Source organism: Dipodomys merriami, unplaced genomic scaffold, assembly GCF_024711535.1.
Source record: "Dipodomys merriami isolate MVZ:Mamm:240054 unplaced genomic scaffold, mDipMer1.0.p SCAF_281, whole genome shotgun sequence".
Lineage (NCBI taxonomy): Eukaryota > Metazoa > Chordata > Mammalia > Rodentia > Heteromyidae > Dipodomys > Dipodomys merriami.
The window spans coordinates 999,097-1,071,185 of record NW_027204282.1 but is presented as its reverse complement, the minus strand read 5'-3'; the positions used below and the strand labels follow the sequence as shown (position 1 = coordinate 1,071,185).

Sequence of the window (72,089 nt, the reverse complement as noted above, 5' to 3'; positions counted from 1 at the left end):
CTTCTGGATGGTGGGAGATCCTAAGAGGCTCTTTCCTATCCACAGGAATAACGATGGAATGTTATCAATGTCACAGTTGAATGAGATGCTCATGAATGATACTTGTATAAAATTAGACATCATGATTTCAGTCGGTTGATTGATTTTATTTAATATCTTATGAAGCATTAAAAGAATATTATTTCTCACACGGACACAATAATTTCAGGACACTGATTTACTTAATAGTTTATTAAAGATGAAAATAATAACATAAATTACTTGGAGGCATAATAAATACCCAAGAATTTGTAGGAATGCAGTCTATATAAATGAACAATGGATAGACATATCTTGCACTCCATAAAGATGTATATTTATTAGCATGCTACAATCTGCGTGTCAATCTGTACTTGTTTTGTCAACCCCTTGTTCTCTATCTCAGATTTGGGCAATGCCTATCAGCTCAATTTGCTCCAGGATGGCATGCTGACACACACCCTTTCATGAATTTGTCCCTGTAGGCCGTGAGTTCAGATGCCAGCACGCCCAAACAATGAATCATGGAGTAAGAAACTGATGGTGACACGTTTTCCTTTTCTGTGAAAATCTGTGATGTCAGGTATAAGTGGAATACATATGCAAACCTATATCCTACTTAATCAATGTAATCAATGTTCTATGTGCCATATTAGTGAATTAAATAGTCAATACATGTGGGATCTTCGTCTGCCCTAAGAAAGATGGATGGGGTCCAAGGAAATATAAGTACACTTGCTCGCCGGTTCCCCCCCCCTTAGGCGGGAGACATTCAGACAAAACGGGGAGTCAAGTCAAGCAAGAACTCGTTTATTACCACACAGAAAGCATCTTTTAAAGGGAAAAACTGCATGGCATGGAAGGGGAGGGAAAGGAACCAACTAATCACTGGAAAGGTCACACCCTATCATGTGCCTAAGCTTTATCCAATCAGATTTTAAGGTAAACAACTCGGGTTCTGACCACTTAACTTCCTCTCACCGCCATCTTTTCTGCCTATGTGCCCCACAAATACATGAATCAAACAAAAAATAAAATGAATAACTACACTGAATGCAATATGGAGTCAACCTATGAATATAACTATAAATTATATATTTAAAATAAACACAAATAGAATGTATTCTAGTGCTGGGGATCGATTTCAGACCTAAGGAACAGACATGATTTTCTTGACTTTAAGAAGGCTAGCTTCCCCTTTCCACACAGTGTAACAGAGTTACCCAGACCATGAGTTCCGATCCCAGTCTTGGCAGAAAAAATGGCACCTTTATACTATGTGACACCCAATTCTTAGGTATTTCATTATGCCTCCAATTAATGAATGTGATTGTTTAAATGCTTCATAAAGTATTGATTAAAATCGATCAGTGTTCTCTAATATAATTGTATATAAATTTATCCTAGAATTATTTAAGAACTGTCAATTCAATCATAACATACATCACATTCCACTGGTATTCATATAGATAGGAAATAGTTTCTAAGGATGTCCTTCCATTTGCAGGTGGCAGGACCAGGATCCCAAGTGTGGGCTCCAGCTCCCACCACTTAATCCCAAGGATAGGGAACTCACTGGTCTGTCCAAGAACAGAAAGACCAATGATTATGCAGGCACCAGTGGTTCTCAGCAGTCCTCATTGATACTTACAAGGCTGTGATAGGAGGATCATAGTCAAAGTCACTTTAGGCAGGAAAGTCCTTGAGACCCCTGTCCAACTTCAGGGCCAACAAAGCCAGAAGTAGAGCCATGTGGCTCCAGTGGTCGAGGGCTGGCCTTGATCAAAAGCAGTTCACAGACTGCACAGATTCTGTATTCAAGATCTGGGACTGGCAACAAACAGACATACACAGCAATCTGTGCAGCCACCTTCTTGTCCCCAGGTCATCCTCTTGTCCTCAACTGAATTGGACAGAGTTCCCTGGGAAAAGGGCTAGGGGAGCTGCTGTCATATTGACTCCACCCATTTTGCCTGCATCACAGGATTCTGACCACACCCCCATGCTTTCATGGTTCTTTCTGAGCAAGGGGAAACAACAATTGTGGCCATGCCCACATTCCATGCTGTGTAGCACCAGGATTTCCTCTGTTGGTTGACACCACCACCAGCAGTTGAGGAAGGTAGAGGTGACTGAGTGGTGAGCAAGAGCTCTAGTCCACTTTGGAGTAGAGTTGAAATTGACGTCCTAGTCAGTGAGTGGGAGAATAGAGGATTTCCCAGAGCCTGGGAACGTGGCCAGCCCATCTTTCCCATCCCAGAGCTCAGATGTCTGAAACGACAAGACTCCGTGAGAGCTGTGGGCAAGAAACTACTGCTAGAATACCTGCAGAAGAATTCTCCCATCAGACCTGCAACATTCAAGAAAACAAAGAACACAAAAAAGGGGGGGTCTTCAAGAAACACCAGTGGGGAAGGTGATTCACCAGAGGGTCCAGCCAAAGGTGATGCTGACCGTGGGCCTCCCTTGCCTTTGGACACAGTCACAGTCACCAGGGTCCAGAGTGTCAAGCGTCCCTATACCACCAAGGATCTTTAGAAGTGCTACCTAAACATGGTGCCTGCCCTGGACCACAGCAAAAGAAGAAACCAGGTACACTGTGCCAAGATCCAACCACTGAAGCTGGAAAAGACTGACCTGCAGTATCGACTGGAGAAAGAGAGGGAGAAGGTAGCCCAGGTGCACAAGCACCAAAAACAGAGCTAGACATCCACAAGCCACCCATACAGAGGTTGGTTTCAGCAGAAAGCAATTTACAATTTGCACTGGGCTAGTGAAGCAGGAGGCCAATGACAGAGAAATGGAGCAAGAAGATCTCACCAGCTACCTGCAGGCCACAGGGTATAATATGTTGGAGCTGGAGATGGCAGTCGCTGCTGCACAGAAGGAGACTGAAATGTTCTTCGAACAGCTGAATGATGTGACATTTCAGCTCGAGGAAAAGACCAGAAGCTTCAATGACCTGGAGCAATTGAACACAGAGTTGCAGGAGAAGTTGGAAGGGATCTGGACAAAGAAGAGCAACAGGAAAAACAGAATCTGCAAGTTTCAACAAGTGCTGGTGGGGAGTGAGGTAAAGAGACTACTGGAAAACCTGAGCTGGATGGTGACCACAGCAATTCTGGAAAGAGACACATTGATGGAGAGCCTGAGCATTGAGAGGTCCACGTGGAAGGAGGAGGCTCAGTGGCTGACCAAGCAGGTGAACCATCTGACAGAGAAGAAGGAGCAAAGGGCAAGGCAGATGCTGTCCCTAGAGAATGAGCTGGAGGAACTGAAAAGGACGCTGGCAGAGCCTTGACCCTCCACAGGACCATCTTAGGCCGAGTGGCAGTTGCAGGCCCAGGCCTACTGCATGCAGATGGAATTGAAAAACCTGGAGGAACAACTTCACATCCAGGTCCAGGAAAACCAGAGGCTCGGTCTCCAGAATGTGGAGCAGTGGGAGCAACTATGGAGACTGGATGAGAAGGCCAAGTATTGGCAGTAGATCCCTGAGACCCCACGATGTGTATGTGTATGTGACCCATAGATAGAGCTGGCCATGCTGTGGGATGCTCTCCACAAGGTGAGATATGAGAAGGAGGAGCTCACCAGCATTCTGGAGCTCAGAGCCACCTGTGAGCAACACATTGCCTCTAATGAGCAGCTGAAGTCCAAGAAGGAGGCCCTGCAGCAGCACTTGCAGAGGCAAACCCAGCTGCTAGAGCATCTGCAGCAAGTGCAGGGCTGACCAACTGGGGGGAGCAGGTGGTGCCCCCAAAGTGGCAGGATACTCCCAAATGCCTAGAAGTGACCAGACCACAGGAGTAGCGCCTGCAGGCCCAGCTGAGCCTGGCTTTCACTGGGGAGGGGAAGTTGTGAGCACTGGAAAAGCAAAAGTTGAGGAGGTGACTCCTCCACAAAGTGAGCATCACAGAGGATGGAGACATGCCCCAGACCCACAAGGATGTGTCTCTGCAAGCATTCTCAGAGTCTGAGATCCACAGGGGGAAACTCCTGCTGCAGTAGCAGTGACCCCAGTGCAGTTGTATGGCAAAACTGGCAGCTCAGTGTCAGACAGAGCTGGAGGAACAGGCACCCACGCCCTGTGAGCTGCCACCACAGCAGGCTTGGTGATGGGAATTGGGACACGTGGGTGTCTGAGAAGAAAATCTGCTTCGTCCACGACTTGTATGATGAAGTGGACATCCATAGTCCAGCAGATGAGCTCCACAATCGATGCAGCCAGCTGTTGGCACACATCCACAAATGTCAAGGAGTCCATTGTGGCATGTAAGGAGCAAATGTTCGTCCTGGATAAGCTGTGTCAAGAGAAAGCCAAGCGTGTTTGCCCGCTCACCCAGGAGAAGATGTAGAAGAAGAGAGAGCTACAGGAGCTGCTGTTACTCCTCACAGGGGAAGGAGTGGACAGGGGGCTCCAGATGCCAGGACAGGCTGAGCCCCCCACCACTGCTCCAGATGCCTCATACTCCAGGGTGGGCGAAATGAGTGAGGAGCACAAAGGTTTTGAAGAATTGCAACTTTAAGACAACTTGGACACTGCCAGAGTAGTGGTCGGGGTTCACGACTTCGTAGATGACTCCCCCACGGAGCAGGTTCTACAGCAGGTGACCCACACCCAGAGCAGCCTAGAGCTCGTGGACTCGGGCAAGGAGCACTTCCTCCTGTTCTTCTGTAGACTGATGTGGATGATGACGCTCTATGTGAAATACTGACTCTCAAAAGCCAGGGCAGCCACCAGAAGTGGGTGGCCAGGTGGCCTTCTCTCAGGCCTCCATCTGCTGTGTTATGGGAAGGGTAAACTTCGGGTCAGGTAGGGCAGAGGCTTCCGGGAAGCAGCCCAAATTCAAGGGACATCTAATGGCACATTGGTGGCCAGGGAAGAGACCCATGTTATGCTTATCCCAAACAATAAATTGTTTTCAAGGGGAAGAAAAGCCTACAACAAAGATTTGTTCTTCCAGTCCTGGGGCTTGAAATCAGGGCCTGGCTAATCTCCTTGAGCTCTTTTTGATCAAAGCTGGCACTCTATCCATTGAGCCCCACCTCCCCTTCCAGCTTTTTCTGTATGAAATTGAACCCAGGGTGTCAGGCATGCTAGGCGACCCCTCTACCACTGAGCCATATTCTCAGCTAGGATGATTCTCCTCCCTCCCAAACCCATATGGCCATTCCTCAGATAAATAGGAAGTAGAGGCTAGGATGTATATGATGCACAAGTATGGTTCACAGAGAAATACTCCCCTGCCCCCTCTTTGACCCCCTTAGTTGAAAATTCTCCTCTACCATTTAGGGATGAGAGAGGGAGAGGGAGTCCCAAGAGAGGAGTACCAAGAAGAATAGTCCCCTGAGCCCCACAGCCTACCCCACACAAGTGGTCCTCTAGTGCTCAGGATGAAATAAAGGTCAGCTTTGTCCTTAGCCTACACACAGGGTAGAAGCTCCTAGTCCAAGACCGACTTCCACCACTGACTGCCCTGAGTTAGGCTGGACCCACCACTCACCACAATGGTGGCAGTGATGACCTCATGCATAGATTCTAGGAAGAAGGTCTATGGCAAAGGGCAAAAGCAGCAGGGTGAGCAGGGGGAAGGAGCTGGGGCAATTGCTCTGGGATCTTCCTCCTTGGAGTGCTCCCATCAAGCCAAAGCCATGCTGACCCAAAGCAGGGCCAAGGCCAGAGTGTGAGACAAGATGGAGGAGCATGGTACTAAATGAGGTACTGCTTTGTATTGGAACACTTGAAAATTCCAATTATATTTGGCCCTTGCCAATCCCAAAGCCAACATGCAATGCCTCTCCTTGTTGTTGTTGTCCCTGAATGCTGTCCCTGAGCTCTTTTTCTCAAGGCTGGCACTCTATCACTTGAGCCACAGGGACTCTTCTTGTTTTCTGATGATTCATCGAGGATAAGAGTCTCACATATTGACCGCACTAAAGCTACCAGCACAACTATGTCTATTGCAGCATTGTTTACCATAGCTAAGATATGAAACCAACCCAGATGCCCTTCAGTAGATGAATGGATCAAGAAAATGTGGTATATATACACAATGGAATTCTATGCCTCCATCAGAAAGAATGACATTGCCCCATTTGTTGGGAAATGGAAAAACTTGGAAAAAATTATATTAAGTGACGTAAGCCAGGCCCAAAGAAACACAGGTCCCATGGTTTCCCTTATTTGTAATATCTAGTATTTGTATGTCAAGTGGCAAAGATCAGATAATGTGATGTTAGGAAAATGAACCCTTAGATATGTATTTCAATGTGTCTTTTATTTCATGCATGTGTTTCTAACGCATTTACAAGATTATATTTTTGTTGCTTTGTATGTCCCTCCCCCACAGTATAACCCCCGCTTTCACTATATTTAATGTCAGTATAACTTGTGGAGGAGATGGGGAAAACAAGACGTTTAAGGATACAGGTGGACCTGTTGCAACAATGAGAAGTACAAATTGTCATGTCAAAAACGAGCTTTTACAATGTGGGTTGAGGGGGGAGGATTGGGTAGGGGGGAGGGTGGAGGCTGGGAAGGGAGGTGAAGGGTAAACAAAGGAGGAGGCTGAAATGCTTGGTAAGAAATGTATGCATTATCCTGCCCATGTAATTGTAACCCCTCTACAGTATGTTCACAAATAAAATAAATTAAAAAAAAAGAGTCTCAAATATTTTCCTGTCCAGGCTGTCTTGGCACCATGATCCTCCAGATCTCAGCTTCCTGAGTATCTCAGATGACAGGTATGAGCCACCAATGCCCAGCATGTGATGCCTTTTGAAGGCATCTTGGCAAGTCTGTAAAAGGAGCCAAAAATGGCCTGGATAGATCATGACCCAATCAAGGAGCTGGGATGGGGGAAGACTGACCTTCTAGCCATCCTGTTCCCCAAAATTAAAGATGCCAGATGGTGTTGGATGCCTCAAACACCTAGGCCAACAGCCATCAGGCTTAGTGGGGAAAAGGTAGAGAATATCCAAAGATAGCAGTGTCAAAATCTCTGGTTTTGCATGCATGTGGTGCATGCGTGTGGTGCATGCCTGTGTGTGTGTGTATGTGTGTGTGTGTTTGTGTATGTGTGTTTGTGTGTGTGTGTGTGTGTGTGTGTGTGTGTGTGTGTGTGTGTGTGTGTGTGAACTCAGGGCCTAGGCTCTATCCCTGAGTTTTCTTGCTCAAGCTAGTGCTCTGCCACTTGAGCCAGAGCCCCACTTGCTTTTTGATGGTTAATTTAAATAAGAGTCTCAAGGGCTTTCCTGTCCAGGGTGGCTTTGAAGCATGATGGTGGCCCCAGGGAAGCAAGAGTAAACAAAACTCACAGGGACATTCCTATGGAGCGAGACTCCTGCTCCCTGGTGGCCAGATGGGGGACATGCGGCCCCTTGCCACAATGCTCTAGAGTTCAATTGGGGGAAGTGACCATGGCTAAGCTGACTCTTACTCACACTGAGTGCTGATGCCAGAGGAGATCTTTTCCACCCTAGGCCAAGAGTGGGCATTACCTGGTGTGACATGTTGCAGCTCTTGCCCCTCCTGGCCCAGAACCATGGTCTGAGATGTCGATTTACTACTGCTCAGATCCACATTGCACCCATGACATGCCATTCTGATGTTCTCCATGCCCCAAGACTCGACCTTTCTCTGGTACTGTGGCCCACTCTGTTGGCAATGGCTTCCAAACAGACTGCTCTCAAGACATATACAACACCTAGACATTGGGATACCCTCAGGGGCCCACGGGAAAGTACTCTGCCTAGAGCCACAGAGTGAGCTCCAAACAGGCCAGGTGTTGGTCATGGGGCTTGAACTCTGGGCCTGGACGCTGTCCCCCAGCTCTTCAGCTTACCACTTGAGCTACAGAGCCCTTCTGGTTTTCTGGATGTTCCTTGCAGGTCAGAGTCTCCAAGACTTTCCTGCCGGGGCTGGCTTGGAACCACAATCGTCACATCTCAGCCTCCTGAGAAGACAAGCATAAGTCACCAGTTCCCGGCTGATCTGGCCTTTCACCACAGTGTACTAGGAGCTCCTGAAAGCTTTTCTTTATTTTTTCGTGCTACTACTGGGGCTTGAACTCAGAGTCTGGGCTCTGGTCTCTTAACTTTTTCCCTCAAAGTTAGCACTCTACAACTTGACCCACAGCTCCACTTTTGGCTTTTGGTAATCAGCAAGAAGAGTTTCACTAACTTTCCTCCCCTGAGCTGGCTTGACCCATGATGTCTGATTTCAGTTTCCTGAGTAGCTAGGATTTACAGGGGTTGATCCACTGCTGGCATTGGGCTAGAACCTTTTCTTAAGCAAGGGTTCTTCTTTGCCCTGACTCCTCCATGCGAAGGAGGTCTAAGGGTCAGGAGCTGTAAAAAATAGGCTTCCAGCCACAGGAAATGGCTGGGGTCCATGGTGAAAAGTCAAGTTGATCTTCCCGCTGGGCCTAATTCTGGGACCCCACCCTCTGCCCTGTGACTCAAGCACAAATGTTGACCCAGCATTGAACGTCCTGCCAGACTTTCCTGTAGCCACAAAACCTTCATTCCACCCATAACACCTGCTCTACAGCATACCTCAGGACCTTTGCCCATGCTTTAACCTCTGCCTGAGGCTCTCTGTCCTGTATCCACATCTTAGAATTCGTGTGGAATTTTGGCCCTGGTTATATCACCTCCTGGAGCAAGTCTTTCCTTCCCTTCTCCCTCTTTTTAAATATTGAGTTGCTAGAAATGGAACTTGTGCAGGCTGACTGGCAAATGCTCTATCATGGTGTGTGTGTGTGTGTGTGTGTGTGTGTGTGTGTGTGTGTGTGTGTGTGTGTGTGTGTGTGTGTGTGTGTGTGTGTGTGAGTGAGTGCCAGTCCTGGGGTTTGAATTCATGGCCTGGATGCTATCCTATCCCTGAGCTTTTGTGCTCAAGTCTAGGCTTCTACTACTTGAACCACAGCTCTACTTGTGGCTTCTTTGGTTTTTAATTGGAGAATAGTGTCTCATATAGACTTTCCTGCTTGTAATGGGGATCCTAAGATCTCAGCCTCCTGAGTAGCTTACAGGGGTGAGCCACCAGCACCTGCCCTCTACCCTACTGCTTCCCTATATCCTCAGCCCTCCTCTGAGTCCCAGAAAAATATGTCTCACCAGGCTCATTTTTTTGACAGTCTTGGGGCTTGAACTCAGGTTCTGTGCATGTTCCTGAGCTTATTTTCTCAAGGCTAGCACTCTATCAATTAAGCCACAGTGCCACTTTTGGCTTTTTCTCTTTTTGTGGTACTGAGGAATCGAACCCAGGACTTAGTGCATACTAGGTAAGGATTCTACCACTAAGCCACATTCGCAGCCCAAATCCCACTTCTATGAGAGTGGGATTTATTGGCATACCTCTTTTTGCATAGAAATAGCTTACTATTTCATATCTTTGCCAAGATTTGGGACCAACCTATGACTTAGCAATGAGGAATGATTAATTAGTGATAGCCACCAGGCCCCAGAGGTCTAGGCTCACATCCTACAGAGGGATAGAGAATATAGAGCCAGAACCTTCGAAAACTCCTACAATCTAGGAACTGTGGTCTCCTTGGAGGCAGTGACTGTCTGCTATGTGTCCCAATGGGATACCTCAGCCAGACATAAGACTTCAGTTATTAAATGGCAGAGAAGTATGCTTTGTTCAAGCTGCTGGCTCAGACTTAGTACTCTCTGAGGGCTTTTCCCTGCTTGCCCAGGTTGGGGGGCTGGGCATAGCCAACCTGCTGAATATCCATCATCCATCCTTCATCCTTCCATACACAGAAACATGGAGTTATTGCCACCTTTTTGGGGGGAGGGGGCAGTTCTGGGTTTGTACTATGAGCTTAGGCCCTGTCCCTGAGCTCCTTTTGCTCAAATATAGTGCTCTGCCCTTGAGCCACAGTCCCATTCAAGTTTTCCTTTCCTGTGATCTCTTAGAAATAAGAGTGTGGCGGACTTTTCCTGCCCTGACTGAATTCAAATTGGAATTCTCTACATCTCAGCCCCCTGAGGAGCTAGGATTACAGGCAAGAGCCCCTGGCTCCTGGGTTTCATTTCCTCTTGTTGTTCTTTTTTGTAATTGTAACAATCTGAAATCTTCACGGTGTCATTCCAATGGTTTGCATCCGAAGTAAACCACCCAGGCCTGGAGTTCGAATGCTAGGACTGCCACCCACAAATGGAAGGAGATTCTGACAAACTCATTCCTATTCATGTGAATGCTAAGGGAATGTTATACAAGTAATAAATAAATTTTCAGTTAATTCATGATACTATTTTAGAATGCTACATAAAAATTATTGGATTTATATCTTCCATTCTAGCTCCATGGTATGATTCCCCTAATGGAAGGATATTGACTAATTTTTAATTAATGCTTTTCTAAGTATTACATGGAGGCATAATTTAATAACTAATAATTGGTATTATATATATATATATATATATATATATATATATATATATACAATTTAATATCCTCACATTCCTTGTTTCTCTATGCATGTATATACTATTGGGAACACCTGTGGATTGATCAAAGGTACTCAGAACTTCCTGGCAGCTCAGTTTGCCGGAGGCTGGTGTGCTAAGATTGTGACCCGATTTTTGGATTGGCAATTGTAGGCCATGAGTTGAAATCCCAGCATGGCCAAAAATTTATTCCTGGAGTCAGAAGCCAATCTTGACATATTTTTTTTCCTTCTCTGTTAAGGTCCTGGGTCTCAATATGATGTATAATCCATATGCGAATATATCCTATGTGATATGATGTAATAAAAGAAACATATATATGTAATAATACTAAATATATAAGAGTAATAAACAACATATGCAGTATACCTGTGTATGTAAATAGATCTTATATATAAATATTACTTTTTCCAGAGCTGGGGCTTCAATCAAGCCCTGGGAACCGATCCGAATTTCTTGTATTCAAGGACGGTGATCCTTTCCCCTTCACCCACAGTGCCACAGAGTTAACCAGACCCTGAATTCAAATACAAGGCTTCCTGAAAAATGGTGCAAATTCCAAACCAGGGCCTAATTATTATTATTATTATTATTATTATTATTATTATTATTATTATTATTATTATTATTATTATTATTATTAGCTGAGCACAGGGCTTGCACTCAGGTCTTGGCATTTTTGCCACAGCCGACCCTTATATCCCAGGACCCGAGTTCAAATCTTGGGCATGGGAAAAAATAAAAAGTAGAAGCATAAAACTGAGAAGTTCAAGAAGGTGGTTTTACTTTTATTTTCCTTTGTATTGTGACCTTCCTGAGTGCAAATGTCAAGGCCCAGAAAGTGAATATAATCTAACATTGCTGATGTTTTGTGGGCTATTAAGGAAGCCATAGCCAAAACTGGCAACTTAGGTCTGGAGGTCGAATCCCGGGATTGCCTCTAATGAATGGCGAGATTCTAAGAAACCCATTCCTATATAAATCCATACAAATGAATGTTATAAATGTAACAATTAAATTAGTAGTGCATGATTTTATTATACAAATTATACACAACAATTATACTACATTGACTAATTTTCAATTAGTACTTTATTATGTATTCAATCATGATACTTTGAAAAGGAAGGAATAATTTAATTGCCAATAATGGTGAGTAATATGGTATCTGCAATTTCATAGTATACAGACATCTCTCTCTTGTTTTATGCATCTACATCTATCTATCTATCTATCTATCTATCTATCTATCTATCTGTCTGTCTGTCTGTCTGTCTTTCTGTCTACGAATCTACACATTTATCTATTTATACACTTGTCACTCCTGAGGCTCAGTTATAGAGTGCTCGCCTAGTATGTACAAAGCCCTGGATTCCTCACTACCATGTGTACACAGAAATCCAGAAGTTGTGCTGTCGCTCAAACAGCCGAGCAATAGCTTTGAGCATGAAAGCTTAGGAACTGTGTCTAGTCTCTTGCTCAAGACCCAGGAATGGTACCAAAAAAAGATGGAATGTTCTGACTGCAGCTATATAAGGATAGCACTGCAAATATCTCATCAAAGAGCAAGCCTTGAGTCTGGTGCTGACAGCTGCCATCTAACCTGACTTAGCCAGAGGTAAACTGCTGCAACCCAGCTCCACAGAACCAGATGCTGCTGGCTTGCTCACCCCTGTCATCCAATATACTTGGAGGCTAAGATCTGACACTGGTGGGTTTAAAACCCTCCCTGGCAGGAAGTCTGCGAAACTCTGAGCTGTGGCTCAAAGTGATAGAGCTCTAACCTTGAGCAAACTATCTTAGGACAGTACCCCCAACCTTTCAGGGCAATCCCCGTGTCTGACTCCACCTCCCCCCAAAAAAGCCACCCCTTTAAATCATTAGATGTGAACTTTGTGTGGCTTGGGATGTGTTTCTGAAAGAATGATAATACTGATGAAAATACCCTAATTCTAATGACAGTGTGTGGGATACAGCTATGTGATGAGTCCTTTAGGAGGTGTTGTGTGCTGAGTCCTTCACAGGGTGCATTTTTTCATCTGTTTCTTATAGGAGCTCCACAAGTAAGATGATTGTGTAGATGCGAAACTTGAGGCTCAGATATGTCCTCATGTCAGGGCCAAAATTATGTATGTACCTAACTCTAGTGAGTTGTCTCCTGCAGATAATTGTTTTGGTTTATTTTTCTTAGTCATTAAGAACTCAGGGCCTAGCCACTGACCATTCCCTGTTGGGCTCATGGCTAGCACCTTACCACGTGGAGCCAAGAACCGCCTTGCAACAGAGAGTTACAGTCTAGGTATCTGTAGCTGAGGTCTGTCATCCTTCCTACTCAGGAAGCTTAGATATGATGATATCCGTTCCAAACTCTCCCAGACACAAAAGGTCCCATAAGTCTATTGTCTCCTACTCACCACTTAGAAATTTGAAGTGGAAGCTTGGCGCTGGTGACTTGTACCTGTCATCCTAGCCACTCAGTAGCCTGAGAGCTGAGGATCACAGTCCAAAGCCAGGCTGGGAGGAAATTCCTTGAGAGACTTCTCTCCAGCGAACTACCAAAATCCTGCAGGGGTGCTGTAGCTCAAGTGGTAGGGTGCTTGGCTTTAACTGAAGAGCTCAAGGACAGCTCCCAGGCCTAGACTTCAATTCCTCCAACTTTCAAGAAAAGAAAGAAAGAAACTTGAAGTGCAGTGCTGGGACTGTGTCTTAGGGGTAGAGTGCTTTGCAGGTAAGAATCCCTGGGTTTGATTCCTTAGTAAAACATCACTAGAAAAAAGCCTGAAGTAGCTGTTGTGGCTCAAGTGGTAGAGTGCTATCCTTGCACAGGAGAAACTCAGGTACAGTGTTCAGGTCCTGAGTTCAAGCTCCAAGACAAGTGTATGCACACACACACATGCACACAAAGAGAGAGAGAGAGAGAGAGAGGAGAGAGAGAGAGAGAGAGAGAGAGAGAGAGAGAGAGAGAGAGAGAGAGAGAGAGAGACAGAGACAGAGACAGAGAGAGAGACAGAGAGAGAGAGAGAGAGAGAGAGAGAGGAGAGAGAGAGAGAGAGAGAGAGAGAGAGAGAGAGAGAGAGAGAGAGAGAGAGAGAGAGAGAGAGAGAGAGAGAGAGAGAGACCAGAATTGAAGCTGTGATACCAAATGTTAAAATTCTGAGCTCATGGTCAGCACCCAGGCCCCGTGTTCAACTCCAAAACCTAGCCACCCAGGGCCTATTTAGGAGAGGTCAAAGGTTTCAAAACCTGATGAGCTTCAACAGCCCTAAATAACAGGAAGCATTGTGATATTAGATATATGCTTGGATTTAGCAAGCTTCCAGAAATCTAGGAAGGCACTGTTGCCAATAATGAATCATTGTATTAGGTCCAGCTCCCTTCTTGTCTGCCAAAAGGACCATTGAATTAATTGTAGTAGGTTATTTCCACACTGGAACATAGTATAACAAAGACGGGATAAGTACAGGGAAGTTGGCTTGCCACGGGAGGTGGCACAAATGAAGGCTTCCTGTCAAAACAAAACACTGGGGAGAGTGACAGCTTGGGGTACAAAGAGGCCTTTTTCTCCTAGCCTTCAGAGGCTGCCCACACTCCTCCTCACTAATTGTCCTGGATGGAGTTGTTGGTTACACAGCTGTAGAGGAGTGAGGCCATTTGTCTGCCTGTTCCAACAATGAAGCAGATTTTCTCCAGCAGCCTGGGGTGTGGAGAAAACCTCAGGCTACTCTGGGAACATTGAGGAGAGCCCCGGAACATGCACTGTCTTCAAACACTCTCTGTGCTATGAAATCATTCTATTTAAAGAAAATTTCCTAGCTGGGTTACTTTCATCATAGGGACTCTGGACATTCACAGATAGAAATGCATGCAAACATACAAGGATACAAGGGGAGACATGCAGTTACTTGTGTTTTTGTTTTTGGCAGGTCCGGGGGCTGTATTATGAGCCTAAGCACTGCCTCTGAGCTCATTTTGCTCAAGGGTAGCCCTCTGCCCTTTAGCCACAACCCCATTCATGGTGATCTTTTATTCCTGTGATCCCTCAGAAGTAAGAGTGCTGTAGACTTTCCTGTCCTGGCTGAATTCAAACTGGCATTCTCTACCTCTCAGACTCCCGAAGAACTAGGATTACAGGCAGGAACCTCTGACACCTGGCTTTCTTTTCTTCTTGTTATTTTTTTTCATTATGACAAAATGAAATCTTCACAGTGTCATTCTAATGGTTTGCATTTCGAAGTAAACTACCCAGGCCTGGAGTTCAAATGCCAGGACTCCCACCTACACATGGAGGGAGATCTTGAGAAAAGCTTTCCTATTCATGTGAATGCTTAATGTGATGTTATAAAAATATCAATTAAATTTGCAGTTAGTTCATGTATATTATTTAATTATATATACGATATTACTCTCAATTATTGATAAATTATCCCTTACTTTATTCAAGTATTATGGTTGAATACATAACAAAGTTTTAATTGCAAATTAGTTAATGTACTAAAATTATTGTTTATAACGTAATCATACACTACTAATGTAATTGTTACTTTACAACATTCCATTCATATGGCTATATAAAAAAGTAGTGGATTATGTCTTCCATTCTAGCACCATGGTATGATTATCCCAATTAAAGAATACTGACTACTTTTACATTAATGCTTTAATAAATATTCAACCATGATACTTCATTAAGTGGAGGCATAATTTAATAATAATTCACAATATATATAACTTAATATCCTCACATTGTCTCTCTCTTATATATATTGCAAACTACACATCTACCTATCTATTTATCTAAACATCTATATCTATACCTACATCTACATCTATATCTATATATATATCAGTCACAATTATGGCTTGTTCCCAGGTTCTCAGAACTGGCTGGTAGCTATGTTTGCCAAAGGCTTTTGTTCTACTGCTGTCCCGTTCATAAGTTCCGCATTGTGGTCTGTGAATTCAAATACCAGCATGGCCAAAATTTTATATGTGGTGTCAGAAGCCAATTTTGACACATACTTTTTCTTTCTCTGTGAAAGTCCTGGGTCTTAGTATGAGGTATAATTCACATGCAAATATATCCATGTGATAATATGTAATAAATATAATAAATGGTATATATGTAATAAACTAAAATAAAACATAGTGGTAATAAATGTCATATGGAGTAACCCCATGGATGTAAATAGATCTCATATATGAATATTATTTTTATCAGTGCTGGAGCTTGAATTTGGGCCCTGGAAACTGGGCTGAAATTCTTGTCTTCAATGACGGTGAGCTTCCTCTGCCCCACAGTGCCACAGAGTTACCTAGACCCTGAATTCAAATCCCAGGCCTGACAGAAAAATGGTGAAAATTCCAAGCAAGGGCCTTAATTTCTTTTGGCCAGTATTAGGGCTTGAACTCGGCTCATGGCAACTCTGCCTCAGCTTTAATCATCCTAGGCTGGGGTGCAGCATCTGGACACACAGCCCATCCTGAGATCCTAGGACCCGAGTTCAAATCTTGGGATGGCAAAAACAAAAAAAACAAAAAAAAAACGGAGAAGTGCTGGGAAGCTGGCTCAGTTATAGATTGCTTGCCTTGCATGCATAAGAAACTGGGTTCGATTCCTCAGCACCACATAAGCAGAAAAAAGCAGGAAGAAGTGTTAAGGCTCAAGTGATAGAGCCATAGCCTTGAGCTGAATAGTTGGGGGACAGCACCCAGACCCAGAGTTCTGGCACCAAACCGAGAACAAAGAAAGAAAAAATAGTGCCAGGAAAACAAAAGGAGAAGGATAAAACTGGGAAGTTCCAGAAGGCGGTTTTACATTGTTTTTTCCTTTACAACCATCCTGGGTCTAAATATCAGGGACCGTAAAGTTTACATGACCTTGCACTGTTGAACTTTGGTGGGCTATCAGGGAAGCCATAGCCAAAACCAGCAACCTAGCTCAGCGTGCAAATCCCAGGACTGCCACCTATCAACGGCGGGAGATCCTCAGAAACACATTCCGATTTACATCCGTATGAATGGAATGCTATAAAGTAACAATTACATTAGTAGTGTATGATTACATTATAAAATTATACACAATAATTATAGTACATTGACTAATTTACAATTAATATTTTGTTATGTATTCAACCATAATACTTAAATAAAGTAAGGGATAATTTATCAATAATTGGTAGTAATATCGTATATATAATTAAATAATATACAGATATCTCTGTCTTGTTTTATACATACATACATACATACATACATACATACATACATATATACTTATATATATATGTGGGTGTGTATGTAACAATCTACATATATATTTCTACACTTGTCATTCCTGGGGCTCAGTAGTAGAGTGCTCGCCTAGTATGTATGAAGCCCTGGGTTCGATTCCACACTATCACATGCACAGAAAAAGCCAGAAGTAGTGCTGTTACTCAAGCAGTTGGGCACTGGCTTTGAGCATGAAAGCTTTGGGACTGTGTCTAGGCCCTTACTCAAGCCCCAGGACTGGCACCAGAAATAAGTTAGAATGTTCTAACTGCAAGAAAAGAAGGCCAGGATTTCAAATACCTCCTCATAGATCAAGCTGGTAGTCTGATGCTGATGGCTGTCATCTAAATTGACTTAGCTAGAGGTCAACAGCTGCAACCCAGCATCAAGGAACCAGACACTGCTGGCTCACCCTTAGCTGTTCAGAGGGTAAGATCAGACACTGGTGGGTTGAAAACTCAGCCCTGCCAGGAAATCTATGAGACTCTGAGCTGTGCCTCAAAGTGGTAGAGCTCTAGCCTTGAGGAAAAGGTCTTAGGACAGTACCTCCAACCTATGAGCGAAATCTCCTAGGCTGATGGACCTCCCCACAAAATAAAACACCCCTCTAAACTGTTAGATGTGAACTTGTGCAGTTTGTGACCTGTATCTGAAAGAATGGTGTTAAGCACCCTAATTCTAATGACAGTTTGTGGGATACAGCTATGTTATGAGTCTTTCCTGAGGTGTTGGGTGTTGAGTCCTTCACGGCGTACTGTGTTCATGGTGTATTGTGTGCTGAGTCATTCACAGGGTACTATGTGGTGAGTCCTTCATGAGTTTTATTCTTTCATCTGGTCCTTATAAGATATACACAAGTAAGATGATTGTGCAGATGAGAAAGTTGAGGCTCAGATATGTCCCCAAGGCAGGGCCAAATTTATGTATATACTGAGCTCTAGTGACTTGTTTCCTGTAGACAATTGTTTTGTTTAGTTTTCTATATAATGAACTTTGAACTCAGAGCCTAGGTGTTGACTTCATTCTTGGGTTCATGGCTAAGGTTCTACTATGTGGAGCCAAGGATCCCCTTGCAGCAAAGTGTCACGGTTTAGGTCTCTTTAGCTGAGATCTATCATCCTGCCTGCTCAGGAAGCTGAACATCTTTGTACCTTTTCCCCTTGGTGGTTGAGTGGCTCTGATGCTCCTTTATCTTGAAGTAATGATGCCAAAGAGATGTTTGTATCTGGAAATGAGCACATCTCTATCCAAGGACTTTTAAAGTACCATTTAAAAATACTTTTGAAAGTGATTTTAAAATATTCTAATGAAATTTTCAAAAAGTTTGTTAATTTCTGCTGTCAAAATTAAAGTCACTAAATTATGGAGTTAAAAAAAAATTATCCCAGATCACAGACAAAAGCCAGCCTGGGCAGGAAATTCCTTGAGATGGTTATATCCAATAAACCATCAGAAAGCCTAAAGGGGTGCTATAGCTCAAGTTGCAGTGCACTAGACTTGAGCTGAAGAGCTCAGAGACAACACCAAGGCCCAGACTTGAACTCCTCCAACTTACAAGAAAAGAAAGAACCTTGAAGTGGAGAGCTGGGATTGTTTCTTAAGGGTAGACTGCTTTACATGTGTGAAACCCTGGGTTTGATACACATCCCTAGAAAAAAAGCCTGAAGTGGCTGTGTTACTCAAGTGGTAGAGTGCTGTCCTTGGACAGGAGAAACTCAGGTACAGTGGTTAGGTCCTGAGTTCAAGCACACACACACACACACACACACACACACACACACACTCACGCACACACACAGAGGCACAATTGCCAATAATGAATCATTCCATTAGATTCAGCTTCCTAATTATCTGCCAGAAATATTCTTGAGTTAATGTTAGGAGTTTGGTTCAACACTGAAACACAATCTTACAATGACAGGATGAGTGCAGTAACTTGGCCTGCCATTGAGGTTGCACAAATGAAGGCTTCCTGTCAAAACAGAGCACTGGGCTTGGCGCTAGTGGCTCACACTTTTAATCCTAGCTACTCAGGAGGTTGAGATCTGAGGATCATGGTTCAAAGCCACTTTGGGCAGGAAAGACGATGAGACTCCTATCTCCAATAAACCACTAGAAAACCGGAAGTGGCTCTGTAGCTCAAGTGGTAGAGGGCTCGCCTTGAGATGAAGAGTGCAGGGACAGCACCCAAACCCAGAGTTCAAGCCCCATGACTGACCAAAAAACAAAAACAACAACAACAAAAAACCCAGAGCACTGGGGAGAGAGATAGCTTGGGGTACAAAGAGGCCTTTTTTTCCTGACCTTCAGAGCCTGCCTGCACACATCCTCAATAATTGGCCCGGATGAATTGTTTGTTAAACACCAATACAGGAGTGAGGCTTTTTGTCTGCCTGTTCCAACAATGAGGCAGACTTCCTCCAGCAGCTGGAGTATGGAGAACTCCTCAGGCTACACTGGGAACAGTAAGGGGAGCCCCAGAACATGCACAGTCTTGAACACCCTCGCTGTGCTATGAGATCATTCTATTCAAAGCAAATTTCCTAGCTGGGTACATTTCTTCATAGAGACTGATACAAATACATGCATACATACACAGACACATGGAGTTACTGGCTCTTTTTTTGTGGCATGTCCTGAGACTTGAACTGTGAGCCTAGACATTTTCACTGAGCTCCTTTTGCTCAAGGAAGCATTTTATTGTGTTTTAAACCATGATTACCCTAGGCTGGGGTGCAGCTTTTACACCCACAGATAATCCAGGGATCCTAAGACCGGAGTTCAACTCCCAGCGCTGGCAAAAATACAACAAACCAACAAAAATGGAGAAGGAGACATCAGGAAGTTTTACACAACAGTTTTACCTTTGTTTCCTTAGCACCGTGACCCTCCTGGGTCTCAATGAATCAGCTTAAAAATTGTACATGTGCTTGTATTGATGAAGGCTGAGGGCTCTCAGTGAAGCCTGAGCCCAACCTAGACACCTAGGCCCTGAGTTCAATCTTGGGAGTTCAATTCTGGGCCTGCCACCTTCACATGGCTGAAGATCCTAGGAAACTTATTCTTATCTATAGGAACACTAATAGAATATTTGAAATGTACTAACTGAATTACTAATTAGCTAGTCATTCCAGTTTAAGATTGTGTTCAATAAATATAGGTCATTGATTAATACTTTATAAGTCTTCTACTATAATTGATTAATGGAGGCATAATTTTATACTAAATAATTGGTAATAATATAATATGTAGAAATAAGATATAGAGATCACCCTTTATATAGGGTTATACACTAGAGTCTACATAAATGTCTATCTGTCTCTCTCTGTATACATTTATAGATGCATACATATTTGTAAATACACACTCACACACACACACACACACACACACACACACACACACTCATTCACACACTGCAATCTAAACATCTATCTGTTTTTATATTGGCCATTCCTAGGGCTTGATCTCAGGTCCTCAAATTTTCCCGCCAACTTCTCTTGCATCAGACTGGTGTGCTAACATTTACGCATTCATGAAGTGGGCCTGCTAGGCCCTGAGTTTAAGTCACAGAACTGCCAAAAACTTAATCCTGGTGGAGAGCCAATTGTCCCACTTGTTTTCCTTATTGGTGAAATTTCTGGGACTCAGCAATGATGTAGAATACATAGGCACATCTATGTCTTATATAATAGTATGCAAAAAATGTTATAAGTGTAGTCATACTCACTAAAGTACATAAGAAATAAATAAAACACAAAATAAAATGAATACACTAACCGCAATATGCAGTAAACCTGTGTAGATAAATAGAAATCATGTATTCAAAATATATACGAATATTAATTTTTCGAGTGCTAAGACTTGAATTGAGGCCCTAAGAACAGGCCTGAATTTCTTGTCATCCAGAAGGGTGATCTTCCCCATCCCCCACCGTGCTGCAGATTTAACCAGACCCTGAGTTCAATTCCCAGACCTGGCAGAAAAAATGGTGTGAATTCCAAGCCAAGGAGCCTCATAATTTTTAAAATATTTAAATGTATGTATGTATGTGTGTGTGTGTATGTATGTATGTATGTATGTATGTATGTATGTATGTGTGTGTGTGTGTGTATGTATGTATGTATGTAGGTAGGTAGGTAGGTATTTTTATTTTGTCAAGCACAGGGCTTCAACTCATGTTGTGGCAATTCTGCCTCAGCTTTGATCACTCTAGGCTGGGGTGCAGCCACTGGAACCACAGCTGAACCTGGGTTCCTGGGCCCCACAGTCTGACAAGAAAAACAATAATTAATGTGACGCAGAAAAAAAAATGGCAACTTCAGATGGCTGCCGGTTCTACATTTGTTTTCTTTGCAAGGTGACCATCCTGTCTGAATGACACTGTTGAAAAATGTTGGTAACCTGCCATTGCTGAAGGCTGGCGGGCTACCAAGGAAGCCATAGGCCAACATGGCAACATAGGCCCTGTGTTTGAAGCCCGGTCACGACCCCTACCAGAGGTGGGAGATCCTAAGAATCTCCTTCCTATTCATAGGAATACTGACGGAAGATTATGAATGGCAAGGTTGAATAGGTTGTTTCTGAATACTACTATATAAATAGAGTGATTTTAGGAGGCCAATGGATTTTAATGAATATTTTTTACATATTCAAAGAATAGTATTAATTACATGGATACAATAGTTTTGGAACAGTGGTTGATTTAATTAATAATTCATTAAGGATGAAAAAATAATATTAATTACATGGAGTGGCAACAGCCCTAGGGTCTATAGCTGAGCTCTCACATCATGCTTTCTCAGGAAGCTGAGATCTGAGGACCTAGGTTCCAAACTATCCCAGACACAAAAGGTCTCATGAGCCTATTATCTCCAATTCACCACTAAGAAACCTGAAGTGGAAGCTAGATGCTTGTCACTCATGTCTGTCATCCAAGCTATTCAGGAGGATGAGATCTGAGGATCATGGTTCAAAGCCAGCATGGGCAGGAAAGTCCTTGAGACACTTAGCTCCAATGGACCACCAGAAAAGCTGAAGTGGCATTTGGCTCAAGTGGTAGAGCACAAGACTTGAGCTGAAGAGCTCAAGGACAGCACCCAGGCCCAGACATCATCTTCTACAACAATAAAAAAAGGAAAGAAAGAAACAAACAAACCTGAAGTAGAGGGCTGGGAATGTGTCTGAGGGATAGAGTGCTTTCCAAATATGAAACCCTGGGTTTGATTTCTCAGGACCACAACCCTAAAAAAAAAGCCTGAAGTGGCTCTATGGCTCAAGTAGGAAAGGGCTATACTTATACAAGAGACACTAAGTACAGTGTTCAGGTCCTGAGTTCAACCTCCAAGAATCGTGTATGTGCCTTTGCGCCCTCTCCCACGTGTGCGTACACACACACACACTCACACATACACAGACAAGAAGTGATGCTGTTACACAAAATGGTAAAGCACCAGGCTTTTGCACTGAGCTCATGGTCAGCACCCAGGCCCTGTGTTCAACCCCAAAACCTAGCCACCCAGGGCCCAACTAGGAGAGGTCATATGTTTCAAAACCTGATGAGGTTCACCAGCCCTAGATGACAGGAAGTTTTGTGATACCAGATATGTGCTTGGATTTTCCAAGCTTCCTGAAACCTAGGAGAGGCATCATAGGCCCATCATCACAGGAAATGAAACATTTCATTAGGTTCAATGCCCTACTTGTCCACCAGAAGATCTCTTGAATTATATTGAGCACTGTATCTGAACACTGGACTATAGTCTCATAAAACCAGGATAAGTGCACAGGACGTGGCCTGTCACAGATGGTGGCACATATGAAGGCTTCCTGTCAAACCAGAGCACTGGGGAGAGAGATAGTTTGGGGTACAAAGAGACCTATTTTCCTGAACTTCAGAGCCCATCCACACTCATCCTCACTATCTGACCTGGACGGAGTTGTTTGGTACACATTTGTACAGGACTGAGACCTTTTGTCTGCCTGTCCAGACAATGAGAGAGACTTTTTTCCAGCAGGCCTGGGATGCAGAGAAAACCTCAGGTTACACTGGGAACAGTGAGGGGAGCCCCGGAACATGCACTATCATGAAAACAGTCTCTGTTGTGAAATCATTTTATTGAATATGATGAATGCCATTCATCATAGCTACTCTGGAGCTTCACCTATAGGAATACATCCATATATACCAAAGACATGGAATTACAGGCTCTTTTTGAGGGGGCAGGTCTTGGGGTGGAACCATGAGCCAGGAACTTGTCCCTGAGCTCATTTTGCTCAAGGGTAATGCATTAAGCTTGAGTCACATCCCACTTCTGGGTTTTTCTGTGATCTCTGAGAAATAAGTTTCATGGACTTTCCTAATCTGGCTGGAATCAAATTCAGATTCTCTACATCTCACCCTTTGAGGAGCTGGGATTACAGTGAGAAGCCACTGGCACCTTCTTTCTTTTCTTCTTCATTTTTAATCGGGACAATCAGACTTCTTAGCAGTCATTCCAATGGTTTGAATTTATAAATTAACTACCCAATGTTCTTTAGAACTGCTTTACCTGAGAAGGATTTTCTCTCCTCATCTTCTCCTCTGGGTCACATGTTTGAAGCCAAAAGTGAGAAATGAGTGTCACAGGATTTGGGAGCAAATGCCCACAGGACATGTCAATTCTGTCACTTAGCATTGAGCTGCAGTGAATTTGCTGTCTCAAGATGAGAAGACCAAAAGCTGGAGCTATCATACTGTCTGCATTACTCCTTTTGTCTATAATATAATCTAGTAATTATGAGTGTTGTGTGTCTACAACCTTAAGTATCTAGAACCCACTAGAAGCATCTTCATGTATCTCTTTTTCTGTAGTGCTTCTCGAGATTTAGACTAAGGGTTTGTGTGGAGGGATTCCTTGGTGTATCCCTGAGGAAAGCCTATTGATTCCCGTTTGGGAGATCTCCGTTCAAATTCAGCCTGTGCAAGAATTCTGTGAAACTCTTATCTCCAATAAACCACCAGAAAACCAGAAGTGGAACAGTGGTCCAGAAGGCAGAGTTCCAGCTTTGAGAGAGAAAGCCGAGAAGGAGACACAGGCCAGACCAGGCAGGAAAGCCTGGGAGGCACTTATGTCCAATTAATGACCAGATGGCTGAAAGTGGAGCTTGGCTGTGGTAAAGCCTCAGCTTTGGGAAAAACAGCTGAGGAATGCATTGGGCCCTGAGGTTAAGCCCTGGGATGTCCACAAAAAATTTTCAAAAAGAGAAGGCCAATTTTATGTATCAGTACCCTACCTACTTATGTCTGTATATTAACTCCCTGAATGCAGACCTTATACAGAGCTTCCCTTTTATTTACTGATTTATATTTCAGATATGCTCCTTTCATATATTGCATCATTCTTTTCATTTCAGGCCCATGGCTTTTCTCTTCCAGGGTTCCAGGCCTGTGTCCTTACATGATACATTGACGCTCTCAGGAGCCTTTATTTACATTTTGTTATGCGGCCAATGCAGGAACCATAACAAACTAGGCAGGGGAAAAGAAGACCAGGTTTCATAGAAGTATCCAGTATTCAGAAAATTAAACTTGGGTAGGTAAAATGGCAACATACTTTCCTAAAAACTACCATTAAGGAAAAGATAGGGAGCTGGGAATGTGGATTAATGAGAGAGTGCTTGTCTAGCATGTAAGAAGCCCTGGGTATGATTCTTCGGTAGTACATACACAGAATAAGCCACAATTGGGGCTGTGGCTCAAGTAGTAGAGTGCTACATACAGTGTCCAGGCCTTGAGTTCAACCCAAGAACTGGCAAAGAGATACCTAGGTAGAATGGTAGGTAGGTAGATAGATAGACATAGGATAGATAGATAGATAGATAGATAGATAGATAGATAGATAGATAGATAGATAGATAGATAGATAGATAGATAGATAGATAGATAGAAAGATGATAGATGAATCTGGTCTTGGATTTCAGGAGGAAAGAAGGGAACAATTCCCAGTCATTACGCCTTCTGCGGGTGCCAGGACACCAGCATTGCCTTCACACAACCAGAGAGCAAGAAGCCTCTCTCTTTCCTACTTCTCAGGCAGCCAAGGGCACCAGAGCCAATTGGTCAGAGCCAGGTTCTAACTCAGATGCTTGGAGAAAGAAGAGAAACAACCCTGACTCTAGTTGGTCTGGGGATTTGAATTAATTATGTGGAGAATGAAGGAAGGAGAAAGGACTGGCAGAGGTATAAGAAGGGCCTTCAAATCTGACAGCTGGAGAGTCAAAAACCCACTCCCTAAGACCAGAGAGCAGGGTTTTTCTACTCTGTTCCTCCCCTCTCCCCGACTAAACTGGCTCTATTGGTAACTTAAGATAGCTTGATTCTCCCTTCACTTGTGGGAAGAATGTTAATTAGTCATTGTTTGAAGAGGCTGAGAAAAGCCTGACCTTGGTTTAACTCTAACAAGTGTTTTAGGTTTCCTCCCATTGCTGGCATTGTCTGGAATATATGAAGTGGTTTTGCTGCTCACTTATCTGTTGAATGTGTACATTCTGCCTCCGAATCCTGTAGACCTGATCTCTGCACCTAGCCTGGCTTTTGAAACTGTTTTCTGTCCTTCAATTACAGTGTTACACTGGAGTTCTTTCTGCTAATGGGGCTAGGGTTTGGAGCCTGAGAACTTCATGTGAACCCAAGATGGGTCAATGTTTCTTTCCTGCTTCTATAGCTCAAGAATTCTAAGAACATTTAGAGTGCAAGTACATCTCATCACCAAGGGAAACACAGGAAGCTCTTGAACATCTGACCTTTCAGAAGTGGAAGTCAGAGTCTCATAGACTTTCCTGCCCTGGCTGGCTTCACCTTGTGATCCTCAAACCTCAGTCTCCTGAGCTAGGATGACAGGCCTGAACTACTGGTGCTCTGATAGGCTCAGAGCTGTAATGACCTTGACAGTACAAGTCAACTGCTATCACAATGGGCTTGGGGAGCATATTAAGCCTTTCAACATTGGACCTTTCAGAACCCTTTAGGACACAAGATTACAATGCTAGAGTCTGAGAGTCTGGGCATATGGATGTGTTACACTTGAACCTTAAGCTCTGACTCCAATTCTGGTATACATCAGTGTTCATTTTCCAAAGAATGATCTCATAATTAGCAAATAGGAAAAGTACCTGGATTAACCCTCACTTTTTCTCAATAATGTGTCTTGAACTCAAGCCTGGGCACTGTCCCTTAGCCCCTCAGGTCAAGACAAACACTCTACCACTTGAGTAATAGCACCACATGGGGTCTTTGGGTGGTTCACTGGAGATAAGAGTCTAACAGGCTTTCCTTGATTGGCTGTCTTTGAACTGTGGTCTTCAGCTCTCAGCCTCCTGAGAAGCTTGAGTTCCATTTGTGAGACACTGGCATCTGGTCTATTGTTTTTGACAGTACTGGGGCTTGATCTTAGGGCCTAGTTACTGTCTCTGAGCTCCTTTTTCTCAAGGCTAGCCACTTGAGCCACTCCACAGTTTCTACCTTTTTCTGAGTATGTGGCACTGAGGATTCAAACCCTGGCATTCATGCATGCTAAGCGAGCTCCTTACCACTAAGCCACATTTCTAGCTCCATGCTTTCAATTTTATCCCTCACTTGCCTATACTCAGGAAAAGCTTTCTGACTATAAATCATCTAAAGAAATCCCAATAGGAAGAAGTCCAAAAATTGGACAAAGCTCATACTTGGAAGAGACTCTAAACATGTGAAGACTGTGACAAATGCATCCATTTAATTATGAATTATGTTTCAACACTTAATAAAATATATATAAAATAAAATAATGAAAAATGAGTCAATGTCCTAAATTGTTGCATAGAATTTTATTATAAGTGTGCAAAATGCAATAAATATTATGTATATAATATGCTAAATACAATAATCAATTAATGAATCAAAGAAAAATAAAATACAAAATCAATAATAAAATCATAATATGAAATTGACATACATAAGTGTATATCATATGTTACACATATATAGAAATATTTTTTCAATTACAGGGCCTTCATTCAGGCCCTGGGAACTCTAGCCTGAATTTCTTTTCCTCAATGACAGTGAGCTTCGCCTTCACCCATGGTGTAAGTGTTACCTGGATGGTGAGCTCAAATCCTAGCAATGGCAGAAATACTGGCCCCAGTTTCGACAGTGACTTATTTTTTTTTTAATGGAAGCAATCCTGTTTACTCAGTTCCATACTGAACATTAAAAAAAAAGCAGTGTAAAATTTTGTACAGCTATTCAGACATACTTTCCTTACCTCTAAAGTGCTTCTCTGAGAACTATATTGTTTCTCTTTTTTGTACTTTTTTATTGCAAAAATGTTTTACAGAGGGGTTACAGTTACAGGAGCAGGTTAATGAGTACGTTTCCAATTGAGCATTGTTGACTCCTCGTTTGTTTTCCCCCTACCATCCCTTGCCTCCCATCTCTACTACCTCACCCTGCCAAGGTCAGTGACTTAGTTTTTCATTTTTGGTTGGCACTGGATTTGAACTTAACTGTGGCAACTCTTCCCTCACATTGTTACAAGTTTACCAAGACACTGAGTTCAAATCCCAAGCTAGGAAAGAAAACTGGGAAAAATTCCAAACCAGGGAGCTTTATTTTTTTTTAATTTACTTAAATAATGTTTTTTCTTCTTCTTCTTCTTTTTTTTTACAACCATGGGGCTTGAACTCAGTTCGTTTAAACTTTGCCTCAGCTTGGATCTCCCATAGCTGACCCTGAGATCCTAGGCTGAGAGTTCTTGCAGGTAGAAAAAAAACCTGGAAAGCACTAAAAGTGGCGAGCTGTAGAGGGCTGGGGTTTTATGATTTTTTCTTTGGACGGTAACCATCTTGGGTCTGAATGACATGGCTGCAAGGTGGACCTGACCTGCCCTTGCTGATGGCTGGTGGGCTACCAGTGAAGCCATAGGCCAACCTGTCAACATATGCCCTGGGTTCAAATCCCAGTCTTGATACCAATGGCAGGGGATCACAAGAGACTCATTCCTATGCATAGGAATACTGATTAAAAGAGTAGTTCATGCATCGGTCTTGTCTAAAATTGGAGTCAATAATCCTAGAATGCTGATTGGTCTTAACGTTATTAAGCATGAAAAAGATAATATTCCTTCAATGGTGGGATAATAAATACCTAAGAATTGGTAGGAACGTAGTAGTTGTCATTCAATCATAGCTAGACGGCTCTGGCACTCTTTACCAATATATATTTATTTGTATACCACCGTATGCCTATCCATGTATTGCTGTTTTGGCCAAACCTGGGGGTTGATCTCAGTGCTGGGCAAACACCTGACAGCTTCATTGTCTAGAGGCTGCCATGCTGAAACTCACCCATTCATGAATTGGGCCTGTTATACACCGAGTTCAGATCCTCACACTGCCAGACATGATGGAGAACACATCTAAAATCTAGATTTTATGTGATAGGATGTAAGCAATGTAATAAATGGTATAGATGTCATCAGAGTCAATAAAATAAATGGTAAATAAATGAATAAAACAATAAATAAAATGAATAACCACACCAAACACAATATGGACTGAACATCTGTATTGAAGTATAAATCCCATCGTTGAAATGTATATAAAGAGTATCTTTTCCAGTCATGAGGCTTGAATTCAGCCCCCCTACGAAGAGGGAATGGCGGGAGATCCTGAGATACTAATTTCTGGACCTAGGAAGAGTCATGGAATGAAATCGATCTCATCCTTGAATGAGTACTTCGTGCATTATGCAAGTAGGAAATGATAGGCAAGACTCATGGGGTATAGATTATTTGTAAAGGTGAGTTGATGAAGCATGACAATAATACTCACAGTCATGAAATGGAGGCATCAGGAAAGATCCAAGAATCAGTAGTCACACAGATTGGAATCACAAGACACCATCAATCCTACTCTATAAAAATATATACTTATTTGCATACTACCTTCAGCTTATGGATGGGTGACTATTGTGCTCGCCACTCTCCCCCCAGGGGGGCTCAAACTTAGGTACTGGGAAGGCCTAGCTCCTTCGTTGCTAACAGGCTGGTGTGCTCATGTGGAACCATTCACCAATGGTGCCTGCTAGGCCTGAGTTCAGCCCTGCCAAAAGATTCATCTTGATGCCAGAAGCCAATCGTTGCACCTGTTTCATTTCCTGTGCAAGTACTGGGTCCCAGCTAGGATGGCGAATGCATGGGCCACCCTGTGGTCATGGAAATAAGTTGTTATCCATGTCAGCCCAGTTATACCTGTCATCATATACTCAAGAAAATACACAATACATTCATGAAAAGCATACAAAATAAAAACAATAAGTACACTCAATGCATGACGCAGTCCACACACGGATGTGAATATACATCCCATGTTTCTATGATGCATTGAGGACTATTTGGCCTCCCTAGGGCTCGATCTCAGTTCCTGGTAACAACCCAGCTCCTTACTGGTTCACAGTCTGTTGTGATCACGTGGACCCACTGTGCAATTGGGCCTCTTAAGCCCCGAGTTCGAGTCCCAGCACTGCCAAAAATTCACCCTGATGTGAGAAGATAGTTGTTGCACCTGTTTTCCTGTGCTGCACAAATTCTGGGTCTCTGCTAGATGGAGAAGGTATAGGCAACTCTATACTCATGGGAATAGGTTGTCATCCAATTCATCACATTTATATCTGTCAACCTATACTTAATAACATACACAATACATCAATGAATAAGACACAAAATAAAGAGAATGACTACACCAAACGCAAGATGCCACCCACCCATGTTTGGAAATATAGATCCTCTGTTCAATTATGAATTAATGACTATATTGGCCCCCACCAGGGATCAATCTCAGGTCCCGGGAATGGCCTCGCTCCTTAGAGGCTCACAGGCTGGTATGCTTACCAAGACCCATTCACCAATTGGGCCTTCTAGGCTTTGAGATCAAATTCCAGCACTGCCAAAAGATTCATTCTGATGTGAAAAGCCTAGGGTTGCACATGTTTTCGTGTTCTGTGCATGTCCTGGCTGTCACTGAGGATGGAGAATGCTGTATAGGTAACTCTATAGCCATGAGAATAGTTTGTCATCCATGTCAGCACAGTTATATCTGTCACCATACTCAATAAAATGCACAATACATCAATGAATAAGACACAAAATAAAAAGAATAACTACATTGAATGCAAGATGCATACCACACCTGTAGGTAAAGAGAGGTCCTATGTTTTAAAAAGGTGGGCTTGCTATTTTGTCCAGTGCTGGGCTTCAAATCAGGCCCTGGACCAGATCTGACATTCTAGTTTTCAAGGATGGTGAGCTTCCCCTTCCCCCAAAGTGCAACAGAGCTACCCACACCTGAGTTCAAATCCTAGCACTGACAAAAGATTCATCCTGATGTCAGAAGCCAGTTGTTGCACACGTTTACTTCTCCTGTGAAAGTCCTGGGTATCAACCAGGAAGGGGAATTCATAGACAACCCTATAACCATGGGAACCTTTTGTCATCCATTTCAGCACAGTTATACCTGTCACCATACTTAGTAAAATACACAATACCTCCATGATGTAGATACAAAATAAGGAGAAGTTCACTAAACACAATATGCTGTTGACACATGTATGTCAATATAGATTGTATGTTTAAATTATGAATTTATGACTATAGTGGACCACCTTGTGGCTCAATGTCACATCCTGGGACTGGTTTAGCTCCTTAGTTGCTCACAGGTTTGTGTGTTAACCTTGACTTATTGGCCAATTGGTCCTACTAGGTCCTGAGTTTAGATCCCAGCACTACCAACAAGTGGATCGTGGAGTAAGAAGCCAAGTGTGAAACTTGTTTTCCTTTTCTCTGAATATCCTGTGTGATCCTGAGAATCCTGGCATGGTGGAGAACATTTCTACAATTCTGGATGCTCTGTGACAGTATGTCATCAGTGAAAAAAACAGAATGGGTTTCATCTTAGCACAATCAATGGTAAATAAATGAATAAAACAAAAAATACAAGGAACAACCACACCAAACATGTATGGACTGAACATCTACTGGTAAGTATAAATCCTATCTTTACAATGTATATAATTAGTATGTTTTCCAGGGCTTGGGCTTGAATTCAGGACTAGTGAACAGGCCTGACTTTCTTATCTGCAAGTACGGTGTTCTTCCCATTCATCTACATTGCTGCAGATTTACCCACATCCTGAGTTCAAATCCAAAGCCTAGAAGAGTAAATGGCATGAATTGCAAGCGAGGGAGCATTTTTTTTTAATTTTACTTTTCTCAATATGGGCCTCATGCATGCAAGACAAACGTTCTACCACTGAGCTACCTTCCCAAGCCCATGTAATCAATGTTTTATGTGACATAATAGTCAATAAAATAAATGTTCAATGCATGAATAAAACAAAAAATTAAATAACTGCACTGAATGAAATATAGTCAACATATGTTTATAAATATAAATCATATATGTAAATTGTACATGACTAGGATGTTTTCTAGTGGTGGGTATCTATTTCAGGCCTAAAGAACAGACTTGAATTTCTTGACTTCAAGGAAACCAGCTTTCCCTTCCCACATAGTGCATCAGAATTACCAAGACCATGAGTTCCAAAACCATCCCTGGCAAAAAATGGCACCTTTATATGTGAGACCCAATTCTTAGTTATTTCATTATGCCTCCATTTTATTAATGTGATTGTTTAAATGCTCAATAAAATATGAACTAACATCAATCAGTGTCCTATAATATAATTGTGTATAATTTTATACTGGAATCATTCAAGAACTGCTCATTCAATCATGACACACATCACATTCCATTGGTAATCATATGGATAGGAATAAGTTTTTTGGATCTCCTGCCATTTGGAGGTGGCAGGACCAGGATATGAACTGTGGGCTACAGCTCATACCACTTAAACCCAAGGATAGGGAACTAACCTGTTTGTCCAAGAACATCAGCAAGACCGATGATTAAGCAGGCACCAGTGGCTCCCAGCAGTCCTCCTTGATACTTACAAGGCTGTGATTGGAGGATCATGGTTGAAGTTATCCTAGGCAGGAAAGTCCTTGAGACCCCTTTCCAACTTCAGTGACAACAAAGCCAGAAGTGCTGTGGCTCCACATTGGACGGCCAGCCTTAAGCAAAAGTAGCTCACAGACTGGGCCCAGATCCTGAGTTCAAGGTCCAGGACTAGCAACAAACAGACATACACAATAATCTGTGCAACCATCTGGTTAAAGCTGGTCACCCTCTTGTCTCCAACTGAATTGACATTCTTCCCTGGGAAAAGGGCTGGGGAGATGCTAACTTCTTGACTCTGCCCATGCTGTTTGCATCACAGGATTCCAGCCACACCCCCATTCTTTCATTGTTCTTTCTGACCAATGGGATACAAGAATTGTGGCCACCCCAACATTCCATGCTGCTTGGTAGAACAGGGATTCTCACTGTTAGTTTACACCACTACCAGCAGTTGAGGAAGGTGAGGTGTTTGAGTGGTGAGGATGAGACTCAAGTTGACTTCGGAGTATAGTAGGAAATTGAGAAGCCTGCCTGCACCCAAGCCGCTTTCCCCCTTTCCCAAGTTTCGAGATTTCAAATATCAGGCAATGTCCCCCTGCCAGCCCGATTAAAGCCCCAACCTGATACCTGGACCTGGTTCTCTACTTTGGGCCCATTTGTCCACAATACCACTGCCATCACTGCTCGCCCCACCTGGAGCAGCCTCCAGCAGCTTCTCCCAGCAGCACAGGTGAGTGGCTGCCCCCAAACCACCCCTACCGAGGTCAGACCCCCCCTGGGAGCACCATAACCCCTGCTTGTTTCCTCTCCCTGGCTCTGAGGAAACAACATTTTGTCTTGGGCATTTCTGAAACAGAGACTCAATATATGCTCTGGATGGGCTGGATCGAGGTTCTCGTATTTGTGACAGGTATGCTCTTCCAGGCCTGGTCCTCTGTAGTTGGGATGGTAGACATGTAGCAACATGCGCAGTCATCAATTTAGATGGCTTATCCCCAACTTTTAGTCCACAGTAGCCGATTCTTGACCATAGGTGAAGCTCTGGGTAGGGCGGCAACCATCAGACCTCATTTTCCTCACAGGACAGTTGTTAGGAAACTAGGGATTTATGCAGAGGGATCTCGGGAACACAGCTAGGCACAAAGGGAGCAGCCTTCAGATAAGATTCTCTGCAGTTCTATGAGCAAATGACAAGAAGATACCTGGAAAGGGCTCAGATGGGGCCTTTTATTAATCGTGGAACAGATGTGGGATTATGAAGCAAAACATGGCTCTCTTTCATCATTACCCTATCCCCATATGGAAGGGGATCCTTCATTCTGTGGAGTTTTGCAGCTGGTGAAACCGAGGCACAGAGAAGCCAGGTGACCTACTTATGACTTCAACTTCACAGGAAGCTCAGCCTGACTTTGCTACCGTGCTCCCTAAGACAATGGTTGTTATTCAGTAGACTTCTGGTGGTAGGAAGTCCACTTCTTGTCAGTCATGGGGCTTGAACTCTGTGTCTAGGCACTGTTCCCGAGCTCCTCAGCAAAAGGCTAGCACTCTACCACTTGATCACACAGCACCATTTCTGGTTTTCTGGTGGTTCTTTGGATATAAAAGTCTCACAGACGTTCCTGCCGGGGCTGGCTATGAACCATGATCCTCGTATCTCAGCCTCCTGTGTAGTTAGGATTAGAGCTCTAAGCCACCAGCAACCTTCTTAATTGTAATTGTGACTTTTTTTTTCTCCCTCTTTCACAAGAACTGGTTGAATGGGTGCTGGAGGAAGGGGTTGGGCATCCGCATGTGGCTAGAACCCAAGGTGACCCTCTCATTCTGGAGGTGGGCTGTAGTTCAGGTGCTGTCTTGCTCAGCCTGTTGAAACAGCTCCATGAGATAAGCCCCTCTGTGCCCTGGCTAGACCATGACAGTTCTTCATTGTCCATCCAGCCTTACTGGATTTATTGTATTGTATTGCTTTTGACATCATTTCTAGCACCTGGCCAAAATTATGATACATCGTTACTGAATAAAAATGTAATGCCATCTTAAGAAAGTCATTTAGGGCTCTGGGAAAGTGGCTTCATGGTACAGTGATTGCCTATCATGCATGAAGCCCTGGGTTCAATTCCTCAGTAACACATAAAAAGAAAAATTCTGGAAGTGGTTCTGTGCCTCAAGTGGTAGAGTGCTAGTTTGAGCAAAAAAAAAAAATCTCAGGAATAATTCCCTATCCCTGAGTTTAAGCCCCTGGACTGGCAAAACAAAAACAAAAACAAAAAAACAAAACAAAACAATACAAAACAATACAAAAACATTTAGTTAGTAAAAGCAAAATAAAGAACCCATACTTGTAGTATAAAATTGCTCCTTCCATATTGACACTTGACAATAGTCCCTAATTCATGTACTTATATTAGGATACTGTGTTGAAAAAAGTTTTGTTCATTGTCACAGCTATTAATGCCAGGAATGTGCTTAGATGTCAGGTGAAGATTAATTCTGGAAATTCAACCATTCCAGGATTTTGTGTCATCACTGCTAATCACGAAGAGAAGGGTAGTCTAAGTGTGACTTTTAAACCTTTTGGTCAGTTATGGCACCAAAAAGGCAGGGCTAATTAAATGTTGTGAGAGAAGATAAAGAATAACTGCAGATATAAGGAATAAATGATAGTAACTAAGGTATAACAGAAACTGTTCTAAAGAACCATTTTTGGTTATTGAAGAACTTGTTGTCAACTAGGCTTTTCCTCATTGTCTTTAGCATTCTAAATCTCTTAGTCTCGTTCTTAATCTCTGTGTGATAAATCTCTTTGCTGTTCTTTCATAGGTGATCTCCTTTGCTTTCTAAAAATCACAGTCTTTCTATATTTCTCTATGAACATTTCCTGATACTAAATTCACCCACACAGATGTCAGAGGATGCTAGTGTAAGGGTCCCTTAGCTCATGAGTCATTAATGTAACAAAATGGAAATGGAGGACATATTTATTGCTATCTCAATTTTAGAAAAGCTGCAATGTCATCATTTGGTTAAAATTTCCATTTATTGTCAACACAGTGTCATTCAGTGCACATAAATGCAAATATGAGCCAGGTGCTGGTTGTTTACACCTGTAATCCTAACCACTCAGGAGGTTGAGACCAGAGGATTGTGGTTCAAAGTCAGCCTGCTCAGAAAAGTCCATGAGACACTAATCTTCAGTTTACCACCAGAAATCCAGAAGTGGTGCTGTAACTAAAGTGGTAATGCACTCAAGTTGAACTGAAGAGCTGAGGAACATTGCCCAGGATCAGAGTTCAAGCCCTAAAACCAATAAAAAAGGTGAAATATGACTTTAAGTTTCCCCAAAAGGAACGAAAATATCAATAATCTTCCCAAGCAATACAAATAATTTCAAAATGATTCAGTGCACCTAATTTTGCTGAGTAATGTTATGGATTATTTGTTGGACATATTCTCTAAAAACAAATCGTTTAACTAGGGATACAGGTGGACTCATTGAAACAATGAGATGTACAAGTCGTAACGTTGAAAAAAGAACTTTACAACTTTGGTGGGAGGGGAAAGACCAAGAGGGGGGAGGGGATAATACAGGAAGGGATGAGATGGGGAAACAAAGAGGAGGAAACAATGCTTGATTAAAAAAGTACTTGTTCTCTTGCCAATGTAATTGTAACTCCTCTGAACGGTATGCTCACAATAAAAAAAGAAAAAATTGTCAAATATTAGCTTTAAAATAAACTTCATCTAATATTTCATGTTTGAAAAGAGAAATCTACACAGTTGATGTCACTTGGCTTTCTTATTATCTTAATTCAAAGCCAACCCTGGCAGGAGAGTCTGTCAAACTCTTGTCTGTGATTACACAGCAAAAAGCCAGAAGTGGAGTTTTGGTTCAAGCAGTAGAATACTAGATTTGGGGGCTGGTGGGCAGGAAAGAAAACTGTTCAGAGACAGGGTCCAGCCTCTGGGTTCAAGCCCCAGAACCAACACAAACTTAACAAACAAGCAAACAAAAAAACGCAGGTATTTCATTGAAACCCTCCTTAAAGGAGTAGTGATCTGAGAAGAGGCTCCTTTTCCTGATCATACTCACTAGATGCTTCTTTGGAATCCTTCTTGTTTTGGAGAACTCAGGACTGAATTAAAGGAATTGATAAATGACTCCTGAAACAAGAAAAACATCTCAGGGGTGAAATATACATCGATAAGTCTTTAAAACCTCCATGTATTTGTTTCTGTGAAGTAGAGCTTTTATTTGGGGGGAGGTTCAGTCATGGGCCTGAATTCTGGGCCTGGGCACTCTCCCTCACCTCTTCAACTCAAGGCTAGCCCTCTAACAATAGAGCCACAGAACCACTTCTGGCTTATTTTTGCTTATGTGGTGTTGAGGAACCGAACCCAGGCCTCATGCATGCAAGGCAATCGCTCGACCACTGAGCCACCTTCCCAGTCCCTGGAGTGAAACATGTTTAAAACAACGTTATTTCCTTTTGTTCTATGCTAGCCTTCAAATGGCTCATTATTTCTTTTTTTAAATTTATTTTTTATTGTGCAAATATTGTACAGAGGGGTTAAAATTACATGGGCAAGATAATGACTACATTTCTTATCAAACATTGTAGCCTCCTCCTTTGATTCCCCTTCCCATCACTTCCCAGCCTCTGCCACCCCCTACCTAATCCTCCCCCATCCTCGAACCAAAGTTGTAGAGTTCGCTTTCGACATGACAACTTGTACTTCTCATTGTTGAAATGGGTCCACATTTATCCTTATTTAAACGATTTTTTCCCTTTCCCCTCCACAAATTATACCAACATCAAATACAGTGAAAGCAGGATTTATACTGTAGGGGAAGGACATACAAACAACAATGAAATAATCTTATAAATACCTTAGAAACAAATGCATGAAAGAAAAAAAACATTTATATAAATATCTTACGGTTCATTTTCCTAACATCATATTATCTGACCTTTTCTGCTTGACTTTTCTTCTTGCTTTGATTGTCTCTGTTGAGAAATCTAAGTTTATTCTAATTGGTTTCCCTTTATGGGTGATTAATCTTTTCTCCTTGACATCTTTAAGCATCTTTTCCTGGGTCTGAGTTGATCCTGTGTGGATTATAATGTGACAGTGGGATGTCCTATTCTGGTCTGGTCTATTTGGAGTTCTAAAAGCTTCTTGTATCTGAAGAGCCCTATTTTTTTGCATGTTTGGGAAGTGCTCTGCTAGGATCCTGTTAACAAATTTCCTAGACCATTAACTTCTGTTTCTAGGTGCTCCTCTACACCCATTATCCTTAGTTTAGGCCTTCTGATGGTGTCTTCCAAGTGTTGGATAGATCTATCATATTTCTTGGACTTGTCTTGGATTGTTGTATGTTCTTTCTCTATAATATCTAGGCTGTCTTCAATCCCCGAGATTCGATCTTCTGCATGGTTTAACCTGCTGTCACGACTTTCTACTTTGTTTTTTATTTCTTTTCCTTCTAATTGGTCAGATTTGATGGCTTCAAATTCTTTGTTGAAACTTTCTTTTAGATCTTGAATGAATTTCTTTACTTCCTTAATTTGGTGTTCAGTTTTTATTCTCAAATCACTTAGTTGATTGATTATGGTTTCCTAGGACTGCCATTCATTCTGTTGGATTCCTTTCAGCATTCCCTTTTTGGTCTCCCTGACTTCTTTCAGCTCTTTGTTAATGGATCCCATGAACGCTTTTAGTGATCTTCGTGTATTTTCATCCTGCCCTCTCAATTCCTGTATTACTCTTGGCTTGGCTTCCTCATGTTCTTGCCAGTGCTGTAATTTTCTTTGAGTTTTCTCATCCTGCTCACGCCATTCCTGCCTTTGTCTTGAGTATTCTCAAGCTGCTCATGCAAAACTTGTATCAGTTTTTTAGTAGCTCCCTCACGCTCATGATTTTCCTGTATAAGCGTTTGGATTGCCACCTCTCTCTCCCTATCAGGCTCATAGAGAGTCCTTTGTGGGTTTTCAATCTTTTCTTGCATTGACCTTTTGTTTGCCTCCATTGACCTTTTGTTTGCCTCCTGTCTCTCCCTATCACATTCATACAGAGTCCTTTGTATGTTTTCAATCTTTTCCTTTATTATGTTTTCCAGCAGTGTTTGTAGAACTATTTGGGAACTCTCCTCTGGATTTTTCATTATCTGTTCTGTCCCTGATTATCATGAGTGGCAGTGGAGATACCGGGACTTGCCATTTTTCTTGTGGTTTTCCGGCTTACTCTGCCCATTTGGGATGAAAATAACACCATTTGTGTGCTAGAACACTAATTTAAGGCAAGCATCAACCAAAGTCTTTATTTGCACAGTCAATACTCTGCAGATACAATCTAGTTCAACAGATACATCTATTCAACATCAAACAACTATATATTAATGGGCTACGAATAGCAAAGAAGAATTTGGTAAGCTAGAAATTATTAGGGTTAGGGAGAGATGTGGGTAAAAAATAGGAATAGAGTGATGTGTGAAGGCACAGGGAGAGTTAACGTAAGTCCTAATCTCAAAGCAGGAACTAGGTTGGATAGGATGAAAGTAGAGAGAGAGTAAAAGAAGGAGAAAGAGAAATGAAAAAAAAGAGACCAGAAAAAATAGAAAAGTAAAAATTAAAAATATTATGCAGAAATGAAAACAATCTATTTAGAGAAAAACATGAATATGAGAGAGAGGAGGGAAATAAAGGAGATGTGAAAATTTTTAAAATAAAATTACTTAAAATATTATATAGCTATAAAGAGGTAGTACTGCTATTAAGGAATTTAAGTCTAAGAGGTTTTGAATTGAGTAATAAATTTGTGGATTAAGTGTGTACACAACAACGTAGGATAAGGTCTAATAATCGACTACAGGTTTGCCTTAGGATGTGCAGAACAACAATAAAGTCACATAAAGAAGAACGAAAGAGAAGAAAATGTGAAAAGGATAAGAAAGAAAGAAAAAAGATCAGAAGTTCAGTAGAGCTAAAAAAAAACAAAAAGTAATTAAAAAAAGAAAAAAATAGAAAGAGAGAAAAACACACACACACGCATACACCGAAAATAAAAATTATAAGAGAAAAAAACTTACTAGAAAACATTTTTTTGAAAAAAGCTAAAAATTAAATATTAAAAAAAGTTTTAGAAAAAAAATTGGGGGGGGAACATACTGTACAGAGGGGTTACAATTACATGGGCAAGATAATGGGTATATTTCTTATCAAGCATTGCACTCTCTTCCTTTCTTTAGCCTTCACATCCCTTCCCAGCCTGCCCTCGCCCACCCCCACCCTATCCTTCCCACCCCACCAAAGTTGTAAAGTTCGTTTTTGACATGACTACTTGTACTGTTCATTGTTGCAACGGGACCACTTGTATACTTAAACGACTTGTTTTTCACTTTCTCCTCCACAAAGTATACCGACATCAAATATAGTGAAAGTAGGGGTTATATTGTGAGGGAAGGACATACAAATCAACAAATAATTATCATATAAATGCGTTAGAAACAAATGCTTTAAAGAAAAAAAAACATTTAAATACATAGCTAAGGGTTCATTTTCCTAACATCACATTATCTGACCTTTTCTGCTTGACTCATACATATACTAGATATTGCAAATAAGGGAAACCATGGGACCTATGTTTCTTTGGCTTGGCTTACTTCACTTAATATAAATTTTTCCAAGACTTTCCATTTCCTACCAAATGGGGCAATGTCATTCTTTCTGATGGAGGCATAGAATTCCACTGTGTATATACACCATAGTTTCTTGATCCATTCATCTACTGAGGGGCATCTGGTTTGGTTCCATATCTTAGCTATGGTAAATAATGCTGCAATAAACAAAGTTGTGCTGGTAGATATAGTGTGGTCTTGTTTGTAAATATTTGGGTAAATGCCCAAAAGTGGGATTGATGGGTGATAGGAGAGCTCTATGTGAAGTCTTTTGAGGAACCTCCATATTGCTTTCCAAAGTGGTTGAACAAGTTTACACTACCATCAACAATGAAGTAAGGTTCCCTTCTGTTCACATCCCCTCCAGCATCTGTTGTTATTAGAGTTCTTGATTTTTGCCATTCTAAATGGGGTGAGGTGGTATTTCAATGTTATTTGATTTGCATTTCTTTTATGTGTAGGGAGGTTGAGCATTTCTTCATGTGTCTATTGGCCATCCTTCTATCTTCTTCAGAGAAGTTTCTCTTTAAACTTTTGGCCCACTTTTTTATAAGGCAGTTGTTTCTTTGAGGATTTGTTGTTGGCAGATTTAATTTTTTGAGTTCCAAGTATATTTTAGAAGGAGACCCTAGTCCATTTTATGGCTAGTGAATATCTTCTCCCAATCTGTGTGCTTCCTATTGATCTTGCTAGCTATGTCCTTTGCCATGCAGAAGTTCTGCAACTTCATGAAATCCCATTTGTCCAACCTTTCTTTGATTCGTTGTCTTTCTATTAAGAAAATTTCGGCCTGAGCCAAGGAGACTTAGGGTTTCTCCTATTCCATCCTGTAATGTTTTCAGAGTGTCTGCTTTGACTTCGAGGTCTTTGATCCATTTGTAGTTGATTCTGGTGCAGGGTGATATATAAGGATCTTTCTGTAGTTTTCTAGAAGTAGTTAACCAATTTTGCCAGCACCATTTAGTGAAGAGGCTGTCTTTCTTCCATTCTCTTTTTTAGCTCCCTTATCGAAGATTAGATGGCTATAGGTCTGTAGGTTCACTTCTGGGTTTTCAATTCTATTCCATTGGTTCTGAGGTCTGTTCTTGTGCCAGTACCAAGCTGTTTTGATTACTATGGCTTTATAGTAGAGTTTGAAATTTGGTATTGATGTTCTTCCAGCAGCGTTCTTACCATTGAGGAGCGTTTTTGCTATTCGGGGTCTTTTATTGTTCCATATGAATTTTTGGATTGCCTCTTCTATTTACTTGAAGAATGACATTGGAATTTTGATAGGTATGGCATTGAATTTGTAAATAGCCTTGGAAAGTATTGCCATTTTCACGATGTTAATCTTTCCATCTAGGAGCATGGGAGGTTTTGCCATTTTCTATGTTCTGTTTTGATTTCCTTTTTCAAGGTTTTAAAGTTTTCATCATAGTGGTCCTTCACTTCTTTGGTTATGTTATTTCCTAGGTATGTTATTTTTTGTGGGGCTATTACAATTGGAGTTGCTTTCCTAATTTCAGCCACACATTTCTAATTGTTGGCATACAGAATAGCCATTGATTTGCGGGCATTAATTTTATACCTTGTTACTTTGCCAAAGTTTTCAATCAGCTTGATTAAATTGGGAGTGAAGTCTATGGGATTCTTTAGCTACAAGATCATGCCATCTGCAAAGAGGGAGAGTTTTATTTCTTCTTTCCCTATTTGGATCCCCTTAATGTCTGCATCTTGTCTTATTGCTGTAGCTAGGCATTGTAATACTAGATTGAAGAGAAGTGGAGAGAGTGGACATCCTTGTCTTGTTCCTGAGTTAAGAGGAAATGGCTTTAGTTTTTCACCTTTAAGTATAATGCTGGCTGTAGGTTTGTCATATACAGCCTTTACTGTATTGAGAATTGTTCCATGGATTCCTAATTTTTCCAAAACCTTCATCATAAATGGTTGTTGGATCTTGTCGAATGCTTTTCTGCATCTATTTAGATAACCATGTGGTTCTTATTCTTGCTCCTGTTGATGTGATGAATAATATTAATTGATTTGCGTATATTGAACCAGCTTTGCATCCCTGAAATGAATCCTGTTTGATCGTGGTGTATGATTTTTTGAATGAATTGTTGAAGTTGATTGTCCAAAATTGTGTTGAGAAGTTTTGCATCAATGTTCATCAAGGAAATGGGTTCATAGTTTTCTTTCTTTTATGAGTCCCTGTCTGGTTTGGGGATGAAGGTTATGATGGCTTCATAAAATGTGTTCTGTAGTGAACTTTCTCTTTGAATTTCATTGAATAGTTGGAGGAGCATTGGTGTGAGCTTTGCTATGAAGGAGGAAAAAAAAAATTATAAAAGGTGCAAAAATACTGAATTTTTTTTTTGGGGGGGAGAGGTGGGAAAAATCCTGTATCTCCCTTTTGTTCATAACCAGCCTCTTGTTGCATTCTTTGGCCTCCTTGTGGTGTTTGAATTTCCTGTGGCTTAGTTGGTTCATTAAGTCTGTTTTTTTGAACCGGCAGATAAATGCTCACCTTAACCCAGGTTTTTGTGATCCTCTTCCCAGGCTAGTTCAATGAGAGGGAGATCTACTTTGAGTTTCACAAAAGAGGGAGATGGCTTTTTCCTGAAGTTTGGAGATGCTGTGATGAGGCTAGGTTCTGGGTAGAGTTGAGGCCTTTCAGCAAACAGTAGCTTTTCCCGGGGGTTAGTTTGTGAGAAACTCACAGAGCCCAGACAGGAGCCACTCTGAGGGTTTATGTTTAATAAATTTAAATTGATTGTCAAGGCTGCTAAAGGGAGGGGCAGCCTCTGGCTCTGATTATCCAGCAAAGAAAGCCATTCCTGAGGCTGGCGCCTGAGCTGGGTGACTTTTCCCTGGGTGGAGCCGAGTCTGTCAGGTCACTTTAGTCTCTAGTTTTCATCCAATGCCTGAGTTTGAGCTAGCAGCTAAGCCGAGCTTTTTCAGTATCGAAGATGGAGATCTCCGGTACTGGGGGGTGTGGCCTTCCCTCCTCTGCTCCCCGAGAAGGAGTGAGGATGTTAGGCCTCTACTCACACAGCGTCTTGGTTCCTGGGTCGTCTCTGGTCCGCGAAGTACAGGATGAAGATGTCTGTTCCTTGTCAGTTCTTGCTGGTGTTGTGTAGAATCTGCTTGCCCACCATGTCTGGCTCCTTCGTACTGGACTTTCTCTGTTATAGGTATGGTGGGTATGGCCGCCGCTGCCACAGCTCCTGCAGCAGTGGCATCTCCTGGCAAGTGCTCCGATCTGTCTCCTTGCCTGGATTTTTCCTCTCTGGTCTAACACTTTTTCCTGTGATGGAACACTTAGTGTGATTCTCTGGCTTAGGACTGTTCACTGGAACTCTAAATCTGTGTTCTATGTGAGAGCTTGTTTAGGCTTCAGCTTCTACTCCACCATCTTCCCGGAACTTCCCAGGAAATTATTTCTTTCTGTAGTACGCTCAACTAGAAATTTACAGAAAACTTATGTATGAGTAAAAACACACTCGAAAAAGTCAGGGACAGAGTTTTCTTCAAGCCTTCAGATTCTTTTCTTTTTTTAATTTTTTTTTTTATTGTAAAGACACTATACAGATGGTTACAGTTACAAGAGCAAGGTAATGAGTACACTTCCTATTGAGTATTGTTACCCCTTCCATTGTTTTCCCCCTACCATCCCTTCACTCCCTACCTTCCCTGAAGGTCTTTTTTTTTTAAATTGTGGTTAAGTGATTAAATAATTTCCTAAATTTCACAGAATTGTGGAATATTAATGCTCATATAAAGTCACAAGTTCATTCTAACTTTCCTGGAGCAAATTGTCTATCACAATCTATAACATAAAACAGTGTACACTATCCACCATACATGTGATCAGCAGCATCGGGACTTTTAGTAGTGGTTCGACCAGATGAGTGGGAGTTCCTTGTTTCTTAAGTCTTGTTAATTTTGTAATATCACCAAACATTTTGGATTTAGCATCCACTTATCAGGGAGACCATATATCGTTTGTCTTTGCTCTTGGCTTACCTCGCTCAACATGATTCCTTCTAGCTCCATCCATTTCCCTGCAAATGCCATTATTTTGTCATTTTCTAATGGCTGCATAATATTCCATTGTTTATAGATACCACAATTTTTGGATCCATTCATCTGTGGTGGGGCATCTGGATGGTTTCCATATCCTAGCTATTGAGAAGAGTGCTGCAATGAACATGGAGGTGCATGTGTCCTTGTATATTGGTTCCTGTTGTTCAGGGTAGATGCCTAGAAGTGGTATGACTAGGTCATAAGGGAGGTCCAATTTTAGTTTTCTAAGTACCCTCCAGCCTGCTTTCCAAAGTGGTGGTATAACTGTACATTCCCACCAGCAGTGTAGTAGGGTTCCTCTTCCTCCACATCCCCTACAGCATTTGTTGTTCGCTGATTTGTGGATGTGAGACATTCTGACTGGGGTAAGGTGGTATCTCAGGGTTGTCTTTATTTGCATTTCCTTCACCACCAGGGATGATGAACATTTTGTCATGTGTTTCTTTGCAATTTTTATTTCTTGATCTGAAAAGTCTCTCTTTAGTTCCCTTGCCCATTTAGTAATTGGTTTGTTAGGCTTGGGAGGGATTAGTTTCTTGAGTTCCCTGTATATACTGGATGTTAACCCCTTGTCTGATATATTGATGGTAAATATTTTTTCCCAATTAGTTGGTTGTCTTTCTAGCTTGGTTGTGATAAATTTAGCTGTGCAGAAGCTTTTTATTTTAAGGTAGTCCCATTTGTCGAGTCTCTCTCCAATTTGTTGTGTCCCTGGGACTCTGTTCAGGAAAGTCTTTCCTGTGCCTATTAGTTCAAGTGTCTATCCTACTCTTTCCTGCAGTGGTTTTAGAGATTCAAGATTAATGTTAAGGTCTTTAATACATTTTGAGTTGATGTTGGTGCATGGTAATCGTCTGGGGTCCACTTTTAGCTTTCTGCATGTGTCCACCCAGTTCTCCCAGCACCAATGGTTGAAGAGGCTGTGTTTCTTCCATTGTATGTCTTTGGTTCCTTTGTCAAATGTCAGCTGACTGTAGGCATGTGAATTTATTTCTGGATCTTCTATTCCATTCTATTGGTCTTCAGGTTTGTTTTTGTGCCAGTACCATGCTGTCTTTGTTATTATGGCTCTATAGTAGAGTTTGAAGGAAGGCATGGACATCCCTCCCATGTTGTCTTTATTCCCTAGAATTGTTTTGGCTACTCTAGGTATTTTGTGGTTCCATATGAATTTTTGGACTGTTTTCTGTATTTCAGAGATGTACATCATTGGGATTTTAATAGGAATTGCATTGAATTTGTATATTAATTTGGGCAGTATTGCCATTTTCACTATATTGTCGGCCTATCAAAGAGCAAGGGAGGTCTTTCCATTTCCTAGAGTCTTCTGCAATTTTGTTCTTTTACTTTTTATAGTTTTCATTAAATAGTTCTTTTACATCTTTGGTTAGGTTAATTCCTAAATATTTTATTTTTTCGGCGGTCATTGTGAATGTGATTGCTCCCTTTATTTCCCTCTCTTCTTTACATTGTCAGTGTACAGGAAGGCAACTGATTATTGTGGGTTTATTTTTTATCCTGCTACTTTGCCGAAGTGATTTATGATTTAAAGAGTTTGGGGATGGAATTTTTGGGATCCTGAAGGTATAGTATCATGTCGTCTGCAAAAAGCGATAGTTTAACTTCTTCTTTCCCTATGCGGATACCTTTAATGTCTTTTTCTTGCCTTATTGCCCTGGCTAAGAGTTCCAGGACTATATTGAAGAGGAGTAGAGACAGTGGGCATTCTTGCATTGTTCCTGATTTTAGAAGAATTGATTGTAGCTTTTCCCCATTCAGTATAATATTGGTTATTGGTCTGTCATAAATGGCTTTCATTGTTTTAAGAAATGTTTCTTCTATTACTATTTTCTCCAGAGCTTTTAGCATGAATGAATGTTGAATTTTATCAAAGGCCTTTTCTGCATCTGTGGCGATAATCATGTGGCTCTGTTGATGTGTTGGATTACATTTATTGACACGTATTTTTAACCATCCCTCCATCTCTGGGATGAAGCCTACCTGGTCATAGTGTATGATTTTTTATGTGTTTCTGGATTCTGTTATCTATAATCTTGTTAAGAATCTTTGTGTCAGTGTTCATCAAGGAAATTGGCCTGTAATTCTCCTTTTTGGTTGGGTCTTTGCCTGGTTTGGGGATGAGTTTGGGACAGCTCCCTCCTTCTCTGTTTCTCTGAAGAGCTTGAGGAATATGGCTATTAGTTCTTCTTTAAAGGTCTTATAGAATTCTGCTGAGTCCATCTGGTCCTGGGCTTTTTATTTTTTAATATTATTTTATTTTATTTGAGAACATACTGTACAGAGGGGCTATAATTACATGGACAGGATAATGCATACATTTCTTACCAAGCATTGCAGCTTCCTCCTTTGTTTACCCTTCACCTCCCTTCCCAGCCTCCCCCTCCCCCCACCCAATTATACCCCCCTCCCCCCCACACACCGACATTGTAAAGATGGTTTTGACATGACATTTTGTACTTCTCATTGTTGCAACAGGTCCACCTGAATCCTTAAACGACTTGTTTGTCCCCATCTTCTCCACATGTTATACTGACATCAAATATAGTGAAAGCGGGGGTTACACTGTGGGGGAGGGACATACAAAGCAACAAGGAAATAATCTTATAAATGCATTAGAAACACATGCATGAAAGAAACGGAAACATTAAAATACATATTTAAGGGTTCATTTTCCTAACATCACATTATATGACCTTTTCCGCTTGACTCATACCTATACTAGATATTGCAAATAAGGGAAACCATGGGACCTATGCTTCTTTGGGCCTGGCTTACTTCACTTAATATAATTATTTCCAAACCTTTCCATTTCCTAACGAATGGGGAAATGTCATTCTTTCTGATGGAGGCATAGAATTCCATTGTGTATATATACCACGTTTTCTTGATCCATTCATTTAATGAGGGGCATCTGGGTTGGTTCCATATCTTAGCTATGGTAAATAATGCTGCAATAAACATAGTTGTGCTGGTAGCTTTAGTGTGGTCTTGTTTGTAAACATTTGGGTAAATGCCCAAAAGTGGGATTGCTGGATCATAGGGGAGATCTATGTGAAGTCTTTTGAGGAACCTCCATACTGCTTTCCAAAGTGGTTGAACAAGTTTACATTCCCACCAACAATGAAGTAAGGTTCCTTTCTGTCCACATCCCCTCCAGCATCTGTTGTTGTTAGAGTTCTTGATTTTTGCTGTTCTAACTGGAGTGAGGTGATATCTCAATGTTGTTTTCATGTGCATTTCTTTTATGGCTAGGTATGTTGAACATTTCCTCATGTGTCTATTGGCCATCCTTCTTTCTTCTACAGAGAAGCTTCTCTTTAAGCCTTTCGCCCACTTATTTATTGGGCAGTTGTTTCTTTGAGGATTTGTTGTTGGGTGGTTTAATTTTTTGAGTTCCAAGTACATTTTAGATATGAGACCCTTGTCTGTTGTATGGCTAGTGAAGATCTTCTCCCAATCGGTGGGCTTTCTATTGATCTTGCTAGCTATGTCATTTGCCCTGCAGAAGCTCTGCAACCGTATGCAATCCCAAAAAGCATTTGACAAGATCCAGCACCCCTTTATGATGAAGGTTCTGGAAAAATTAGGAATCCATGGAACATTCCTCAATACAATAAAGGCTGTATATGACAAACCTACAGCCAGCATTATACTCAATGGTGAAAAACTAAAGCCATTTCCTCTTAACTCAGGAACAAGACAAGGATGCCCACTCTCTCCACTTCTCTTCAATCTAGTATTAGAATGCCTAGCTACAGCAATAAGACAAGATGCAGACATTAAGGGGATCCAAATAGGGAAAGAAGAAATAAAACTCTCCCTCTTTGCAGATGACATGATCTTGTATTTAAAGAATCCCATAGACTCCACTCCCAAATTACTCAATCTGATTTAAAACTTTGGCAAAGTAGCAGGTTATAAAATTAACCCCCCAAAATCAATAGCTTTTCTATATGCCAACAATGAGAAAAGTGTGGCTGAAATTAGGAAAGCAACTCCATTTGTAATAGCCCCACAAAAAATAAAATACCTAGGAATTAACTTAACCAAAGAAGTGAAGGACCTCTATGATGAAAACTTTAAAATCTTGAAAAAGGAAATCAACACAGAACTTAAAAAATGGCAAAACCTCCCATGCTCCTGGATTGGCAAGATTAACATCGTGAAAATGGCAATACTTCCCAAGGCTATCTACAAATTCAACGCGATACCTATCAAAATTCCACCCTCATTCTTCAAGGAAATAGAAGAGGCAATCCAAAAATTCATATGGAACAATAAAAGACCCCGAATAGCAAAAACGCTCCTCAACGGAAAGAACACTGCTGGAGGAATATCAATACCAAATTTCAAACTCTTCTATAAAGTCATAGTAATCAAAAGAGCTTGGTATTGGCATAAGAACAGACCTCAGGACCAATGGAATAGAATTGAAAACCCAGAAATGAACCTACAGACCTATAGCCATCTAATCTTCGATAAGGAAGCTAAAACAATAGAATGGAAGAAAGACAGCCTCTTCAGTAAATGGTGCTGGCAAAATTGGTTAACTACATGTAGAAAACTAAAGCTAGATCCTTATATATCACCCTGCACCAGAATCAAATCCAAATGGATCAAAGACCTTGAACTCAAAGCAGACACTCTGAAAACATTACAGGATGGAATAGGAGAAACCTTAGGTCTCCTTGGCTCAGGCCGAACTTTTCTGAATAGAGACCCGGAGGCTTTTTTTTTTTTTGTTGGAAGACTTTTGATAGCTTTCTGTATCTTGTTGTAGGCTATTGGCTTATTTAATTGGTTTATTTCTTCTTTGCTCAGTTTGGGCAACTTGTATTTCTCTAAAAATGCTTCCATTTCTGCCAGGTTTTCTTCCATTAAAGATTATAAATTTTGAAAGTAAGTAGTCCATTAGGATTGTTTGGATATCTTGTTTACATATTGTGATTTTTTTCCTGTGGCATCTCTAATCCCGTTAATATGTGTTTCCTCTCTTCTTTTTTAAATTAATCTTGCCAATGGTCCATCAATTTTCTTTATTTTTTCAAAGAACCAGCTTTTGTTTGGTTAATTTTGGCTATAATTTTCTGATTTTGTAATTGGTTAATCTCTGCTCTTAATTTGGTTATCTGGCTCCGTCTATTAACTTTAGTTTCCATTTTTTCTTGTTTTTCTACCTGTTTTAAATGCAACATGAGATTATTTACTTGGTCTGTCTCCATTCTCTTGATGTGGGCACTGAGGGCAATAAATTTGCCCCTCAGGACTGCTTTTGTTGTGTCCCACAAGTTTCTTTGCGAAGTGTTTTCATTTTCATTGAGTTGTAGGAAATATTTTATTTCTTCTCTGATCTCTTCCGTTACCCAGGCATTGATAAGGAGTGTGCTGTTCAATATCCATTTATTAGAGAAATTTCTGCAGTATGCTTTGTTATTGAGAACTAGCTTGATTCCAATGTGGTCTGATAGGGTACAGGGGATTTTGTCAATCCCTTTGTATTTTCTTAAGTTCCTTGCATGAACTATGATATGTTCTATTTTGGAGAAAGTTCCATGAGCTGCTGAGAAGAATGTGTACTGTGTTGTTTTAGGGTGAAATACTCGGTAGATGTCAGTTAATTCCACTTGAAGTATGTCCTCAATTAATTCGGTAGCTTCTTTGCCAATCCTCTGGTTGATAGACCTGTCCTTTGGTGAGAGTGGTGTGTTAAATTCTCCTAGTATTTTCATATTGGGATCTATTTTATTCTGTAAGTTTGAGAGTATTTGTTTAACATATCTGGGTGCACAAATATTTGGGGCATATAAGTTGATGATGGTAATACATCCTCTTGGATTGTTCCTGGTATTAATATGGAGTGTCCGTCCTTGTCTTTTTGTACTGATTTTAATGAAAATTCTATTTTGTCATATATCAGGATAGCTACACCTGCTTTCTCACTGGGGGCATTTGATTGGTAGATCCTTTTCCAACCCTTTTCTCTGAATTTGTTTGTATGTTTGGCTGAGAAGTGGGTCTCCTGAAGGCAATTCTGATCCAGTCTGCAGTTCTTTTTCTTTTGATTGGTGAATTAAGCCCATTAATATTAAGAGAAAGTATAAAGAGATGCATTGTTGTCCCTGTCATTCCCTGTTTTCCTGAGTTTTTCTTCTTTCCTTTCCTCCTGTGCTTGCTCAGTTAGAAGTTGATTAATGTCTGTCTGGGTGCAGGTCCCAGTTCCTGGTTTCTTTCTTCAGGTTATGTCCCACCTCTTAGTATTCTTTGTAATGCTGGCTTAACGCTTATATATTCATTTAGTTTTTCTTTGCTATTAAAATTTTTCAGTTCTCCATTGAATGTGAATGATAGCTTTGCCAGGTATATCAGTATGGGTTGCCAGTTATTGGCTCTCAGGGTTCGTATGGTACTTTCCCAGGCCTTTCTTGCATTCAGTGTTTGTGTGGAGAGATCTGCAATGATTCTAATTTCTTCCCATTGTTGCATAGCTACTTCTTGATTTTTGCTGCATGCAAGATTGTTTCCTTATTATTCAGATCTATCATTTTTACTATAATGTGTCTAGAAATGTTTCTCCTGGGATCTTGCTTGTTGGGTGTTCTATATGCTTCTGTTATGTAGGTAAGATGTTCTTTTTTGAGGTGGAGAAATTTTTCACCGATTATCTTGTTGATTAGCTTTTGCCTTCCCTTGCTCTGAAATTCCTCACCTTCATCCACTCCAATTATATGAAGGTAAATTTTCTTTGCATTATCTTCTTTCTCTTGAATTTCCCTTTTGCTTAATTTGAGTGATTTTTCCATATCTGTCACTTTTTGGTCCAGTTGGTGTATTCTGTCTTCTGTATCTGACACTCTACAGTCCATTTCGTTCACTCTGTTGACCATGGATTCTATTGTGTTTTATATGGAGGAAACGGATTCCTTTATAGATTCGATGTTGGTTCTCAAACTATTGATCTCACCTCTTAATGAGGTATGTTCTACCTCTAATTTGGCATTTATCTCACTTCTTACTGAGGTTTGTGCAGACTCTATTTTTGCAAGCATCTCCTGTTTGATATCTTGTATCTCTTTTGATAGCTCATCCTTGTGCTCTTTCAATTTCTGGTCTATTTCTCACTTTATTTCTTGAGTCATTGCCTCCAGCATCCCTTGGATGTAGCTTTTGTCTTCCATTCCTGCTTTGCTCCCACTGGGGCTCTCCCCTGCGTGGCTGCTGGCTATTGAGGATAGCTTGCTATCCTGGGTAGTGATAAACCTTGTAATTTTTCTCTGTGATTTTCTCATGGGGGTTCAGGTATTATTGGAGACTAATCTGCAATTTTGTTTTGGTGTGTCTGTCTTTGCTTGGTTGCTGATTCTGTATTGGTAGAGAGAGTCTGTGCCTGATCTGGGTTCTGTTGGGGGCGTACCTCCAGCTGCTGGTCTGATCTATATAGGATTCTCAGCTCTCTGCTGTAGATTGCTGGTAATTCCCGCCTTTAGAAGGGTTGTGCACCCTAGACTGCTCATGTTTGCTCCTATGGGTGCTCTTGGCAAGATCAGATGCTCTGGATGCACTCTCCCAGATGCTTGAGTCGGCTATGGGCTCCTGATGTTTTTGTTTGTTTGTTTGGTTGGTTTTGGGGGGGGGTCCAGTTGTTGACTTGAACTCTAGGTTTGGGTGCTGTCCTTCCGCTCTTCAGCTCAAGGCTGGCACCCTACCATTTGAACCACAGTACCACTTCTGACCCTTTCTGCTCATGTAATGCTGAGGAATCAGATCCAGGGTCTCATGCATCCAAGACTATCACTCTACTGCTGAGCCACCTTACCAGCCTGAGCTCCTGCCTACTAACAGGTGCAGGTGGCCTGTGTTGCCCAATCCCAGCCTAGAATTTATGGGTCGGGTTTTGGTGGGTTTTTGGATTCTCTTGTACTGAGCCTCCAGGTCTTTTGTTGTCACAGGTGTGCTTCCCACGGGGTGCAGTTCCCTGTTTTTCATCTCTCTGCTGAGGCTTATGCTCAGTTGGGAGGAATTGGTTGTGTTGTTCAGGCACCGGATTGCCAGGCCTGGTTCTGGCCCCCCACCTGGGGCATGCTGGTTAGGCCTGTGCTGCTGTGTATACCACCTAGGTTATGCAGCCTGGGGTACACAGTTTACATTTCTTCTACTGTTGGTTGTCTGGACCCAGCGGCACTGTTCCTGGCTTGGGTGTTTAAGCTCCCTTCCAGGGGTGCTCTTGCTCTAGCCTGCCCAGCAGAGTGTGCTCCAAGGGCCGGTGGAGTTCTCGAGCAGTTCCCAGTTTCAGTGGGTCCTGTGGTCCGGGTGTTGGGGTGGGGAGTCTGGGTCAGGGTCTCAAGATTCCCTCAAGCTCTGGTCTCCCTTGAGGGATACACTGTCCCCTGTGGGGTATTCACCCTGGAGCTAGTTCTTTCTGTGTGGTGTAGGTTGTCAGTTGCTGTTGCAATCCGAGTTCAGTTGGGGTGGTTGCGGGCTAGGCTGGGCAGTGGTGGCTCTGTGTGATTCTCTTCTGTGTCTGCTTCTGTCGAAGCTGTCGGGTCCACAGTGTCCATGCTCAGGCGGCTTCTGCACGAGTTATGTGCATGCAGCTCCTTGTGTCTCTGGGACCCTGGCAGCCCCCGCCAGGTTGTCACAATCGGCAGGTCTGACACCGGTACCTCAGGCATCTTCTGCATGAGTGATCTGCAGGCAGCCCTCTGTGTCTCTGGGACCCCAGTGGCCCCCACCATGTCGTCACAATTGGCGGGGCTGACACCGGTACCTCAGGTCACTTCTGTGCTATCTGCAGACAGCTCCCTTTGATGTGCTGCTGGTGCCGGGTGGCTTTGGCGGGATGGAGCCTCTCTGCTTGGGTGGAAAGTGAGGGGTGGGTGTGGGATCATAGTGGAGACTCACAGGTGGTAGGTTTCTCTATTTGTGGCGATCAGCGGGTCTGTAAACTGGTACCTCAGGCGGCTTCTGAGCAGGTGATATGCAGGCAGTCCCCTGTGTCTCTTGGATAGGGGAAGCCCCCGCAGCGCCGGCTGGCCATGGCTTGGCACACTGCCGTGTGGCCAGTGAATGTTGGGGGAGGGGTATTCGCTCTTCTCTGTTCTGAAATTCTTCTTTTCCTCTCTTTCTTTTTTGTTATTTTCCACCTCCTGTTTTTCTCTGAATGTTCATCTTTTTGTTATTGTTGGTCTCTTGGGGAGATTAAGCATTGGAACTCAAACTCTCTTTTTGGTTGGGGAGAGCTTTGGTATTTCCCTACTGCCTCGTTACCATCTTTGTCCTTTTCTTATACAGTAAAAAGGAAAACACAAGTTAACTTGAACTTTGTCAATCCTCTGTGTTCCATTCTTCTCCTAGGATCAGTTTCCACATCCAGTAACAGTTACTTCCAGGAACAATCGATGGTGATGCTTGAGGTATAATGAATGTTTTCTAGCTTCACCAAAATAACCCAAGGACACCTTTGGACCTGAGGTAACACATGTTTCAGAGAAACATAGTAAAGAGAAAATACCATTTATATTGCTTATAAATACATTATTCATGAGTATATTGAGTTCAAACTTTTTAAGTCCTCTGTAAATAAGGCGAATTTTAAATGGGAAGAAGGTTCTCAGATCATTTTTTAAGGAGTGTATGTGCTGCACATTATTTCCCAAGTTTACACGAGTTAACAGTAAGGGAAACAATAGCAATAATAGGAGAAAGAGAAGTTCTGTGTTTAAGTTTAAGGGTTCATTACACTATAGAAGACTCTACAAATAAGACAACATTGAAACAATAAAGCCAAGTCCAGTATGTAGATTTATTAATGCATTCCCTCTATAGGGAATGCATTAATCCTACGTGGAACACGAAATATGAGGCCACTCTCTTTCTAAATCATGCTTGTTAATCATGCAAATTTGTAGAAAGTAGAATGGAAGAATAATTCTGTTTACAATGCAATTCACATATAAGAGCATGGACTTAACTGGAAAAAAAGTCCATCTTGAGAGAGCAGGGATTATACTAGCCATGAACTGGTGGATAAGATCACATTTTTTTTCTTTCCTTTACTTATATATATATTTTTTGATGGTGGTCTTGGCACTTGAACTCTGGTCCTTGGCTCTGTCCCTCTGCTATTCAGCTCAGGTTAGCATCCAGCCTGGGCAGAACAGTCTTTGAGACACTATTTATAATTAACCAGCCAAAAGTTGTATTAGAAGAATGGTTCAAGTGATGGAATACCAGTCATGAGCAAGATGGCTGAATAAGAGCTTGAGGCTTTTGCATATATACATACAAACTTACACATAAACACAGAGGCACTTATATGTGCACACACAAATACACAAATGAAGCAATTCTCAGAAGATATAGAAAAGTTAGGACACAATAGATAATATGTCCTCAGTAAGACTAGAATCAAGTGATAATTTTTAATGTTAGAAATTCCTCAAGTGAAGTTTCTTCAAAAAAGTTTAAGAATATTACATAGATATGGACCAGAGATAGTAAGAGAGACAAGTAATCATTATGAAAGGGATCGGATCCATGTAGGAATGAATCAGAGACCCCACAGGTGTATCTGAAAATGATCATATCCTCTGTGAAATGTTAGAACATCTTTTAATATAGTCCATGAACAGTCTGAGCAGTCTAGTGGATGATATCACTGGAGAAGTTCAGAATTGCTAGTCTGTATCTAGATTAAATAAACCAAGAAACTCTGGCAGGTCAATGTGATACAAGCCTAGAATTCTAGCACTCAGACTGACAGGAGATTAGAAACTGGAATTACATAGTGATACCTTCCCTGGACCAGGTAGTATAATTTTGTCTTAATAAAAGTAACCAAACAAGAAAGGAATATGCAGTTGGAAGTTTGGGCTAATTTTGTCATTATGTTTTGAGAAGTAATTTCCTATTGAAATGCAACTCATATATAATCCTCAGTTGTGCTTTTAAATGCTCTCTTCATTAGAAACATTCTTAGATGCAAAATGGCTCATGATTCCCATCCAAAATTTGAAAAATTAAGTAATCTTCATTCTGTTAGATTCCAAGGAAAGGATGAAGGATTGCAAAAGCTTAAGCCTGGACATATAGCAAACTTGGTCTAATGTAGGACTTTATAGACCTTGTTAAATTAGAGTTTAGATTTAAAATATATATTTTGGTTTTGTTTGTAATTTCATATTCTATAGGATACTACAAAATTCTTTTTAAGTAGAGGGTTTAATTGACAAATTTACAAATGTTTCTTGCATTCTATTTGCCTAGAATATACTTTCAAGGGAGTTATAATTAGAACTCCGTTAATAGATATTAAAAAACAGTTTATGTATAAAATGATAATGTGAATAATGTAGACAGAGTTGCCAACAAATGATGATATTAATTTATAAATTTAGAAAAAGAGCAATTATTTGAGGCTTTGGTATAACATTGTATGAAGAGAATAATTGTGTGACATCTTCTTTCTTCGACCTGTATGTAACACAGGAAGCAATTTCCTTAATGACATGTCTCTGTATACAATGAGAAAAATGCTACGTTTTGGGATTGTTTTTGTTTTTGTTTTATTGGTTTGTCCTAGGTGTTGAACTCTGGGCCTGGACACTGTCTCTGAGGCTGTTTATGCTCAAGGCTCATGCCCTAACACTTCAACATCAGTACCACTTGTGTCTGGTTTTGGTGAGAAGTTTATTGGAAATAAGAATCTAGGGAACCTTCCTGCCTGGGTGGGCTTTGAAATGTAATCTTCTGATATTAGCATCCTGTTTATCTATGATAGTTAAAAAGTATAAATATAAATAATATTTGCAAGAATACCAGTGGAGGAAAAATGATGCAACCCAGTTTATTGTGGTGCTTTTTCCAGAACACGGAGGGCATCACATTAGCAAAGGTGTAGTATTTTTTCACTATGGAGATAAGCTATTCGTGATGTGAATTAAGGGAATTTTGAAGTGCACCCTACAAGTTGGAAACTGTTGGTCTAGGATGACTTTATTGCATAAACCTTGGGATTGATGGTCATAGAAATAATAGCTTAATCTGTTAAACAATTGCTTACTCTTGAAGAATTAATTTTTGCCGCGGACCGGGTTCTGTCGGGACGACGGAGGATACCTAGTGGAGGAACCTGGAATAGGACGGGGAGATGGCAAACAGACAACTCACACACATTAGGAGTGGATGCTGAGTGCTGAGTGCTGAGTGCGATTTAATGCAGAGGATAACAAACTTTTATAGCAAAAAGTCTCCATAAGAAAGGGCAAAAGGTTACATAATCTTGCTGCAGGGCTTCATTCTTGGGCGGTCACCAGCTGGTCGCCTGATAAGCACTTGTTTCCGGCTTTACCTCTATTTTTAAGAAATACAATTGGTTTCGATGATTGTCACCAATTAACCACTACTTTATTCTATAGAGGCCTTAACTGTCCCATTAAGATCTTTCCTGTTCCTTCTTTAATAGTAAGCACCAAGGAGACTTAGATTTAGCAAGTCTCTTAGTAAATGAGGAAGTTCTTTCTCCTAAGTAGTTATCTCAGCAATTGCCATACATTCTTTCTGTTCTAGCCGCGCCTACAACTTTTTGTAAATCTCTTACAAACAATTCCTTCTGCTGAAGTGACTTTGTGAAACCCCCAATACTTTTATATTTACTTATAACTTGTCTACTAGCCTCCATAAGAGGGGTTTCAGGGTAGCACTTAACTCTGGTGAGTCAGTCATATTTTTAAGACACTCATCAGATATTGGAGTCGTCAACACTCTTAAGAAAGAGCTTTGAATAAGGGAACGTTGACAATGAGTAAGTACAAAGAGCAGTAGAAGCAGTAAAAGATTAATAGGCACTCTTATGAGGAAAAGATAGGCAGAAACACATCTTTTCCAGGGGTTTTGCCAGCCTTTTCCCAGGAGTAGGCCTCTTAGAAGCCCTATTCTCTGAGGTAGACTTCGGTGAAGTCCCAAAACTCAGAGATAGGTCTCGAAGCCCCTATCATGGTCTGATAGATGGTTTCCCATGCTAAGCAGACTCTACTGGGGTCGGGGTGGCATTTGCCCCTTTTTTTTTTTTTTTAATTTTTGCCATTCCTGACTCCGTGTATCAGTTAATTCAATTTTATACCAGCTGTACTTGTAAGCTCCAATTTTAAGACATAGTCATACCATTTGCGACATACTTAAACTTTCTGAGGTTTGTCTTAAAGACAATCCTTACTTTTCAAATTTCCCCAATTCTCTTTCCAAGGCTTTCTTTACTTCCCTCTTTCTTTACAATCTCTTGACCATCTTGTGGCTGTAGTTTAAAACTGCCCAATTTTTCTTTGGCTTGCGGAACCTTTATCTTAGAACAGCCTTAAGGCACCACCGTGATGCATAAGCTTGCTAGATTTTAAGGCTAAGAGTATTACCTCCATTGATAACACACTCAGGTTATTACCATACCAGAGTCAAACTAGGCTGTGACCATAGAGTGGATTTCCAGTCACTATGCACTGAAATGCCTAAAACAAGCAAGCCAGTGATATCCTTGTCCCCAATACCCACTGTGGGAAGAGAGGGTTTCTGGATATCACCCAAAAGAATGTCCCACAAGATCTTAGATTTAGCAGCTTTCAACCAGGAAGCCGACTCAGGTGATGGAATCAAGCAGGAGTATCTCCGGTTGACTGTCAGGCCGTCGTTGAACTTTACCCATTAAGGTGTTCAGCAGTAGCAGTAGCAGCAACAGGGTCTCTCGTGCTGGGCTGCAAATTCCTACACAGAGTGGTTAAGGATGCAAGTAATACATAGGCTTGGCAGGCCGTGACTCCGTTTCCGACCTGGGCCGGTTCACCCCTCCTTAGGCAACCTGGTGTCCCCCCGCTCCCGTTGGGTACCACCTGCCGTGGACCGGGTTCTGTCGGGACGACGGAGGATACCTAGGGGAGGAATCTGGAATAGGACGGGGAGATGGCAAACAGACAACTCACACACATTAGGAGTGGATGCTGAGTGCTGAGTGCTGAGTGCGATTTAATGCAGAGGATAACAAACTTTTATAGCAAAAAGTCTCCATAAGAAAGGGCAAAAAGGTTACATAATCTTGCTGCAGGGCTTCATTCTTGGGCGGTCACCAGCTGGTCGCCTGATAAGCACTTGTTTCCGGCTTTACCTCTATTTTTAAGAAATACAATTGGTTTCGATGATTGTCACCAATTAACCACTACTTTATTCTATAGAGGCCTTAACTGTCCCATTAAGATCTTTCCTGTTCCTTCTTTAATAGTAAGCACCAAGGAGACTTAGATTTAGCAAGTCTCTTAGTAAATGAGGAAGTTCTTTCTCCTAAGTAGTTATCTCAGCAATTGCCATACATTCTTTCTGTTCTAGCCGCGCCTACAACTTTTTGTAAATCTCTTACAAACAATTCCTTCTGCTGAAGTGACTTTGTGAAACCCCCAATACTTTTATATTTACTTATAACTTGTCTACTAGCCTCCATAAGAGGGGTTTCAGGGTAGCACTTAACTCTGGTGAGTCAGTCATATTTTTAAGACACTCATCAGATATTGGAGTCGTCAACACTCTTAAGAAAGAGCTTTGAATAAGGGAACGTTGACAATGAGTAAGTACAAAGAGCAGTAGAAGCAGTAAAAGATTAATAGGCACTCTTATGAGGAAAAGATAGGCAGAAACACATCTTTTCCAGGGGTTTTGCCAGCCTTTTCCCAGGAGTAGGCCTCTTAGAAGCCCTATTCTCCGAGGTAGACTTTGGTGAAGTCCCAAAACTTGGAAATAGGTTTCTGTAAAGCCCCATTCTCTGAGGTAGACTTCGGTGAAGTCCCAAAACTCAGAGATAGGTCTCGAAGCCCCTATCATGCTCTGATAGATGGTTTCCCATGCTAAGCAGACTCTACTGGGGTCGGCGTGGCAAATTTTAACTGACGTTTCATAGTTTTATACTATACCAGAATGTGGATATTTTTCTGTTCATTTCTCTATCTGTAACACCCCATTGGAAAATGCATCTAATGCAGAATTTCATAACATGCACACAAATACTATTTTGAATCTCTCAGGTATGGAATGTTCATTATTTCAAAATGAGTAGTTTTTATTCATATGAATGTTGAAGAACACATATATTCTGTTCTCTTAACAACTTATTTACTTTCAAAAGTTCTGGGTTTCCGTAGAATTAAAGTGTTTTCTGTTTTAGTATGAGAAAGTACTAAATTTATTCTTTTTTCAAAATATTGGCAAGTATATTGTGAAAATATTGCCTAGTTGGATAACATTCAAGTTGATGGCCCTTTGATTAAAAATGGGTAATTAATTCAAATTAGATGTCAAATAGTACTGATTTTTAAAAAGTTACTACATAAAGAATAATATTTACTATACCAATACAGTGAAATTTTATTTCATGCAGCTTATTTTTTAAATTTAATTATAATGTCAAAGTTATGTGCAGTGGTAAGCACAATTGTAAGCTAGTAAATACACAACTTTTCAAACTTGTTACCCCCTCTCTCATTTTTCTCACAGTTTTAATTCACCCCAATACGCCTCACAAGTTGTAATGTACATTTCCAATTTATTTTCTTGTGAGTATTGCTATTGCATTGGTTTGCCCTTTGTCCTTTGTCTTGCCATTTTGTTGTTCATGTTCCCTTCCCTAATTAAGGTAAATGTATGCACAATACACAGGGTACCAAAATCAAATACAGCAGGGGATAAACCATAGAGGAAATAGAAATCACATTGTACATTAGAAACAACAACTGTAAATAAATATGTCTGTTTCCATAGCTTGGAGTTCATTTTGCTCAGCATCCGCTCATATGACCATATACATGCATAACACAGCCACTGGAAAATAATAGTTTCATGAAGAGCATATCAGGAAAAAACATATTAACTGTTTTTATGGTAAAGTTGGAATTAGGATTGGTGAATTTGTGATTCTGATAAAGGAATTTCAAAAAAGTTTAAAAATTTATGACAGGTAAATTTTAATTGGTCAAATTTTTCACAACTTAGCCTATTAAGAAAGTTTAAAATTACTTGGAAAAATAGGCTTTCATGTAAAGAAATCCATAGAGACTTAGCTGAGAGGGAGCAATGTGGGTGAAGATGGCTGTTTTTCACACCAAACCAACAAACCTCACAAACCTTGCTGTAAATCATTTAAGTTCCCTTGAGAATTGTCCTTAACCAGGAAAAATACTCTTACTGGGTAAAAACAAGGTTGTAGTGGTATTTAAACTCAAAGTTTTTTAAAAAAATAAGAAATGAAAATTTGTGAATTGACTTCAATTACCAAACAGTAATTTTCTGAAAAAGATAATTTGGTTCAAATTATTTAGGGAGAGAGTGTCCTCCACAATGAAAGAAGGTATTGGGTTTACACTTTTCTGTTTGTAATACTTTCCACAATGTCTTTCCTCATGAAGCAGTGAAACACAGAAAAAAATCTGATTGGATACTTCAAACCAATGATTTCACATTTCTAAGTAGCTCAAGAATATTATCCTTATTAACATGAGATAGTGAAGACTTCTCTTATTACATAAGCCAAAAACTTTTGGGATCAGAAAAGAATTGGGAAAATTGAAAAGGTAAGCAAACGCGTTCTTAGAAGCCCTAGCTAAGCGTATTGTCTTCTGCAGTGGTGAGAGGCCAAAACTTATTGATATAGATTGTCTTAATGTTTTTGCAACCTAAAGTGATTTTAGAGTCTATTTGGCTCAGTGTATTGCAGAACAAATTGAAGACATGAAAATAAATTCCATATCCAAATAAAAGAGTTTTGAAAGAGAAACCATGAAGATATAGCAGTGCGGGAGGCCTTATAGTCCTTCAGCTTTACTAGACCTGAAGCCAAGAAGCTGTGATTAATTGGAAATCAGTCAAGAGCTAAGAGGAGAACAGAGAAGTAGGACATAGAAGTATTGCCTTTTAACAGACACTGTAATCCAAGGAATGGGTGATTTAACTCTATGCTCCATACATCTTGTTGAGCAAATGCAAGACCATGAGAAAAATAATCTATTGAAATAATTCTGCAAAGGATAACTTCACTGTTCTTGATATGGTATCTAAGGAGAGTCTTAAGAAAGAAGATAAAAGTGGAGTATTCTTCGGTTTCTTCTAAGCATCTTGTTAGCAAATATATCTTTGAGGTTAGAAGTGATTGAAGCAAAAAGTGGTGGAGTATTTATTTATTTTTGTTTTATTTTTAATATTTAATGCCCTAAATTTATTCTAATCTACTGACATTCAAGAACTGGGTTACATTATCAAGTAAAGCTAAACAAACAAATGAAGAGTTCTCGGGTGTTCCTCAACCCCAGATGATTCACCTTTGAAACTGGATGTCTCCTTTCTTAGGTCTGTTCCCTGTCCAGACACCTAGGGGTGGGTGCCAATGCGCTCAAGGTAGAGTATTTATTTTTGAGGAAACTTTAGACACGAGAAGATTTGCAAGGTAAAAGAAAAAGGAAAAAAAATTATAGCTAAATATTTGTGATTACAGGTTCTTGGACTGGTTTTTTGGAGACAAAGTTTTGCATTACAGTTTATCCTCATTAACATAAATGTTGAGTTTTCCTGGCAACCAAATGCAAAGGGGAAGTTTAATGGACTCACTCGAACAAGTAAACACTATGATAGTAAATAATGGGAAATAAAATTTAGTGAAATATTTTGAACAATTACTTTGCCAGAACAAAGAAGGAAAGATATAATTCAAAATCACTTGAGTTCATTAAAAGTATGAAAAAAGAGTAATGAAGACAGAGGAGAGAAAACATAGAGAAATGTTTTCTCTCCAGTGGAGTAATGCGTTCTTGATCTTGTTTCTTCCATTCTATCTTCACAAGCTATCAAGTGTGCCTCATGACTGGAGTGTCCAGTTCAGACAAAGAGCACTTGCAGATGAAAATATTTGCAGTAGATGTAGGTCATTTATAAGCTTTGACAATGTACTTAATCTGTTCTAAATTCTCCCCTACCCCAAACTGCCCTCTTTGAACAGCTTTGTTTGCTTTTCCCAAGACTGCCCTTCATTAACTGTCTAAAATTTTGATAGGTCATATTCATACTGTCTAGAGATTGCTGTTTGGTTGTGATTTTTGTTTTTTGTTTGTTTTGTTTTTTAACTGAATTTCAAAGGTTGTGCAAATTTGTTACAATTAAATATGTCCATCTAATTGTCAAATGCTCCAGGATCAGAGTCACTCCTTCTAGCATTCTCAACCAATCCCTTCTCCAAGATTCATTTCAGATTTACCACTTCATGCGTATATTGAGTTTTCTAGATATACTTGTCCCTTGTTCCATTTTTCATTCATTCTATGTCTTTACCATTATTCCTCTCGGGTTTCAATTTCTTGATAGTCATTCTGTTAAACTGTCTGTTAATATTTTGAAAGGTTTATATACATCCCATGCAGTTTCAATCCCACATATACATGAACTGATGTCAGCTTATATTTCCATAATTCATTTGCAAGATTGGAGATGTGAAGCACCTACACATGATTTTATTCTCATCCATTTGGAAAATTAATCTTTAGTCAACAAGAAAATTTAAAAATGGCTTAGAATTTATTCCTACCAGTTTTTATAAATGGCTTTGTAAAATGGTGTGATTATTTTATTCTACATGGGTTAATATTTTCTACTACCTATAAGTTTTGGAAAAAGAAGAAAACTAAGATTTACTACTATAGAGGAATATGATAGAAATAGAAGACAGATTTTATATTTGTCACATCTCTGATGAGTACCCATATTCAATACTTAAAGTCATATTTCTTACTATGTTAGACAGGGAAAACATAAAACAACACATGATAAGGCAACTATTAGTGACTTTTTAAAATGTACCTTCTTATGTGATGAAGTTTACTTTATTAGCTAGTATTTGGGTTTGAAATTATGGGATGCTGTTCTGTTTAACACATTTCTGGAAGGCACCTACGGAACAACGCCAATGGTGTGGGGGGGTAATATTTCTACACTTTAATGAATGGTTGAACTTGTTTGGGATTAGTGTTGGCTAAATAAATCAATTGTACTGTAACTTACCCTTACATTGAAAAACTTGTAATGTCACTATCATCTACTTGTCAAGAGTTATTCTGGCGAATGCGATTTTTAAAGGTTTATTTGAAAAGGAATATACTTTCAGAAGATTAAATGTAGGTTATCATTGGTTTGAGAATGACAATATTTTTGTACTAGAGAACCAAGTTTTACTGAAGTAACAGGATTTTGCAGCACTAAGGATCTTCTCAATTAAAGTTTTTCTAAATTATATTTCACCTCTAAGTCAAGATTTCCTAGGTTTGGTAGAACAAATATGGATCGACCATTCCAGGAAGTATTTTTTGACCTACTTATGCTGGGCTAAAATCTTTCATTAATCATTAGGAGAGGGGTATTAAAAATAATCTTGTGATATTTGTGATTTTGTTCACTCAAATGGGCTTGTCATCTGTAATTTGAAATTTGTATTACAGTACATTCTCTCATATTTTATGATCTCATCTTCATTTTAAGTAGACTTGCATTTCACAATAGCTTACTGCTAAATCCTCCAAGGAATTAAGGACCTGAAATATTACAGGAAATGAGAAATTGAGACGGGTCTTCAATTACTTTCTATTGGCATGTTGCATGGGCCTAAGTGAGAAGTTTTGCTCTCGTTATCTGATGATGCAGATAACTGGGATCTGGTATCCTAGGACCCGTGGGTCCTGCAGAAGAATAATAGCTTTTAGACATCATATCAGCAAAATTTTGGTATAATCAGTAAGAATGTTTCAGAAATATGGAGAAAAAAAGTTTGGGACCAGCGACTTAAAACAATAAACAGAGCAGCAGATTAAAATCCTTTATAGATTAGAGGAAAACAATACTGTGTTTTTACCATGTGAATTCAGAAGACCAAGAACACTTAGAAGGTATCACAAGTTTATACCTAAGACATTGCATTGATACTTTTTATATTCTAATATTCTAAACCTAATTATTTATATTCAAATCTATTTATGGGAATAAATATCAATTTAGTTGTCAAATTATCATCTAATTCTAGTAAGTTTCACTGTGTGAAATTTAAGATCAGCACACATAAATAAAAATATATAAGTGTATATAATATAAGAAATTATTTTCCATTGTTCTGTTGTGGTTAGGGTATCAAAGTCAACTCCGTTTTAAAGTATTGTTCCATTATCTCTACCTCAGTTTTTGGTAGAGTTAGATCTAAAGATTTACCATTTTGAGATTTACAGCCTAGAGACAAGAGGAAACACAGTGATTAAAACATTACCAATTTAAGGCCTAATATCGAGGAGAAACATAAGGACTTGTCCAGGAGCTATGGAAATATTTGTTGGTAGAAAGTCAGAAGTGTAAGTTACTGCCTAGTTGGATTGTAGACAGGCTAAGACATTAGGTAATCATGCATATGAACAATATTTTCACTTTCTTGGCTTTAGTTACTTTTGAAATGTTTGGTATAATAAACAAAGGTATTTAAAAAATACTTTGAATATCTGCCTTTAGCTACCAACTCATGGACAAAATCTAAGTGTCCACTGTAGGCTTCCCCATGAAGAGGGGTATATTCATCCTCATGCCTTTTTTTATAAAATACCTTCTTTTCTGAACAATTCGTTCTCAACTGTTCATCTCTCTATGATCCCTTGTAACTAAGATTAGTTTTGTTCCAGTAAGACAATCTATGCTGCTACGGTAAGATATTCTGGTTGGTCTCTTCCTACATGGAAGAAGGGTAAAGGGTCAGGTAGACAATTGTACCATTGAGACCTCATTTGGGAAATTTTAAGCTGCAGAAGTTTAGAAGTAGCTTTTAAGAAGGCTTACTTTGAATCCATTAGCTCCACAAAGCTAACTCAGTTGATAAGTAAATACTTGAAAAGCCATCACCTTTGGACTTAGCTATAAAGGCTTCAAAATTTAAAATGAAAAAGACAAAATAGTCATTGACAGAAAAATTTCAAATATAAGCAATACACCAAACAATGTAAGTTTTTTTCCACTATACACAGAAATTTAGAGAAATATGATCAATAACATTTTTAGGAACAATAAGGGTTCATTGTTACAAATAGGCAACCAAGGATATATGCCTGTATAAAGATTGCATCATTAACTACTTAAATTTAGAGGATACTACGTGCTTCAGCAGCTGGTCTAACCAAATGACAACAACACAGAGATTAACATGGCTCTTGCACGAGGATCATATAAAAATTTGTGAAGTATTCCATATTTTTCATTTTTCAGATGCAAGAAATGAAAAACAGTTATTAAAAAGTTGATTACAAGAATACAATGGTAACAACATATATAATTCATAGAATTAAAGGTTAGTTTGAAATCAGTGTTTAAATCTTCACCTTAGAAAGACCTTTACATAGCATAATCTTTACAAAACTTGAAATTAGATAACATTGTCATCTTATCCCAAAGAAATAAAATACTATAAGGACCTAGGAAAAAAATCTTAAATTTTTTCGATATGGAATGCAATTTGAATGGACACATTTATTAATTAACCTATATATTATAAAACAACGTAGAATTCAAAATATTATATCTAGGAGAGAAGGAAATAGATTATGGGCATTATACAAACATAAATATACTTTTTTCAGACAAGCATCAGGAATAACTTTAGTTTCTGTACTATTCATTTCCACAGATAAGTTAAAATTATTTCTGATTTAAAAAAATCACAAACTCTGCAGAAAACATTATAGATGTATACAAACAACTCTTGAATACATTTTGACATCAATGTCAGGCAATTCACTTGGAAGAATAACATGGAATCCATGACTTTTTAAAGTAAGATATTGCTGTTGCTTTGCATTGTGAAAATATTTTGTAGGGACATGAAGGATGAACGAGCAGTTTTGAAATTGAAGAAACTTAACCAGAGTTCCGGAAAGATGGCGGAGGAGAAGCTGGAGTCTAAAGAAGCTCTTGCATAGAAAGCAGGTTTGGTGTTCCAGTAAACAGTCCTAAGCCAGAGAATCACACCATGTGTGCCATCACATGTAGGGAGCCGAGGCGAGACTCCGCCCACTCCCTTGCAGCTTTGAGGATTACCACTCCAGACGGTGCTTGGCGGGACGCCTGGGCTGTGCGCGTGCGCGAGCCCGGTAGTGTCCCCAGCCAATCCCATGACAACTGGTGACGGTAAAAGGCAGGCGACCAACAATAGAAAAGACCCGTGTTCGAATTCCCTATATAAGCGGCTGTGTTTCGGGTGCACGCTCTCTCGCGCCTAAGCTCTCCTACAACTAAAAGGCTCTCCAATAAAGCGTGATCTGAGAAGACTCCTGGTGTGGTGGTCGTTTTTCCTCGCTGGTCGAGTAGGCGGTCACTACAACTGGTGCCGAAACCCGGGAACGAACCTGGGACGGGGCCCGCGCGAGAGGCCGAATAGGAGCCAGAACTCAACACGCGGAGAGGGGACGTCGGTAAATATCCCCCGGTATGCTGTTCACTGTAGATTTAGATATTTATTGGTTGCTTGCATTGCTTCTTCCCTTGTGGCTTGTCTTTTTGATGGTGCGCACTTGCCTCGAGGAGGGAGGGTTTGATTTAATCCAGGAAGGATGCAAAGTACTAACACGGCATCAGGATAGTCTATCAGAGTCAGCATACAGTAAGGGGGAGGAAAATAGGCCTAAAAGAAAAAGGGAAAAAAGACAAAAGGATCCTAAAGAATTAAAGCAAGAGGGGCTGCAGCCCTCACAAAAGGAGAAGGGTTTCAGAGAGGAGGGGGTCTCAAGGAGACTCCCGCGCCCTTCTTTAAAAGCAAACCGGTTCTCAGCCCTACATGTGGAAGGGCGGGACCAAGAATATAGTAATCTTGTGAGTGACTCAGAGGAAGAAATGTTAGAGGAGGAGGGAGAGCAGCTCGATCCAGCTGATAGTGAAGAGTTAGAAGAGGCTGCAGCGGAGCACGTGGCAGACAGATATGGAGGGTGGCGCCCCCTAGGGGTGGGAGTACCGCACCAGCCAGGGAGAGGAAACGGAGCTGCCCCTCACCCGTCAGCCCCCCCGCCGTGCCTGCCGGCAGGGAAGAGTCACTTTATAAAAGGCAGCACCTGGTCGCCATTAGCGGCCGCCTTTCCAGTTTTTGAAAATCCCATTACTAATGAGAGAATTCTTGAGCTGGTTTCCTACTTCCAGCTTAAGGATTTAGTTGAGGCAGTCCGGACTTATGGAGTGACGGCCAATTATACCACTGCCTTGTTCAAAGGCTAACTATTAATGCTATGATTCTGTGGGAGCAAAAACTGTTCAATATTTTCCTGAATTAGTGGCTAAACAGGCAATTTTGATCTGAGAAAAAAAAATAAAATTTAAAAAAAAATAAAAAAATAAAAAAAAATTAAAAAAAGAGGCAATTTTGGGTATAAAGTGTTGTTTAATGCACTTTGCAAAAATTCCAGATAAATTAATTGTTCCATACACCCGTGAGCAAGTTGAAATTTTAGCAGCCACAATGGATATGTGGGCAATTCTTGTTTGCTCATTTCCAAATGTAATTGATAATCATTATCCTAAGCATCCTCTGCTTGCCATAGTTAACAAAAATTTAGTGTATTTTCCTGTTGTCACTTCAAAGGAGCCCTTGGCTGATGCTCTGACCATCTTTACGGATGGATCAAAATCTGGACAAGGTGCCTTTTTTGTTCAAGGACACAAACAGCCGGTAGTCTTTAATTTTCTGCCGAATGCCCCACAGGCTGTTGAATGTTTAATTGTGCTTGAAGTTTTTAAAAGATTTGATCAACCTTTTAACTTATTTTCTGATTCATTATATGTTGTAAATGCCGTTGCTTCTCTTGAAGTTGCTGCTTCAATTAAGCAGGCCAGTACAATTTCTAATGTTTTGTTACAGATTCAGTCCCTTATCTTAAACAGAAAACATCCTTTTTATATTGGACATATTCGTGCCCACTCTATGTTGCCGGGCCCGATGGCAAGGTGTAATGATTTGGTGGACCAGGCAACTCGGGCTATGGCTCTGGTTGCTGCTGATCCTGTAGAATTGGCAAAAGACTTTCATAGATTGTATCATGTACCTGCTAATACCCTTAGGAAAAGATATAATTTGTCCAGGCATGTGGCAAGAGATATTGTTAAAGCCTGTAAATCTTGTGTTACCTTTCTTCATCCTCCCCATGTGGGGGTAAACCCCAGGGGGTTGAGACCAAACGCCCTATGGCAAATGGATGTTACTCATCTGACAGAATTTGGTAAGTTGAAATATTTACATGTGTCTGTGGACACCTTTTCTGGTGTCATTCATGCCACACCTTTGGCAGGAGAAAAGGTGTCTCACGTCAGAATACACTGCTTAGAAGCTTGGGCAGCTTGGGGAAAGCCCCTTAGACTTAAGACGGATAATGGCCCTGCTTATACTTCCCATGGTTTTCGCGCCTTTTGCGCACAAATGCAGGTTGCCCACACCACCGGATTGCCCTACAATCCTCAAGGACAAGGTATAGTGGAAAGAGCTAATCGAAGCATAAAAGAAATGCTTCAAAAACAAAAAGGGGGAGTTGCTGAGTCCGCGTCCCCCAGGGAAAGACTTTCTCTTGCGCTCTTTACCCTTAATTTTTTAATTCTAAATGACAACGATCAGTCTGCCGCAGATCGGCATATGACAAGAGACTCCATGGATACTAAAGACATGGTCATGTGGAAGGATGTTATTAATAATAAATGGTATGGACCGGATCCGGTAATAACGAGATCCAGGGGAGCTGTTTGTGTTTTTCCACAGAGTCAAGAAGTACCTCACTGGGTGCCAACGAGACTGACCAGGCCAGTGGAGACTGCAGAAGAACCCCATCTTGAAGATGCCATCCACTCAGCTGATCTTCCTGCTGTTAGCAACAGTGCTAATAGCAATCCCTGTGATAGCTAAACCGATGATGCTGTGGCCTGTTACAATTTACTGACTGGATTGCCTCTGCGGTGTCCTTTTTCAAAGAGCGGGTGGGAGTCGGAATGTTTTTAGCCTGCTGCTTGGGAGGATGCATGGTCTGCCTATGGTTGGTCTGTCGCCATCGAGCCCAAACCAGAAGGGACAAGGTTGTTATCTCGCAAGCATTAGCCGCTTTGGAGAGTGGATCCTCACCCCAGATCTGGCTGTCGGCCCTAAGAGGCAGTTAAGCCTTACCATTCTGCATAGCCTTAGCACCCCGAGGGATCAGGGGATCCCATTGCACCGGGACAGGTATGCAATTTGCAATTTGGGACAGGGTGCAAGGCAAGTGCACTGCACTTGAGGAGATGGTTCTCATCTCCTCAAGACGAGCATGCTGGGTTGCAAGTAGGTTGATGCCCAAGATCCCACCTCTGCAAAAAAGGCATCGGACGGGCCTGGTCATCACTGGGGAAGGCGCCCCTCAGGCGAAGGCCAGTGCAAGGTCCTCTCATTAATGTCTTAGACAGAGGCCCAACCTCTACTCTTACCTGTTGCCATAAAACAAAGAAGGGGGAACTGTAGGGAGCCGAGGCGAGACTCCGCCCACTCCCTTGCAGCTTTGAGGATTACCACTCCAGACGGTGCTTGGCGGGACCCCTGGGCTGTGCGCGTGCGCGAGCCCGGTAGTGTCCCCAGCCAATCCCATGACAACTGGTGACGGTAAAAGGCAGGCGACCAACAATAGAAAAGACCCGTGTTCGAATTCCCTATATAAGCGGCTGTGTTTCGGGTGCATGCTCTCTCGCGCCCAAGCTCTCCTACAACTAAAAGGCTCTCCAATAAAGCGTGATCTGAGAAGATTCCTGGTGTGGTGGTCGTTTTTCCTCGCTGGTCGAGTAGGCGGTCACTCGCAGGCGTCCCGCCAAGCACCGTCTGGAGTGGTAATCCTCAAAAACTGCAAGGGAGTGGGCGGAGTCTCGCCTCGGCTCCCTACAATCACAGGACAGAGAGTCAGGCCAGAGAGGGAAAATCCAGGAAAGTAGAAAGATCTGAGCTCTTGCCAACAGCCGCTGTGGCGGTGGCAGTGGTGGCGGCGGTGGTGATCGCAGGTACCATACCTGAGCCACAGAGAGTCAGGGACGAAGGAACCAGATGTAGCGTGCGAGTGGATTCCACTCAACACCAGCAAGAACCGACAAGGAACAGACATCTTCATCCTGCAGTTTGCAGACCAGAGACGACCCAGGAATCAAGACTCAGCATGAGTAGAAGCCCGACATCCTCCCTCCTTCTCAGGGAGCAGAGGAGGGAAGGCCACCCCGCCTCTGGCCGCCCCACCGTACTGGAGATCTCCATCTTGGAAACCGAAAAAGCTCAGTGGAGCTGCTAGCTCCAACTCAGGCCTTGGAATAAAACGAGTCATTTAGCAGGTCACAAGAACTTAACGGCGGCGTGACTTGCCAGACTCAGCTCCACCCAGGGAAAAGTCACCCAGCTTGGGTGCCAGCCCTAGGAGTGGTATTCTTCACTGGGTAATCAGAGCCAGAGGCTGCCCCTCCCTCTATCAGCCTCGACAATTAATTTAAATTCAGTAAACAGAAACCCTGAGAATGACTCCAAGCTGGGCTCCGTGAGTTTTTCACAAACAAATCCCCGGGAAAAGCTACTGTTTGTTGAAAGGCCTCAAGTCTACCCAGAAACTAGCCTCATCATTACATCCTCCTCTTTTGTGATTCTCAAAGAAGATCTGCCTCCTATTGAACTAGCCTGTGAGGAGGATCACAAAATCATTGGTAAAGCAAAGCATTTTTCTGCCTGCTCGAACAAACTGACTTAAGAAACCAACCAAGCCACAGGACCACAAGCAGACCAGAGAATCCAACAAGAGGTTTGTTACAGACACAAGGGAGATACAGGATTTTCCCCACCTCTCCCAAAAAAATCAAAGAACTTTTCTTCTCTTCTTCTTCTTCTTCTTCTTCTTCTTCTTCTTCTTCTTCTTCTTCTTCTTCTTCTTCTTCTTCTTCTTCTTCTTCTTCTTCTTCTTCTTCTTCTTTCTTCTTCTTCTTCTTCTTCTTCTTCTTCTTCTTCTTCTTCTTCTTCTTCTTCTTCTTCTTCTTCTTCTTCTTCTTCTTCTTCTTCTTCTTCTTCTTCTTCTTCTTCTTTCTTCTTCGTACCTTATATAAATTGTTTTTTTTTCTTTTCTAAAACTTTTTTAATCTTTAAGTTTTGCCTTTTCTGAAAAAAAATTGTTTTCCAGTAACTTTTTTTCCTCATAATTTTTATTTTAGTGATATGTGAGTGTGCGTTTTTCTTTCTTTTTTTTGTTTTCTTTCTCTTTTTTTCTTTTTTAATTATCTTTTTGTTTTTTGTTTAGCTCTACTAAACTTCTGATCTTTTCTTCCTTTCTTATCCTTTTCACCTTTTCCTTTCTTTCGTTCTTCTTCATGTGACTTAACTCTTGTCTTGAACATCCTCAGATAAACCAGTAGTTGACTATTAGACCCTATCCCCCTTTATGTACACACTTAATCTACAACTTTATTACTCAATTCAAAACCTCTGAGACTTAAATTCCTTAATAGAAGTACTACCTCTTTAAACCTATACAATATTTTAACCATTTTTATTTTTAAGTTTTTCACATCTCCTTTATATCACTCCCCTTCTCCCACTATATTCACATTTTTCTCTAAACAGATTGATTTCGGATCTGCATAATATTTTTAATTTTTACTTTTCTATTCTTTCTGGTCTATTTTCTTTTCACTTTCCCTTTCTTCTTTTTCTCTCTCTCTCTAATTTCATCCTACCCAATCTATTTCATGCTTTGAGATTAGGACTTAGTTAATTGTCCTTGTGCTTCCCCACATCAATCTATTCAGATTTTTTACCCACATCTCTCCCTAACCCTAATAATTTCTGGTTTTCCAAATTCTTCTTTACGGTTCGTAGCCCATTAACATATATTGTTTGATGTTGAATCGATGTATCTGTTGAACTAGATTGTATCTGTAGACTATAGACTGTGCAAATTCAGACATTGGTTGATGCTGGCCTTAAAAGAGTGTTCTAGCACAAAACTGGTGCTATTTTCATCTCATATGGGCAGAGAAAGCCAGAAAAACATAAGAAAAATGGCAAGTCTGGGTATCTCAATTCCCAATCTTGATAATCAGGGGACAGAACAGATAATGAATAATCCAGAGGAGAGTTTCCAAATAGCTCTACAAACACTGCTGGTAATTGGGATAAATGAAAAGATTGAAAACATACAAAGGACTCTTCATGAGCGTGATATGGAAAGAGAGGAGGCAAACAAAAGGTCAATGCAGGAAAAGATTGAAAACCTAAAAAGGACTCTGTATGAGCATGATAAGGAGAGAGAGGAGACAATCCAAAAGTTTACACAGGAATATCATAAGCGTGAGGAAGCTACTCAAAAATTGATACAGGATTTGCGAGAGCTGCTTGATAATACTCAAAGAGAAAGGCAGGAATGGCATGAGCAGGCTGAGAACACTCAAAGAGAACTATAGGAATTCCTAGAACGGGAGGAAGCTAATCAAAGAGTAATAC

General features: G+C 41.0%; 1 long non-coding RNA gene and 1 pseudogene across 1 annotated transcript; both read left to right on the top strand.

Annotated features, from left to right (window-relative positions):
• The first annotated feature begins 32,238 nt into the window (after positions 1–32,238).
• Positions 32,239–65,812, top strand: LOC138838518 (uncharacterized). The gene is made up of 3 exons (XR_011375640.1): positions 32,239–32,512; positions 52,895–53,011; positions 65,448–65,812. It is a non-coding gene; the product is annotated as an uncharacterized lncRNA (long non-coding RNA).
• Positions 64,731–64,830, top strand: LOC138838532 (U6 spliceosomal RNA; annotated as a pseudogene).
• Positions 65,813–72,089: the final 6,277 nt, after the last annotated feature.